Here is a 72089-nt window from a genome sequence, read left to right on the forward strand (position 1 = left end):
CTGAAGGAAAAATGACACATGACTGACACTTTTTTAAATAACATTAAAATTCACCTTTGACGTAAGAGGGGCTTCCAGGGCAGCAGTGTATGTGAAGTCGCTGGGGGCAGAGCCAGGTGGCAGCGTCCATGAGTCAGGGACTGAGTAGGCCGTCTCCACAGTTACCTTTAGGAGTCTGGAGGCTAAAGTTCAGCCTCAGACAACAGTGGATCTGAGACACTGACAGAAACGTCCAGCGTTGGCAGCTAAAAGAGGTCAAATGATGAGACAGAATCATATTTCTATAACCTCAATGAGACCCAGGGGCCTTTTGGGAATTCAAAAGATAAACTCAGACAACTGGTGAAACCAACACTTTGAAAATAATAAACTGCACTCTGCCTGGCTCTCCAGATGGTAAATTCGATTTTCTTGTACACAAAAATATCATCTAAAAACATACCAACTAAAATATATTATTGCAAGAAAAAATAATTAATAAATATGAAGTTTACATGGAATACATTAGATCTTTAATGTTATTTTACATGTACAACAAAAATGAACTACAACCCTTTCACAGTGTAAGATGACCATAAAAAATAGATAAACAAAAAGATAAAAAGATAGCTGAACATAAGCTCTAAATAAAACACTGAACAGACAACGTCTAAATTATTGCACAGTCCCATCACTCCCCTTTCTCTGCGTCTCAGTTTTTTAATTGCATCTTAATTTACATACAAGCGCTATAGATTTTTCCAGCCACTAATGTTTTTACTGACATTATATCATGTATTTTGAAATCAATGAGCGTTGCTTGTATAGTATGTCTAATAGTTGGAAAAACTGAGGTCAGTACTAGGTTTTGCAAAAAGTACAAATTAATGATTTGGACCTGAGGAAAAGCAGCACTTTTGCGTTACAAATAAACTTAACCTAATCTCTCTAAGAGTTTATAAACCAGCGTGGCATACACATGAAAAGAAAGAAAAAACTTGACATTGTCAAAGTCAAAAAGGAGGAGATTGTGTGGAGGATGATTACTGTTTTGGTGATTTACATGATGTGTGAGGCAAGGCAAAGCACTTTTATTTGTGTAGCACATTCCATGCACAAAGGCAACTCAAAGTGCTATACAAAATCTTCAGAATAGATAATAGACAGATGATGAAAGAACATAAGAATATAAATAAAATATAATAAACAAAAAATCACAAAAAAATACATTTGGACGTAAGTGAAGTTTTTTTGTTTGAAGCAACTTTTTTGATTGAAGTAGTGTTTTTTTGTGTTTGGGCCATATTATGGATAGGACATTTGTGTCTTTATTATTTAATCAAAACAGAAGTTGCTTCAAAAAGAAAAAAAATATTTTTAATAAAAGAAAACCACTTCAATAAAAAAACAGTGTTCAAATGCATTTTTCTTTAGTCTCAAATTTTTTTTTGTGCATTTTTTACACTTGTTTCTTTGATTGAAATCTTTTTTTTTTGATTGAAGTGATTTTTTTTTTAAATTGAACATATATTTTTTGATTGAAGCAATCTTTTTTTTTTGATTGAATAATTAAGACACAAATCTACCTCCATAACTAGTTAATTCCAGAAGATGGCAGCAGTGCGACCTGAGCGCCCTCCGAGCGACAGAGGGCGCTCCAACTTTCATTCACATAAGCGGCTCAACGAACTGCTTCCGGTAGTTTTTTATTATCAATGATTTTGTTATTTGCCTGAGCTCAAAACACTACCCGGGTGTTTGTCTTTTTCTGTTGTCAAGATGTCGTACAACTACGTGGTGACCGCGCAGAAGCCCACGGCGGTGAACGCCTGCATCACAGGTATATCCAGCGGTTTGCTGCGGTGGTGAAGCTTGCAGCTCCCGCAGCTCCCGCGCTGCTGCTGCTGCTGCTGCACACGGGCCTCTGCTAGCCCCAGCCCGGGCTCAGGGCTGATTTATGCTCCCGCGTCACACCAACGCAGAGTCTACGGGGCGCGTCGCCGCGTACCCTACGCCGTAGCCTCTGCGTCGATTTAACGCGGAACCATAAATCAGCTTAAGACACGCTAATGTCCGCTCACAGCGCCATACATCGCTACGTGAATGTGTGCAGTGACTGGCATGCTCGCAATAACAGTGATATACTGCACACGCGGTGTGTGGGGTTTGCTTTGGTTCTGATCTGGGGACAGAACCAGAGATGCTCTCCTCTGCGGAACCGCAAAACTAAATGCGTTTCTTCCAGCTTCCAAACATCACAACGATGCTCTGTTTTAAACCCAAAAAAGATAAAATGATTTGGTTTCATCCACCTTGCATAGGGCATAGAAAGACTGTGACATAAAGCAGTCGGGCTAGTATTAATCATTTCAGCGGCTGTGAATTATCTGCTGTTTCGTGTGATGGTTAAAAGAATGTACAAACATAAAACAATTTATGAAGAAATATAAAGAAATAGTTTATTTGAGGTATACAAGTGAACCGTGTTTAAAGATCACCAGCTGTGTGTTCTGGTGTTCTGTCATGTTGTCTTTGCATGTTTATATACTTACCTTACCTAGATATACGTATTATATTTATATAATAGTTATAGTTATATTATATTTATCTCATAGTTGAATTATATTTATGATAGAGCTTACATCTTGTATTTAACAGGTTATTTTTGTAAAAATGATATATATTTATACAAATTAGTGTATAGTATAAAAAATAAATACAGACATATAATGTATGTTTAGTTGTGGAAAGGGTTTAAATAAGTTTATACTTCCCCCCACTCCTTTTTGAACATGTAACTGAAATATGTGTTTAAATGTTGTTTTTTTTCTTTATGTGGTGGAATGCCCACCTGTATTTGTTTTCTTATCTTTTTCTTTTTTTTTTTGTTAAATGTTTGAAATAAACTAAAACGAACGAACGGATAACGCAATTTATTTTTAGACCATTTCAGCCTACTGACTGCTCTACTTTGACACATACCCAAAATATTGTATTAAGTTGATTTGAATCCCTAAGTCTTATGTTTATATAATGTATCCATCGTGATAATTGATTATGAATACAGTTTTTACAACTGTAAGAAAATGTGTTTTCTTATCTGTAAACAACTGCTTTTGTGCATCACAGTTGAGGTTCAGGTTTCAACTTCACACTTCTGTTTATTTTGTATATTATTTTTGAGTACCGTGCCAATTCCAAAAAGTAGTTGGGATGCTGTATAAAATATATATGAAAGCAAACTGCAATGATTTGCAGATCTCCTAAACCCATATTAAGGCAAGGCAAGTTTATTTGTATAGCACTATTCGACACAAGGTAATTCAAAGTTCTTTACATCAACATTAAAAGCGGCAAGACACAATTAAACAGTAAATAACAAGATAAAATAATAATTCAATTCGCAACATATCATATACGGTATATTAGATGTTAAAACTGAGGCATTTTGTCATTTCATTGAAAATGTTAGCTTATTTTGGATTTGAAGATCTGCTGAATGCATTTATTAGGTGTGAATAAATACACGTTCCAGTTCATACATGTTTTTGGTACATCTGAGAGACTAAAGAAATGTGTGGGTTTATTTGTTCACTTGTTTTTTCCACTGAAACAACAGTGTAACTAACTCATCACACATGTTACTTTGAACAGGTCACTTCACGTCTGCCGAGGACCTCAATCTGCTTATTGCCAAAAACACACGTTTGGAGATCTATGTTGTCACGGCAGAGGGACTAAGACCTGTCAAGGAAGTCGGCATGTATGGAAGAATTGCCGTGATGGAGCTTTTCAGGCCCAAGGTACGTGTTGTTTACCTACTTTATGAAAAAGGGGCTCTTGGGTTTTCTCCCCCGGAGTGGACTTGATGGGGATATGTTACAATCAGTGATAGTCCTAGGTTTTTGTCCACACAGCAAATACCTTGTGGCCTGTTTTGTTTAATTGCATCTCTAAGAAAAGTCCACTTTTCAGTCAATTGTCCAAAACAAATATACAAAACATAAAAAGGAATATTATGCAAATTGAGTGCTTTTTTAGGCGAACACTGTTGCAGGCTTCCCTTTTGTAGTTACAAACAAAATCTTCAAGCTGTTAGTGGTTAATTGACAACAATCACATGTAATTTTGGCTGCAAACTAATTTAGATTTTTTTTTAAAGTTGTCTGACTAGGTTTGCGTATGTCATTTAAATCAGTAGCAGTAGAACAACAGGCCATTGCAGCCCATTGCAACTCTTCATAATCATTCTTGTTAATAAAATGAATTTTTTTTTTTTTTTTTCTTCTAAATTTTCCAGGGTGAGAGCAAAGACCTGCTGTTCATTCTCACATCCAAGTACAATGCCTGCATCCTGGAATACAAACAGAACGGCGACAGTATCGACATCATAACCCGTGCCCACGGCAATGTCCAGGTAGGTGAGACAACAGCATGTTTGTTTCACTATAGCGTGAGGAGGGACACTGACCTTTAGCTTGTCCAAACTGTTTTTGAAGGATCGCATTGGACGTCCATCGGAGACTGGAATTATCGGGATTGTGGACCCAGAGTGCCGCATGATTGGTCTGAGGCTGTATGATGGCCTGTTCAAGGTGATCCCATTGGACCGCGATAACCGTGAGCTCAAGGCTTTCAACATTCGCTTGGAGGAGCTGCAGGTCATTGATGTTCACTTCCTGTATGGCTGCCAGGCCCCAACGGTCTGCTTCATCTATCAGGTACTGTTGAAGCAGCGGAGCTCAGATACAACTGTGTCTTTTATAGGACAGAAAAAAAACAGTGTTGGCTGATGATGTTGACTTCATATACAGCTGATATTTGTGAATGTATTAACTAAATTCTAAAGCTTTATCTCCCATATCTCTGCTTTCATGCTGTCTTTTCATTCAACACACTTGTAAAAATGGGCCGTTTTCTGTTGTGGATTTAGGACCCCCAGGGACGGCATGTAAAGACCTACGAGGTTTCTCTGAGGGAGAAGGAGTTCAACAAGGGCCCTTGGAAGCAGGAAAATGTGGAGGCTGAGGCATCTATGGTCATCCCAGGTAGTCATTGCAAAAGTCATTTACTTTTTTCAGATGGTTCACCTTCAAAAAAAGCTATTATTCAAATTAAGTCAGTACATTTAAACTGTATTAACTGGAACTTCTCAATACACAAAGCCTGCTAGTTAGTACTGGATGGCAGCGCATATCATGGGAGTTGGTGGAAATGAGGAAAAAGTTGAAGAAAACTGTATTTTCATGATGTCCTAAATTAATTCAAACCAGTATTTGAGTATTAATATTTCAAATTGTGCTTGTGAAGTAAAGCCACTGCAGCTTGAGTAATATCAGTAAAAACAAGTCAAGTAAAAGGTATCATTCACCAAACTGTTTGTTGCGTAACTGAATTATATGTAACCATTCTGTCCAGAGAAGAGTGTGTCATATCAAACAATTTGTTGTGATTTCATGTTTTTCAATGCAGTGGGTATTTTATTTTATTTATAAAGCACAGTCTGCTGCTTATGAGAAACATACACGGCATTCATGCAGACACCAAACCAGATGGTGAAAAGAAAGACTTTGCTTTTAAACTTAAATGGTCAGGAGAAGTGAGTCCGTTTAGTTCTCATGCTACAAAGGTCAGAGTAGAGAGGTGGACTCGGTTCCTCTATGCATGCGCATAGTTTAGGCCACGAGAGACTGGGGAGCAGATACTTCTTCACTAGTCTTTCTCTCGGGAGCGTCTGCTCCCACGGTGAGGTGGGGGGGTGGATTGGACCCATCTTTTCTCCATGCTCCAGTCTTAGTTATTCCACAGAGAGATGGCTACCCAGAGTAGGTGTTTCAATGTAGCTCTCTCTGTCCTTATCTGTGTAAATTGAGGAATCCTTGCACCCCTAGTCTGTAGCATTTAAACGATCCACATTCACATTCTACACTGCCATCATCCAGTCCGTCCTCTGCACGTCCATCACTGTCTGGTTTGGATCAGCCACCAAACTAGACAGGCACAGACTGCAGCGGACAATCAGGTCTGCAGAGAGGATAACTGGGACTAACCTCCCATCTATTGATGACCTGTACCGGTCCAGGACCAGGAAACGGGCAGGTAGCATCTCTGCAGACCCCTCACACCCAGGACACAGTCTGTTCCAACTCCTCCCCTCTGGACGGCGCTACAGAGCTCTGTGCGCTAGAACCTCCAGACACAGGGACAGTTTCTTCCCCCAAGCTGTTGCTCTGATGAACTCCCACAACTAATAGAGTCTCAGAGAAACCAACCAATCACGTGCAATAACAATAGCAAATAGCAACTGCTAACAATAGCAGTCACATGCTGTAACAAGCACCTTCTGGCAATAATCATGTCTGCCTCACTCTGCTGCACCTCTCACTTTTTTGTATAATTTGTTTTGTATTATTGTATATATGTTATTTTATTCAGAGCTGTCATTTTTCTCTACCTCAAACTGCTGCACCATAGTTGTTTATTTGTATATATGTCAACAAGTACCACATTTGTTTATTTACTGCCTAAAGAGCGAAATAACCGGAGTCAAATTCCTTGTTGGACAATGTTCGAACCTGGTCAATAAAGATGATTCTGATTCTGATCTGCCTGTATTTGTATAGTTTAGTTCCGACTCTCACCTGTGTGCTTGTATTTTAGTGCCGGAGCCATTTGGTGGGGCTATAATCATTGGACAAGAGTCCATCACCTACCACAACGGAGACAAGTACCTGGCCATTGCACCGCCCACTATTAAGGTAAAGACAAAACAGAATAAAACAGCTCCTTTTTGGTGCCAGCCAATACAAAGCCGGTGTTATTACCACTGTTTATAACTTTTTTCTTAATTTCATTTTTTTAGCCTCCCTGAGAGAGAAGCTAAAGTTAATGGGGAATTGAATTCACTCTTTTAAAATAAATAAATGATAATTTATCAATGTATCCCCATTATAATGATAGTGTCTGACATAGAGTCTGACAGTAAAGCAAATAACAGCTTAAGAGATGTTTTAAACATAGAAATGGTAAGTTTAACAGGCTGTTGTCAGAAATTGAGTCATAGATGTGCAATTTTTTTAAATAATGTTGTGAAACAATGCTGTGATCACAATTTGTACAATCTGAATGTATTCATGTGTTAACTGCATGAGACCCTGAAGTGTGGGCATTTATTATTTATGAATCTTGGTGATTGGGTGGTTGCATCCAGAGGCAGATTTCCCACCGATGTTGACTGAAGCTGCCCATATGGTGCTGCTTTCAGAGCAAGCGAGATTAAGTCGCAGCCTGTACAATTCTGTTGCCAATTAACAATACCTGAACCCTAAAGGAGCTCCTCAGCAGCCTTCTGCTTTCATAATTAAAGAACCGTTTCACTGTGTGCTGTTTTACCACAGTTTTTAATCAATTTGAGTAAAATTATTTCAATTATTCAGCTGTAAAATTCTCTAATTTACCGTTTTCCAGCTTTCTTCTCTGGCGTGCTTTTGTGTTGGAGTAATTGGCCGATCTGTTTAATCTTAGTAGTAGTTAGGGATTGGATCTTTTGTGTTCATTTATGCAGTGTCAAATGTGATTTCAGTCTTTTTACGTTTAGAAAAACCAGTTTTCTCTGTGCTGATTACAGGAAATCATTCAGCCTTCTACCACATACAAAACATTGTACACTTCCTTGTTTGCTTTCCTGTTTGAGACACAGGAGTTCTGTTTAGGTTCAGTTCTAGAGAAGAATTTACAACCAAAAAGATGTCAGCTGTCACCCTGTCTGCACCAGTGTAACGAATTTAAGACTGCAGCCCTGGTGCATGAACACAGCTCCACCAAAAGTCCAAGAACGTGTTGTAAGCAGTGAGCATGCATGGTTGTTTGGCCTTGTGAGGGACTGACGATATGTCCAAGATGACCCTCTTGCTTTATGACAGCTGGGACAAATTTCATGCCCCGACAACCCTGAACAGACTGCTGTGGGTAGAGAGAAGAGATGGAAGGATAGATCTGATATTTGGAAACAAGACTTTTGACTGGTAATTAATAAATTGTCACTCTTGAGCACAGAGTTGCAAAGAGAATTAGAAACACCAAGAGTTCTGCTCGCAAGAAAGTGCTGAATGTGACTTTGACCATAAACTCTTTTTGTGATTGTTTTGCTGACCAGTTTCACCTGTAGACTTTAATAAGATGATGGACTGCCTTTCAGTCAAGATAAATGTCAGATTAGATTAGATTCAACTTTGTCATCACACATGTATAATACAAGGTAACGAAATGCAGTTTGGCATCTAATCAGAACTGCAAGGGCAGCAAGTGCAATATGTACAGTTAGGACCTGTTTTGTACAGATAGTTGTGTAAGCACTTATGTACAGATAAGGGCACAGTGAGAGATGGAATAAATTAGCATTAATATACAAAGAGCAAATAGATGGCGTATGGACAATGTAAACATTTTCTATATATACAGGAGATAAGGGCAGTGTGAGAGATGGAATAAATTAGAATTAATATATAAAGAGCAATTATACAGATGATGTATGAACATAAACAAACATTTAAAGGGGTGCAAATATAAGGAGATATATATACACACACACACACAGTAAGTATGTGTAAGGGACAGTCATGGTCATTGTCAGAGGTGAGAAGGGAGGATGAGGGGAAGTGTGCAAGAACAGTGTACACAGAGTGTATGTGGGAGGGGACAGGGAAGGTTCAGTGGGGTCTTAAACCTGCTGGTTTTGCTTTAATGGTGCTTTTCCACTAGTACCTACTCTACTCGGTTTGGCGCTTTTCCACTAGGGGTCTAACCGTGCCGAGTAGATACTTTTCTGTAACTACTCTGCTGAGGTTCTAAGCGGGCTGAGTCGGCTGTATCTGACACCATCACACTACATGCCACCGATTGGTCGGGGGGGGTTGGCCAGTCAGGCGTCTGAGTCAGGGTATGGATGTCAGCTGAAGAGCGACTCTTGACGGCGGCTTCTTGTTCAATCTATTCGACAAGCAACAGCAGTGCAGAAGTCTGTTCCATAGTCTAACTCTGAGATGCAGACGTTCCTAAACCTGGTGGCTGAGGAGAGAATTCAAGAGGGATCTGGATGGGGTGATAAGGAACAAAAAGATCTACCAGGACCTTTCTCAGTCCATAGCTGCTCACGGCTACCAACTGACTTTTCAGCAGTTAAGAGACGAGCTAAAAAAATGAAAAAGCCTCACCGCTTGAAGCTTTCTCTCACTCTCATTTTTTAACATGATAATGAAGAGAAGCCACAGACCCAGCAGCACATATACCATCTCCTCCAGGTTCTTTGGTGCCGTTTTATTTTTCTTTGCTTGTGTCACAGCAGATTCGCTCCAACCCGCCTACTTCTGCTCTGGGTACTGGATTGTAATGGAAAAGAAACTAGGCCAAGTTGAGTCGAGTTGAGATGAATAGATACTAGTGGAAAAGCGCCTTAGAAGCCCCTGAATTGCCCTGTGGAGGGGAGGAGCTGAAAGAAACTATTGGTAGGATGAGAGGGGTCCCTGAGAATGCTGCGTGTCCAGAACAGACATCTCTTCCTCTAGACGTCCTTAATGGCAGGACGTGGAGTCCCTGTGATGTGATTGGTGGTTTTCACCACCCATCTCAGTGCCTTGTGGTCAGCAATAGAGCGATTCCCATACCAGACTGTGATACAGTTGTATACGGTGAGGATGCTCTCCAGCACAGCAGTAGGAGTTGCCCCAGATGTTGGGAGACATGGAGACGTCTTCAGTGTCCTCAAAAAGAAGAGGTGCTAATGGGCCTTCTTAACCAGGCTGGAGGTGTTGGTTGATTGTGACAGGTTCTCCGAGATGCGAGTCCCAAGGGACTTGAAGCTGGATACACATTTAACAGTCAGGCCATTGATATGAATGGGGTCATGTGTGTCACCCTTCTTTTTCCTGAAGTCCACAATGAGCGCCGTTGAAAACATCACTTTTTTTGTAGATTTTCAAATAAAGTGGACTCATATTTTGATGACACAGGTTAAGGATAACGCAGGCATAAAATTATAAGATTTTTTTTGTAAAGGTTTTATCAAATGAGAAATGATGTAGCTTGTAAAGAAGACAACAGTTGGAGAGGCGTCCTGTGTTGAAGGAGAAGTAGAGCAAAAGTATTTGAATTCCACGCCAAATCCAAGTATGTATTGTTCTTGCCAACTGGACAGCTTATCATATGATTGTTTTGGAGAAAGGAGACATTGGCTGTTGAGAAACTACTATGTTCTGCTGCAGTTCTGTCTGGTTTAATTCATGTCATTGCAAAAGCTCACGTCGTACCGTAATAAGTGTTTGCAATGAGAGCTTGCTCAAAGTAAAAATATTGTAAGAAGGTTCCATTTAAAAAAAAAAAAAAAAAAATCTATTGCAAGGATACAGTAGTTGACTTCAGAAATGTATCATGCTATCTAAGCAGACCTGCAGTTTTCTCTTTTCCACTTTTCCTCAATCACAGTTTAGATGTTAACCTGCTCCAGCAGATCTTATTCAATTGAATGGATCACCATCAGCTCATCATCAAGGTCTGCAGAAGTCTGTTAATGACCAATTCAATTGAATCTGGTGAACACAGCTCCATAGGTTTTTCATTGGAGCAAAACATCTGAAACATGCAGGGCGGTGGCCCCTCGAGGACTGGGACTGGTGAACACTGCCAGACAATATTGCAGTTATGATAGTGTGGTGATTAAAACAGAATGCAATATTTATTCAATAAACACAGTTAATCCCATTCATGTGATCCAGAAAACATCAGCATATCAGACATCTCAGTGTCAACCGTAACATAAATATTGCAGTTTAGAAATGCCAAACGTGAGTTATTCTGACGCGCTGCTGCTATGGCACCGTTTCTCCACCAGAGGGCACTGACGAGTCATTGTGTGAAATGATCTCACTGTGTCTCACTGTGTCTATTACTTAAAATGTGAAATGGCTAGAGAACATTTCAAACGTGCAGTCATTTATTTCGGAGTTATTTAATAATTATTTGACAATGTTGGCGATGGTGAAGCTTGGTGGCGTTGCGGTTAGCAGTGTGGGCGTCTGCAAGGATCCTCAGGGGTCTTTTTCATGCTCTGGATTCGTTTCACACTCCAAAGACATGCACCTTAGGATATCTGGTTGCTCTAAATAGGTGTGTGAATGTGAATACAAATGCCAGACTTTGTCTCTGCGCCATCCTTGTTATCGAGGGCCTATTGATCGAACAAGGACACCTACACATGCTCCAAAGGATAAACTTGAAAAGATGAATGCTTCACCATCACAATACAGTTAATCAATATTCAAACTGCAATGACCCCCTCACGAAAAAGATAAGAACCCTTTTATTTATTGCTGTATGTTGAACTTTTATTAGTTTTATACTAATCTGTGAAATTATTTTTTCTATACAATGTATATGCAGATGCAGCTTTTACTTCCATTTGGAGTGGTGTTTTAAAGTTTTTTTTGTGTTCTGCTCTAAATTGCAGCAAAGTACCATTGTCTGCCACAATCGAGTGGACCCCAATGGCTCACGCTACCTGCTGGGAGACATGGAGGGCCGCCTGTTCATGCTGCTGCTGGAGAAAGAGGAGCTAATGGACGGCACCGTGGCGCTCAAAGACCTGCATGTGGAGCTGCTCGGAGAGGTGCCCGTTTGTCTTATTCGGCCTGCCACTTTATCTCTGTCTTCACTCTGTCTATCCGCCTCCCTGTCCTCTGGCAGTACTTCCGTCTGCTCCGCAATATGATGCTTGACCACCCATTGCCTTGCTTGTGGATTTTTTCTTTCTTTATCTGCTCTTCTCACTTCCTCAGTAATCCGCTTTTGTTACAGCTGATGTTTTAATGGTTCATGGCGCTCGGAGAAGCTAATGGGGTTGTCCACACTTGCACAGTAGTCGAAATCCCAGCTCTTAGTTGTTTTTTCTGGCCAGTGATTTAGACAATGACTCTATTTCAGTGCTGTGCTTGAAGCTAAACCTCATGTTTAAGTCAGACGGCGTTTAGTCAGTCGCACTTTTCTTCATAATGACCTTTGTAGGAGATGGGAGAGGTAAAATGCTTTCTTTCTACTTCTGAGTGATGCAGAGCCTTGAAGCAATCAGGGAGCCTGTGAGTGCTGAGCTGGAGACGGATTGCTTTTCAAATAATTTTTCAAATCTTTGGCCCACTCTGGAAATGTGCAGCGGTGGATTTAAATGATGGAGAGAGATAAATTAACCATAAACCAATAATACAATGTATTACTTCTACACTATTAATTCTGTATATAAACATATATACTAGTGATGCACCGAAATGAAAATTTGGGACCGAAACCGAAAATAATAATAAACACTTGGCCGAATACCGAACAATACCGAACATGGTTCTTCAGCAGTTTTTATTTATTTTGCCAATTTTTTCACCATTGCATAAATCAAATACATTTAATTTAGGCATGCTTTAAAAAAAAAAAAATCTTTTACAAAATTACAAGGTAGAAAATATTTATTGAACATAAAAAAATGAAATTTTTTGGGGTTAGTTTTTGGTAGTGTGCAACGTTACGGGACGGAGCGGCCAGTCTATTTCCTTATTTTACAACGCCGTTATTAATTGTTCGTTTTTTTTCCCCACTTATTCCACCGAACACTGAAGGTGTTTTTTTGCCATTTTCGGCCGGACAATTTCGGTTACCGACCAATCGGTGCATCACTAATATATACATATACAGTGGGGGAAAAGTATTTAGTCAGCCACCAATTGTGCAAGTTCTCCCACTTAAAAAGATGAGATATACCTGTAATTTTCATCCCAGGTATATCTCAACTATGAGAGACAAAATGGAAAAAAAAAACAAAAAAAAAAACCAGAAAATCCCCGTCTGATTTTTAAAGAATGTATTTGCAAATTATAGTGGGAAATTAAGTATTTGGTCAATAACAAAAGTTCATCTCAATACTCTATCATTGCCAACTGTATATAACAGAGGTCAAATGTTTTCTGTCAGTCTTCACAAGGTCCATTCCTCCATGCAGATCTCCTCTAGAGCAGTGATGTTTTGGGGCTGTCGCTGGGCAACACAGACTCTCAACTCCCTCCAAAGATTTTCTATGGGCTTGAGATCTGGAGACTGGCTAGGCCACTCCAGGACCTTGAAATGTTTCTTACAAAGCCACTCCTTGGTTGCCCAGGTGGTGTGTTTGGGATCATTGTCCTGCTGAAAGACCCAGCCACGTTTCATCTTCAATGCCCTGCTGATGGAAGGAGGTTTTCACTCTCACGATACATGGCTCATGGTGTTCTTTGGATGCAGCTCAGCTTTCTTTCTCCTCCAAACACGACAAGTTGTGTTTCTACCAAAAAGTTGTATTTTGGTTTCATCTGACCAAATAAAATTCTCCCAATCCTCTTCTGCATCATCCAAATGCTCTCTAGCAAACTTCAGACGGGCCTGGACATGTACTGGTTTAAGCAGGGGGAACGTCTGGCTCTGCAGGATCTGAGTCCCTGGCAGCGTAGTGTGTTACTGATGGTTCCTTTGTTACTTTGGTCCCAGCTCTCTGCAGGTCATTCACTAGGTTCCCCGTGTGGTTCTGGGATTTTTACTCACCGTTCTTGTGATCATTTTTACCCCACGGGGTGAGATCTTGCGTGGAGCCCCAGATGGAGGGAGATTATCAGTGGGCTTGTATCTTCCATTTTCTAATAATTGCTCCCACAGTTGATTTCTTCACACCGAGCTGCTTAACTATTGCAGATTCAGTCTTCCCAGCCTGGTGCAGGTCTACAATTTAGTTTCTCACGTCCTTTGACAGCTCTTTGGTCTTGGCCATAGTGGAGTTTGGAGTGTGACTGTTTGAGGTTGTGGACAGGTGTCTTTTATACTGATAACCAGTTAAAACAGGTGCCATTAATACAGGTAACAAGTGGAGGACAGAGGAGCCTCTTAAAAATTAAGTTACAGGTCTGTGAAAGCCAGAAATCTTGCTTGTTTGTAGGTGACCAAATACCTATTTTACCCAGGATTTTACCAATTCATTCAGTAAAAATCCTATAATGTGACTTCCTGGATTCTTTCCCCCCATTCTGTCTCTCATAGTTTAAGTGTATGATGAAAATTACAGACCTCTCATCTTTTTAAGTGGGAGAACTTGCACAATTGGTGGCTGACTAAATACTTTTTTGCCCCACTGTAAGAACATATGTGTGTATATAGATTTAGAGTATGATTTCAACTATGAAATCATGCTCCCCAGTGTAACACAAGACAATGATGGGGATGGATTTAGAAGCATAATTTTTTGATTTCTTGTTTAAGTGAAATAATTAAAATGCCTTCTTTTTCCAAATTTTCCTCTATATCTGGCATATGTTTTGCATTTATAAATGAATGTGGTACGGTAGTTTCAGTCTTTTCTTGTCAGATGGAAACAATAGTTATTTTCATCATGAGCAAATCTGCTATTTATTTTTGTGATTGTTTGTGGTTAAAAGTTCAAGTAGATGATTGCAATCCCCAGAGGGAGGCCTTATAATTGGTTATTTTCTGAGGCTGATGATAAGAATGAAAACATGAGTATATTTGGAAGCTATTTCTTTTATTTTCACTCGGCTCACGAAACCACATTCTTTATTATGTAAAGCATTTAATTGCTTTGGCGTCTTGTCATACTCGGATACTCATTTATGTGCTTTGCTCTTTTTGATTCTTTCTTTTAAATCCATGTTTTTCACAGCTTGTCAATTTAATAAAGTGCAAAGAAAAAAAACTTTTAAATGTGTCCTTGCTGATTATAAAATTAAGCTGAACTCTTAGTGGAGCTGTTGACAGAAAAATAATTCCTAAGCCACGTGAGCGTTGAGTAAAAATGTTAGTTTGTTCAGTGTGAGAATTTGCCTTTATATAATTTATGATGATATGGGAAAACTTTAATGATTCCTTTTTGACATTCACACAATGAACGGCATGAGAGAGGACCTGCAAAAGCAGGTCGGGAAATGATCTCATCTTGACAAAATAAACTGAAGTTTGTTATGTAGAATAGATTAAAACCTGATAGTGGAACTGCAGTATGTATAGATAAATGCAGCCAGCGAAGCTGCTGCGGGTTGCCGTCTTTTGAAGACAAGTGTGAGTTTGTTGGGACAAAACAAACAGAAACTTAAGGATCCAGGAAATAATGACCTTTACAAATCCTGCATTGTGGGTCCAGAGTCAGTGTTTGATATATTTGTGTCTCTCTTCACCGACAGACATCAATCGCTGAGTGTCTGACATACTTGGACAACGGCGTGGTATTTGTTGGCTCCAGACTCGGCGACTCGCAGCTTGTGAAGGTAAGCAGCCGCAGGGCAAAGGTATTTGGAAATTAACTTTTTTGGGGTGGTCTTATCTTGGCATGGTACTGTTTTACCGTTTTGAAGTCCAAATTTTGACTTTAGAAACTCTGAAATTTGGGGAAAATGTATTTTGGATCAACACAGAAGTGAAGATCTGAGGCATAATGCATGCTGCCCTCAGCAACCTGATGACACTTTCAGCTGGATTTAGAAACAAGAAAATATTCTCTATGTATTACATTTTTTTTTTTTTATTAATTATTATACTTTTTTTTTTTTTGAACTGGAAACAATGCAGTCATATTTAAAGCAGTTTAATAACTCTTAATGCTTGATGGTCCTGTATACTGACGGTTAAACTAGCTGTGAAGTGATGAAATTGGGTTTGGTTTATTTTTCTTATTGAACAAAATACACTTGATTATTGGAGGTTGTAGCCGTATGAATGAGAACAGGTGAACAGCAAGCATGTTGTAAAGTGCTTTGTGGAACCTTGCAGTTGCTTTACAGTTAACATGTTTTTATTGTAGACCAGTGACCAGCTAACATACCTTGGCTGTTTGAGCCCTGTCTTCCATGTAATGCCCTTCATTTGGACTTGTGTTTACTTTCTGCAGCTCAACGTGGACAGCAACGAACAGGGCTCATTTGTGACTGTAATGGAAACGTTCACCAATCTGGGGCCTATTGTGGACATGTGTGTGGTGGACCTGGAGCGGCAAGGCCAGGGCCAGGTAAAAAAATGAGAAATTAAATAAGAAGAAATGAGCGTTACATCTTAGAAGCTGGTGGTTCCTGATGTCTATGCCCTATTTGTGCTTTTCTTCTTCATTTTTACCTGCACCAGAGTACTTCATATACAGGAGATACTTGCGTTCCTCAGCTTTATAATTTTATCTTCTGTGTGATCTGGGCCTCAGTTACTCCCGGTATTAAGATGGATCTGCGCTAAATTGTCTCGTCTTGTTCCAATGTCTCAAGTTAGACTGTTTTGCAAGTAATATTATTTACATTCTGTGAAACCTACAGTGAAGACTTCATCTTCATCGTTCCCTGCCTTCATATATTCTAACAAGCCATCATTTTAAGTACTTTTCTCAGTGTTATCTGGTTTAACATCTTATTAACATATTTTGAAAAGCCGTCACATTATTGTTTATACCAAGGATTGTCCTACAGTTCCTAAAATTGTCCATATGATGGAAAAATTATGCCTTTTTTATGTTTAATGGAACCAGCTGCCAAGAGAGCGTGTCTGCTTTTGGCATTATCCCTAATATGTTACCAGCGATATCATAGTTTGGCTCAGAATTACCTTTTTCTGTTTGAACATTTATATTTTTTGTGTTGAATCACTGTGTCAACGGGAGATGAAGCAGTGGAGTAAAGACAGAAAGATACGGTGCAGATGGTTTTGTTGGCACGGTTTGTTACCAGGCTTTAGGACACTGGATGTAATTCCAAGGGAAGCGGTCCACTAGAGCTCTGGGCCTCTCCGCTGGGCACAGACCAGCACATAATCAGCCACTGACTATTTTCATCTATACACTCTAACTCATCTCATTACTGTTGAAATGCAGAGCTAAATCTAGTCCCAATTGTTTTAATTTGCCATTTGTTGCAAATCCACAGAGCATTTGGCCCCGGTTAATTGGTGCAGACCCATTCCAGGGGTGTTGAGACAGAGGTACTGATGCACAGACCGCAGGACAAAATGCAACCTGCCCTCTAGCAGAAGAAGTACTGCAGCACAGGGTGTCGTCAAAGCTGAAAAATGATTACGTTAACAGATTTACCGCTGAATATCACGCTGGGGCCAAATCTGTTGAGAGAAGACATACAAATGTGAAGATTATCAGGATGCAGGAGGTAGTGTGAAAACATTCTCAAGGGGGTAAGGTGGATTTCTAGGTTCATTGTGGTAATTTCCATTAAGATGAAGTTGCTGGGTGCCAGGGGGTAAGATTATGTGGCCTCTGGTATTAATCTTGGTAGTCTAGAATGACTGGATGAATAAATAACATTGTAGTGCAGTCCACAGAATTATTGACCTTCAGGGTGTTGGATCTTAACAAAGTCATGTTGCTTAATCGCGACCTCAGAAGCTGTACTGTTAAATGATTCAGCAGCTCTGCAGAACTGCATCTTCACGTGCCGCTGCTGCTGCGATAATGTTCCCTACTGCTGCTTATTCAATAACTTAACACATGTTCCTCGGTTTAAGTGCACAATATGTCGGTTTCAGTGAAGCACAACTGAATGATTCATTGTATAAGTAATCACCTGATTAAAAGACAAGTTAGATTAACATTGATCACAATGTACTGGTCAGTTTAATTACTCGGGGCTTTCACAACATGAAGGCAATATGGGAACGTTTAGCCCGACAGTCCAACTGCTTTGAAGTAAACCTGAGGGTGAGCGCCTGACTGCTCATGATGTGCTCCATTAGTTTTCCTGTTTGCTAATGCCCAGGAGTCCAGATCCCTTCAATCGGTGTGTTCTTGCAGGTGATTAAAGTCCACAATGTTTAGTTTTATTACAAATGCCAGTCTCGGGCCAAGGTTACACAAAATTGCAATTATCCTTTAAACGGATGTGATGGCTGGGAAGCAGAATAATTACGAATCTATAAGAGGATAAAGGCGATATAAAATGTAAGTAGCCGCTGATAATGATGAAAAAGCACAACAGTTACTCTGTCTTTTTGTTTTTGCTGCTTTCAGCTGGTGACATGTTCGGGTGCATTCAAAGAGGGCTCTCTTCGGATTATCCGCAACGGCATTGGGATTCATGAGCATGCTAGCATTGACCTGCCGGGAATCAAAGGTTTGTGTGTCCCGTGTGTGTGAGTCTTTGTGTTGTACCAGCGCCTTCCTATCAATTCCCGACTTTCTCTGGCCCATAATCTTCAACTTGGAGTCACTTCAACCTGCGCATCTGTTTGGCTCGCCAGCCAAGATGCCAGCTGTTGTTGATCCAAGATCACCATGAGAGTGCGAGCAGATGGCTCACGTGTCATAGGTCTTGGCTTGTTGCTTCCAGCAAAAATGGGGAAATTGCCAGCATTAGGTTGGGAGACATTTGTTTTCATTTAGTAAACCGAAGGGCTCTCCAGTGCTTGCTGTAATAAGCAGTCAACATGAGGAATGCTGTCGGGTTTATACAACCTTTTAATCTCACAAAATTGGGTTCCTCTCAAAGGATTTCTTTGATGTTTAAACAAGACACACACCCCAGTTAGGATCTGTTTGCAGCTGTTAGACTTCAGCTGGTTATTGACCATCTCTGCTCTAAATGTCTCAGCTGCTGCTTCGTGCCTCTTGATGAGGGGCGATTATTCACTTTGCTCATCAATGGCTCTCTGAGAGGAATCTGAAACCGGTTCAGCTTTTAACATATTATTATGTACCAGTTGGAACAGCTAGGATTGGGGTTTGGATAGTTATAGTGTTTCTGTTACTCTGCAGAACTGTGCAGAAAACAACTTCTTCGTTTTAATGCTCACTCTTGAATTCCCCTCCAGGTTTGTGGCCTCTCCGCTCTGAAGCAGGCAGGGAGACTGACGATATGCTTGTGCTGTCTTTTGTGGGCCAAACGAGGTGAGCATGTGGTGTGGAGCATGTCAGAAGTAAAGGGCTGATTTTAATTGCAGACATTTGATCTGAAGAGTATCATTCCCCCTCTCTCTCTCATTCCCCTCCAGAGTATTGATGCTGAGTGGAGAAGAGGTTGAGGAAACTGAACTGCCAGGCTTCGTAGACAATCAGCAAACATTTTACTGTGGCAATGTGGCGCACCAACAACTCATTCAGGTTTGTAGAAAAATACTTTTCTTTAATCTGCACAAATATATCAATGTTGATGTGCACTGGCAAAAACAGGTGTGGCTCAGTTTAGGTCTGACCTGCAGTGTTAATAAGTTGCACTTCAAAGTATGTATATCCTCCAATTTTGCAAATTTAGCATTAATTATAAAACTTAAAGTATTCAGTTGTGGAATTTTTCCATTTATTAGGAGGTACTTTCCCCGGAGTTGAATCATACATTATTAAAATGGACAGTCCTGAGTATGAAGGGCGAAAAAGGACTTCATGTATTTTACACTTGCTTGTGATGAATATTGCATTTCATTTAAATTCAAGCCTCAGCCTGCTGGGAATTCAGCCGAATGTTAGACCCTCAGCCACAAGCTGAGTTTGTGACAGCTCTGCATATATTTAAATGCAGGAGAGTTTTTATTGACTTGTCTCACAATATGTATATTTACACTGAAATGAGTCCAGATCAGGTGGAAAATACAAGTTTAAAGAAAAACTTGCAGTGGTTCTTGTATTCACTTTGACTTATGCAGTCAAGTTTCTTTTGCATAAACTATGAATCCATGATATTTTATTTGTTAATATACATCCAATTTTGCATCCCCAACGTGCTTTAGGCTTGACTGGCTGATTTGGGTTTTGAGCCTAACTGATGTTACGCAACAATGTTTTCCAAACTTTTATAAAACTCTTGATTTGATCAAAGTTTATACCCTCAAGCTTGCATTATAGCTTGTAGATTTAATGCAAGCTTGAGGGTATAAACTTTGGAGTTCTACATTTTGAATTTGATTAAAATATACACATCGAAAAGCATTGAAGTGATTGATGACGTTTATACACTGAAGATGGAGACTGCTGACATTTTCAGTATTCATTTAGTTTCTGTAGTTTTTTTTAATATCCAATAAAAATGTAAGAAACTGTAGATGTTTCACATTTATCCATACAAGAAATTAATTTCATTTCTGCATGTATCATTAAAGAATTTCACACAGACTCTTTACTTTCTCCAGATCTGTATTAGCTATTTTGTTTCCTATTATTCGTTATTATTTTGGTCTGTTATCCTACAAAGTCGGCGTTGCACTCATAACAAGTAAAACTTTTAATGGAAGCACTGGCCCCCCCTTAACATTTCATTCATCACAATTTCAGAATTGTCACTTGTATTTTTCAGCAGTGTAATGGAAACCCACCTTTTCACACTGTACTTAAGCTTCCCCGCTTGGATCATCCTTGAAATCCAGTTAGTCATAGCTTCTTTCCAGTAAATGAGTTAAAGCAGTTGTAATAACATTCTCGTTTTGTTATGGCTGATATCAAAAGAAGCAGCAGCTAATTTCAGGTTAATGGTTTACCTTAGGCGGTTTATTTTGAAGTAAGACATTGACCTAGTGGACCACTGGCAATTTTGGTTTAGGCAGAAATCTCTCATTTGTCGGAAAACGTTGGAAAACAACTGACATGTCAAAAGGAAAATTGCACATCGGCTGACAATGGAAATGAACCACAGCCGTGTTTGCCCGCCAACAGGCAAATAATTAGGTGGAGATGACTCTTGCATTCAGTCTTTTTTTAGTTGTCACAGGTGCAGATTTAGCTGGCAATGTCACACGATATATACCCATAAAACACCCGCAGCACTTATACCCGATGATGTGACATCATGATCTGCAGTGTCAGCTTGAATTGACATTGACAATGTCTCACTTTATATTTAGTAATTTCAAAGTACTACAGAGCAGAAAAATAAAACATGAACAATTTTTAAAAATATATTTAAAAAAGCGAGCACATAAAAGATATATTTAGCTATATGCTTTCTTAAAAAGGTGAGTTTTCAGATCCCGTTTAAAAGCCTCTGCAGTCTGTGGGGCCCTCACATGGTTGGAAGGGCTTCCACAGCCTCGGAGCTGCAGAGGAAAAGGCCTGATCGCCCACAGTGCGGAGCTTGATTCTGGGGTATGATTTTGCTTTTCCCAGGGTAACGTACTCTGTTCTGTCGGACAGATATGAGGTGAACCAGTTTTGTATTTTATCAGAGAGTCCAATGGTGTATTTTAGACGGTGAAGGAGGATGTTGTGGTCAATTGTATCAAAAGCAGCTGTTAGGTCCAGGAGAATGAGTAGAGATGGGAAACCGGTATCTGCTGCAATCATGAGGTCATTTGTGACCCTGACCTGGGCTGTTTCAGTGCTGTGGCCAGGGCGGAAACCAGAGTGAAACTTCTCAAAAAGGTTATCGTCTTTGAGGTGATCGTGAAGTTGTGCTACAACTGTTTTTTCCAGAACTTTGGACAGAAATGAAAGATTAGAAATGGGCTTGTAGTTGGAGAAAACTTCGGGATCCAGGGTGGGTTTTTTTCACTCGTGGTCTGATGACAGCAGTTTTTAACGCAGATGAGATATGGCCAGCCGGGAGCAAGTGGTTTATGATCTCTGTGATTAATGGAGAGATGGCAGAGGTGTTTGTCTTTAGCAGAGCTGATGGAAAAGGGACAGAGCACAGGTGGTTGGCTTTGTGTGGCTTTGGCAATCCTGTTCCAGTTACTCAGTTCAATTAAATAATAAATACGTCATTAATTCCCAACATGATAGTCTATAATCTTAATTTATAATGTTATGTAATAGTAGTAGTAATATCAGAGAAGGTTCAGTGCTGTAAGTGTAAACTGTGCCTCCTAGCAATACTATTGGCACTTTTCCACTAGTACCTACTCAGCCCAGCTCGGCTCAACTCCACTCTGTTTGGTTCTTTCCTACTAGGGGTCTAATGGCCCTTTTCCACTAGTACGTACTCTGCGAGCTTCTACTCGCCACGCTCCCGTCTTGCGCTTTTCCACTACGGGCCGAGACGGGTAGAGTCGTGCCGAGTAGGTACTTTTTCTGTACCTATTTTGCCAAGGTTCTGAGCGTGCTGAGTCGGCCCCTGTATCTGACGTCATCACAATACATGCCACCGTTTGGTCGGGGGGCGGGGCCGTCAGACGCTTGAATCAGGAAGCGGGGAGTGAGTGCGAGAGCAGCCCGCGGCTTCCTCATTTTATCCGACAGGCAATGGCAGCGCAAAAGTCTGTTTGGTGATCCAACTCTGAGGTGCAGATGTTCATAAACCTGGTGGCTGAGGAGAGAATTAAAAAGGGATCTAGACGGGCGATAAGGAACGACCAGATCTACCAGGCACTCGGTCACTTCTCAGCCGCTCGCAGCTCTCAGCTGAAGGCTGATTTATGGTTCCGCGTTACACCAACGCAGAGCCTACTCCGTACGGTACGCGGCGACGCGGACCCTACGCCGGAGGCTACGCCGTCGATTTAACGCAGAACCATAATTCAGGCTTTATTTCTCATCAGCGCCGCCGAAAAAAAAAAAGCGTTGCCGCTTGAAGCTTCTTTCACTCTCATTTTTTAACTTGATATCGAACACAAGCCACAGACCCAGAGGAACATATATCATCTCCTCCAGGTTCTACATCTTTAGTGTTGTTGTCTTCTCTGTTTAGATCACACAATCAAATAACGTCACAGCAGCTTCGCTCCAACCCGTCCACTTCTCATCACTTCTCACCTGTGTGTCGAAAAACAAACGAGGACAAAACTTGATATCAAACACAAGCCACAGACCCAGCAGCACATATACCATCTACTCCATGCTCTACACATCTTTTGTGTTCTTCTTCGTTTTAGATCACACAATCAAATACGTCACGCTCCAACCCCACCTACTTCTGCTCCAGGTGCTGAATTGTTATGGGAAAAAAAAACTAGGCCGAGTTGAGTCGAGCCGAGCTGAGATGAGTAGAGCTGAGTAGGTGCGAGTGGAAAAGTGTTCACCGTAAGCTGTCGTGTAACCTTGCTGCTAAAATGTTTTTACTGCAGTGATTTTCACTGAAAACAGCATAACTTTCGTCAGTCGGGTCTTCTTAACTTCCAACTTCTGGCAATACCATATTAAGGCAGCACCAACAATAATACACGGTCACCTATGCAGTATTCTTGAAGGGAAAGGTTTGGCTGGAATGGTATTCCTACGGAGGGGGTTTGCATATGAAATTCTATGATTTGGGTCCAATTTCAACACATTGAAAAATGAAAAACCCAAATGGTGTTTTCCAATAAACAGCAATAAATGACCTAGAGCCATGCAATTAAATTTGCAAGTAAATTGCTCGACAGAATTACTTTCTTTACCCATCTTTTTTTTTTTTTTTTTTTATAAACATACTGAAACTGAAACGACTTCTCCCTCTTGAAATGCACTCTGACTCGCAGCCCACAGGAAACCCAATCAAGCTTAGAAATGGGACAGTTTAAAGTGCTGCCTTCTGCAACTGTTTTCAAGGACTCTATTAAGGATCTTATATTGAATATGTGCTCGTTTCACATCTCATTACGCCAGCATATTATGCGTTCTCTCTTAATAGTGCAACACCTCCATTTATACTTTGTTTTTCTACCTGCTGCAGTGTTACTGAGACTTTGACAGCTCTCATGTTTTACTTATTCCTTTCGTCAAACCTTTAAGTGTCACTTGAAAACCTGATTTTTATTTTAATGAACATGATCTCAGGGATAAAAACAGGTTGAACGTTTATGCCTCGTTCTTTCCTTAAGTAAGAGCATTTGTTTTGATATTTGTTTTGCACTTTTCCTTTTCCTGTTTCTTTTTTTAATAAATTACAGTTTTAATAGTTTTTGATAGGGAAAATGTCACTGGAGCCTTTGTTGTTATTTTGGTTCGAATCCTCTTCAAATACGTGTAATTTTATTTCCATATATAATTATTCAATTATTTCAATATAAAATGAAAACTTCAAATAATAAAGATCAGGATTTTCTGTGTATTTGTCAGACATGAAAGGGTTAATATAGATCAGTTTTATCAGTATTGCCAGATATAACGCTATACTTTTTAGCATAGTCTGAGCATTCGCTGCAAGCATCACGTTAAATCACTAAGATGGATTTAATGGGTCACAACTTACTTGATCTTTTACAGAAGATCTATTCTAGGGGAAAAAAAAGATCTGTTCAGGAATTAACACATTTAAAGGAGCATGAGGCAGGATTTATGAAAAGAATTCCTACACGTTTTAAGTTTTCTAGTAATAATGTCAGATGAAGCGTTCCAAATCAAAAAGAATGATTCCTCTAGTGTATCTCTCCTTTGCCTTGAACAGGCTGTGTGCTGCAAAATGTGCTGCAATTCCGGGCCGGAATTTCCCACGCTGGGCTGCGGATGTGACGTCACATGACGCTGCATGCACATTCTCCCCGTTCTCCCGTGCCGGCTTCACTGTTGGCTGCAGTACCCCCGACGGCCGTCGTGGTGAAGGGTGGCGCTAGAGAGTCTCATTTCTTAAAAGGAGCCTCATGCTCATTCTTTTTGGTTTGGAACGCTTCATCTGACATTATTACTAGAAAACTTAAAACGTATACGAATTTGTTTCATAAATCCTGCCTCAATCCTGCCTCAAGCTCCTTTAAAGAAATGGCAAATTACAGAACGCATGTGGGCAATGATATTTTCTTTAAAACATCATGTGGTCTCTACATCAGTTTATGATATTTTCCCAGATACTCTGTTGTTCTTAAAAGGGAAAACTGTGCTCTCCTCCAGATCACGTCGGGCTCCGTGCGCCTGGTGCTTCAGGAGAGCAAGGCCCTGGTGAGTGAATGGAAGGAGCCACAGGGCAGGAACATCAGCGTGGCGGCCTGCAACCACACACAGGTGGTGCTTGCTGTCGGCAGGGCCCTCTACTACCTGCAGATCCTGGCCGGAGAACTCAAACAGATCAGGTAGGACATATAGTAGGAATTACTTACACCATCAGACATGTTTATTTTACTTTCCTACTTTTCTGCAGTGTTTGGCTCCCAGTGATCAGTCAATGATTAACTGACTAATGAGCTTCTCTATCTTAAATTAAAAATAAATAGACGAGCTGACAAAATCTCAACAACATAGCTTATTGAACCAATTAAAAAGGAAGTTGGGTTTTTGTTTTATTCCCATTTGAATGTATCTGAAACATTTGGTTTGGGGTTTAAACTTTTAATCACCTGGATTAATACATGGTGGCAGTGCCAGTAACCTGAATGTGTCGGTTACAACTGAAGTTTTCACAATATTACCATAAAAGTTCCAGGTGGTTTGATATGTGCTAAGAAACCATAAAGTCCTTTTAAAAGCACGATGAGCGAGGAGGCAAAAGAACCGAAGTTTTGATGCCAACTTTAAGATTATGGTTATAAACGTATTCAAACGACTGCCAAGCAACAAAAATTATGTTCTCACGCAATGTAATGCGCGATGATGGCAAGCCCCAAAAGAGCACTTTAGAAATGCTGACAGGGTATTAAAATAAATGAATAAATATTCACATCTTCTGTGTGCGGAGGGTGTGTGACTGAGTAAAGGACGTCCCATAACAAGTTGGGAAGGGAGGAAGCCTTAGAAATGGCCTGATGGTTGAACAAATGCGCTTACAAGTTTAAAGTCAGTCTCAACTGGTGCAGATAAACGTTGCGGCTAACAGGCGTGGAACAAGTCTCACCACTGGCAGATTTAGGATTGTTCCCAGTAAGGAGCCATCAAACCGCCTCATTCCCTCACAAAGGGTCGACGTATTTGTCCAGCACACTTGACAAGCGATACCTTTTTTGGTAAAGTGTGTATATATACCTCACCTGTTCAAAAAGTGAATGTAATTCAAAAAAGAAAGAGGGAAAGAAAAAAACATTAATATTTAGAGAGCTGGACTCCTAGACAAAGATCCTAACACACACAGAGACAGTCTCACGCGGTGCTTATCCTCAGACTTTGGAGAAAATCTCCTCTTTTCATTAGTTTATCAACTTATGAAGACACACTCATACCTGAATCAAAAAAAGAGCAAATAAAAGACCTTACCTAAGGCAGGATTTGTTGGTCATACAATTTCTGTTCGAAAGATGGGGCTTGAAAATATGTGGTGTTGTCAGTACGCAGGTTGTTTAGTATCCAGGTCAAAACACCGTTTTCTGTCCTGTTTTTATTGTTGTTTCAAGTAAGTCAGGTTTGATGTCATACCGATTGAGTGTCCAGGAAATACAGCAGTGCTTAGGCACCCCAGTCCATATTTCCACTGCCTTTGTACCTAAATAAAAGCAAAAATTCAGTGATGTATTGTAACTTCCCACAAAATCAATCACAAATTTAACTCTCTTTTACACGGCCCCATACAGATGTTCATAGTGATAGGAACTAGGATTATATTCTATTTAGTTTCAAGAAAGCCGGCTCTTATGTTTTCTGTTTATTATAGGCACTGGAAAATATCTGGAAGTATCACCCTAAAACTTATCATTATTTATTATCATCTTGTCATCATTTTTGTGCTTTGGGGTGCTGGTAGGTGAATTTAGTATATTTAATACTAAAATTGTTTGTGAGAATGTGATTTTCATTTAAGCTTTTACAAGCTGAGTCAGTTTGATAATTCAAATGAATTTAGAATCATCCTCACATTTATGTTTGAGAGGATAAAAGCTTTATAATTAGCACAGTTAGGTAGCCAATAAGTATTTTATTGGGAAATAATTCTCTATTCATCCACTTGCAGGTTAATTGCAGATAAGGTTTTTGCATACAAATATAATCAAAACAACAGTTGTATGAATGTTAAATAAAAAAGGAAATAAAATAAAAAACCTGATTATATTTGCAGCATCCCTGTTGTTCTGTATGAGTCATGGTTTTGAATGCGTTATCATCCTGCATCGGATTAACTTCATTTTGATTTATTGCTTTCTGGTCTGGCGGTTTAGTTTGAGATATGACTCCAGTGTTTAGGTGTGAAGAAAGTAGTGCAGTGAAACGAAAGAAATGCACAATTCATCATGTTTCTGCCTTTGCTGCTAAAATGAACTTTTATGCTGTCTTTGGGACTTAATTAGATCAAATAGATAGTGCCAATATATTTTTTTTTCCTCTCTGAGAAAGAGAGAGCTTGTGAAAAATTGGCCACCAGAGCTGCTTGAAGCACACAGGGTTGGTTTGCATCTTTGCGCATTTGTAAATAATGAAACAATGAAAGAGGCGCGTGAAGTGTCTCATCAGAGCCCTATAATTGTGTTTGGATTATATCAATAAGCAGCTGGTTTGGCATGAGTCACACAATTCTGTAAATGAAACGGGCCTAGTTTGATTAATGGCGAGAAGAAGAAGCAGAACTCCTCTGTAAAGCAATTAAAGTTTTCAGAGTAAACAGAGATTATTATAATACTACTACCAATAATAATATTTATCTGAATAGTGATATTCTGTTGCTGTATACCATGAGTTTAATCTTTTTTCAAATTGATTAATGAAAAATATTGTTCCTTTTAGTCAAAGCATAAAGGTCAAATATTTGATAATATAAACCATAAAACGGCAGTATGTCATTATCTACGACAACATGATGTCAAACAAAAGTACCTTCTTATTTGGCAAGTTTTTTCCTTTTTTTTCCCCCCCCTTTTCTTAAAAACTAATAATGGTATCAGACTGTTACTGTTTGTCTTTCACTGTAGCACGAGGGAGATAAGGCAAATTGTTTTGCTGACTCCCTGCGTGATTAGTGGGACTGATGCAGCAGGGAAGCTACTGCGAAAAGGCAGATATGTCTTATTCACAGGAGAAGATAGTGATGCAACGAAACATCTTTTAAGAAGATGAAAATGAATCAGTCAGTCAATTCTATCAGATGGTGGAATGCACAAATAGTCTTTTTTTTTTCCTTCTTTTCTATCAGAGGTTAATGATTTTATTAAGCTTTGCTGCAGTCACACAAACTGACAATGTGGCACCTTCATGCAGGGGTGTCCTGAGGTGGAGGTGTGTTTATTTGCACTGGACACAGGATGTAACTGCTGCGAAAGTAATGGTTCACTGATTTATCTTGGAGAATAAATGTATTAGAAATGTAATGGTGACGTGGAAATGAGACACTTTGCTATGATTTACCAATATTAATTCCTGATGTTGTCAAGGCCTTGTGTTGCTTTAAGCATTTAATTAACAGAATTTGAATCATGATATGAATTAGTGGCTTGTTTGTGCACAATTGTGGAGGATTGTCGAATTGCAATTGTCTGATCATATACATGGTGTAGTTGGACTTTGAGAGGTAGAAATAGAAAATTATAAAAGAATTACCACTTGAATGTGATGTTTGTGCATAAGTTGCCATAGTAACAGTAAATAGAAGGATAACTGGAGCTTTCATTGTAGTAGGCTTTCTCACTGTATGCTGATGTGCATATCATCCATCTTCTTGTTGCATTTCTGCCTGCTCTTAGCTCGTTGCTTTTCACAGGTCTCCTTGTGAAGCTTAATGCGGATGAATTTCTTTCTTTTTCCCCCCCAAAATTCACTGATCATATCCACTGCAGCTGCCATAAATATGCCAGGAAGGAGGCAGAAAAAGGTGGCGAGAGAAAGATAGGGGAAAAATAAAAAAGATCATCCCCACAAATACTGAATTACTGGGATGGACATTTTCAACGGGTTAAAATTATCCCGTGCCCTCTGTGTTCGCTGAAATACGGTAGATAACCCCCTTGGAGAGGAATTTCCACGTTACACAACATATACATGGCACCTTTGCACTGTCTGTGTTTTCAGTAATCACAGATTTGCACAGCTGTGATGATCACAGACATCCTCTATAATTACTGCAGATTACAGTAGGTGCCTGGGTAATACTTGTCCCATGCAGTATTCCTGCAGGTCACTCACAAATGGATGGTTGTACTCCTCAGATCTCTAAGGCATCACAAATATGTAGTATTTGGCAAGCCAGTCAAACGGTATATTTGTATTAATTATATTTAAAACTAATTTTGTAGCAGAATAACCCTAAACTTCACTTGTAACATTGAACTTCACTAGTCGCCGACGACCGGTGTGTGAATGTGTGCGTGTGTGGGTGAATATCTACAGTGTAAAGCGCTTTGGGGCTGTAGGAATACAGCTGGAAAGCGCTATATAAGTGTAAGCCATTTACCATTTACCATTTAGTCACACGTCAATAGTGCTGAATGGCTTGTAATTCTAGAGAGCTGGTTTGTGATTCATACCTGGAAAATTTCTCGTAGTTTAAAATGTTTATACTTGAGGATTTGTAACACAACTTTAGAAATCTTTTTTTTCCAGCTGTAAATATAGACTTCCTTAAAAAAAAATTCCAATTTGGTAAACCTTTTTCCATTTGAAATGTCCCGTAGCATCATCTGATCTTAGACACTTTGGAACTCGAAAGTGATGGGTAAAGTTAGAATAACTGTTATTGTAAGAAATACATTATAATCATTTATTGCTCGGGGTCTCTGGGAAGCTCGTAGAGACAACTTGTATTGTAATAGACCAGCCTTTCTCAACCTTTTTTCAGTAATGACACCTTTCAAAAGTGAATAAAATCTCACGACACCCCAGAGTAAAATATAATTAAAAACCACACTGCATCGCTGTAAATGCATATGACGCGCACGTACGGTGTGCGGTGCCGCGTAGCCTACGGCGTACCCTATGCCGTACCCTATGCCGTAGGCTCTGCGTCGATTTAACGCGGAACCATAATTCAGGCTTCACATTGAATGGCCGGTTCACACCAACGTCCAGCGGTTGGAATTCCTTCGTCAGACCTCCCGGAATAACAGCAAGCACAGCGTTCATATTTTTCACTTCTTTTCTTACATTGTCTGTGAGACGGGCGCGCATAGAGTCCCAGATCAGCAGCGATGGTGATGTGTGGAAAAAACCACCAGGTTACCTTACATAGACCTGGCTCAACCACTCATCATCATCCCTTCATCCATCCAGCCCTTTTCATTCGCCTTTATAATGACTCCGGCTGGAAAAGTCTCTTTAGGCAAAGTCTTTCTTTTAAAAATCACCATTGTTTCTGTCCATCAGCGTGCAGGCAAGCACATCAGTGAAAGATGACTTCTCATCGTCACCGTGCTGGTCCCCTTCCTCTCCACCGTGTGATTCACCGGGATGTCGAAAGTCAGCTGGTCTCTAATGATGATGGTCTCTAACACGTCCGCAAATCATGGGTGATTCACGCGCCCCCTTCCGCCTTTAACTTCTCGTGGTGGCCTCAATTACGTCCGCCTTACAATAATACAATGGGCGCATTGCGTCATTGGGCGCGCGGCACATTTTAAAAAAAGACGTTTGTCTGCGCCTAATGGTCGTCAAAATACGGTATCTTATTCATTTATTTATTCATTCATAGGCAAAAACAATGTATTTATGTATGCATTCATATATTTATATATGAAATGTCAGAATAGGTAATTTTTTGGGGACACCCCTAAAGCAGTCAGAGGACACCCCAGGGTGCCGCGACACCCCTGTTGAGAAAGGCTGTAATAGACTATATACCGGTAAATACAATTTGAATTTAATGTAAAAAAGAAGCGTATTCATTGTTGGACTAAAAGATAATGAATGGGTTTCATGTCTCCCTGTCATGCAGTCTGATCATTCTAAATTTGATCACCTGAGCTACTCTGCAAGCGTCAGCTAGTCTGGACTGAGCGCATTGGCAGCGTGAGCATCAGGATCAGTCTTCAGCTCAGAAAACAAAACTGTGAGCAGAAGAACAAAGAGGACACTGTTTGAGGGGAGACTCCACAGGATGTCCAGCCTTCATACAACAACTCTGCAGTGTACTTGAGACTGGCTACATACAGACCGGCTGCATGGGAAGCTTCATCACAGCTATGCTAAAAAGTAGTATAAATAAAACCACATACTTCCAGTCAGGCACAGAAGCTCTGCTGGAAACCTGGGATTATGTTTCTGAGAAAAATGAATTTGCAGTATTACTTCAAGAGGGAGATGAACTCCACACAGGGGTTTAGATGTCAATTTAATTCTGAAATTGTAAGCTCACTGCTCAACTCAAGAGAATTTCATAACGGACCAGCTTGCATCTCACCTGAGATCCAAAATCAATTAGGACTTCTGCTCTGGGTCACTAATACAGTTATTCACAAAGTTATGTGTGTATGTGTGTGTGTCAAACCTCATCATCAACACTGGTGAACGTGTTTGTGTGTTTCTCAATTCCTCTGCACCTTCCCCAGCACCACAGAGATGGAACACGAGGTGGCCTGTCTGGACATCACACCACTTGGGGAAGGCGGGAATGAGTCACCGCTCTGCGCAGTGGGATTGTGGACGGACATCTCGGCCCGTGTGCTGAAACTGCCCTGCTTCACGGCACTACACAAGGAAATGCTGGGGGGAGGTGAGGAGAAGGAAAAAAAAAAGTGGGACAGATGAGAGGAATCTGTTACTGTGAGAAAAATATGGGGGTTGGAGATGAAGTCAAGTGCAGTATTTCCATGGTCCAGTAGAGCGCGTAAGGTCTCGAGATTCACAACAAAGTTTCCTGACCAAAAAGAGATAAATGAGGGAACATCTGAAGGATATTATGTGGAAAATAAATTACCAAATGATGTCATTCAAAGCAAAACATTTTGAAATATTGAAAAAAATTTGAACAAAAAACGTATTTTTGTTTTTTTGTGTCTTGAACTGGTTTGTATTACTTTTTTTATAAGGAGCATCCTTGAAAAAGACATGGATAAAAATGCTTGCTCAGTCAATACCTCATATCTTGGGAGTCTCACCTTGACCTGCAAGCGCTACAGTAGTAAAAGTCACTCTTTTCGATATTGAAATATAAAAATAAGATTTAAATTGGAAAGTTGTCCCGATATAATTGACCCCAGGTTGCAGGACCAATTGTCTGGGAGTTGAAAAAGAAAGTGGACTTGTTTATCCTGCAGCATACAAATGGTGTTTATTTGTGAAAAAAAAAACCCTCCAGCTATTCTGTACAAAACTCTGATTGATTTTTCTGACAAAGATGTCTTTGCAGACATTTATCACTACTGATGCAGAACCAGTGACCCAAGACTACAGGGAAAAATAAACGACCTGTTTGTGTGTGTCCTCAGAGATCATCCCTCGCTCCATCCTAATGACCACCTTTGAAGGCAGCTACTACCTGCTGTGCGCTTTGGGAGATGGAGCCCTCTTTTACTTTGGTCTAGATCTGCAGACTGGTAGGTCTTTCTCACCACTACACTCATTAGATCGGACCTTAGGCTGATTTGGGCCTTCACGTGGGCCATATTGACGTTTTTAGAACCATATTTTACAATTTAATTGCCCATTTGCTAAAATATTTGTATTTGAACATGGAGCAAATTCAGAGTCTGTGGAAACCTAGGTATTAGTTTTATTCAACATCTGTGTGAACTGCATTTACTGATTTTTGATGATGGAAAATAAGACCTTCAAAACTTTTTAAGTGCCGTTTGGGGAAAAAAAAAAAAAAAACTTTAATATTTCTGATTCAAATATGCCATCTGTTATTATTGCTTCCAGTAGTAGTTAAGTGTCTCCTCAAAAATTGGATAAAGGAGCCATTAAATGTGAAATAATTGATTTGCTCCTCCCACTCATGTGGAGCTATATTGTTGTAGTGGTTGAAACTAACTTTCCTCATTTACACATGCAGTCACAGAGGGTTATTTTGAAAATACTCCCCACTGTGTTACCAGGCAATAGGTGTTTGATTCTCACCTTCCTCGGTAGGAAATATAGCTGGTAAATCCTGCACGCTGTTCAGCATATTGCTGTAAACTGTCTGCAGTTTCATGCTTGGCGGCTTTTGAACAGGGCAACCCAACTGTGGACATTTAGATGTCTATTATAAATGTTGTGTTACCACCACACAGTATTCAGGTTTTCAAGGTGTTTTTTTAAATGATACTTCACAGTTGTGACATTACAAGCAGAGACCTACCTGGAATTTCCTGCACTGGTGTCAGTCCCCATTCAGAGTGCTGCATCACTGAACAGATGAGATAAATCGCTCCGTGTCAGAGTACCTCAGCAGTCTGAAAAGATGTACTCTTATTTGACATTTCAGGTAATAATCAAAACGATCAGGAGTTGTGCGTCCTGAATTTTTAGACCCAATACTTAATCCTACACTTTTTATGATGAAACCGTCTGCCACAGAACTTCAACCTCTCTTCTTTATGATGAGGGCTCTCTACATAAGGTGATCTCAAAACCGTAGGACCAGACTGGATGATGTCTTGGAAATTAAATCACCCATTCAGAGATGTTATATCGGTTGTAAATGGCCGATTAAGACATTATACAGCAGTTTGCACAGTCTGTGAATTTAATTTAAGATGATAAAAAAAAAAAGGTTCGATTTACTAAAGCCTCTGGCAAATTAAAATTAAAATTATGATGTCTTTTTTTTTAAAACATCAATTTATTTGTCCTTTTAATCGACTCAAGCAATATGTTCCATGAATCCCTGCTAATGCTATAGCTTTTGTGAAAATATATATCTGGGTCCAGAAGAAGTTGGACTATGACAGAGTGTTTAATGGTTTTTCCTTTACACACCACCACGGTGGTTTTGAAATAAAACATTGAAGTTGTGATCAAAGTGTTGATTTTTGGATCTAATTTAAGAGGTTTCACACACCTCCACTTTCAGGGGCTGAGAAGTATTTTGAGAACTGACTGAAAAGATGTTTACTGGGCAAATATGACCAGTTTGTGTATTTGAAGACAAATGAAGCAGATAAAAGGTCTGGAGTACAGTAGATACCAGGTATCAGGTTGCCATTTGGCAGCTGTTTGACTGAAGCTATCAACACAAAGTCAAAAGAGATCTCAGTGAAAGTGAAGGAGGCGGGCATCAGGCTGAAAACGTGACATAAATGTACTGTATAAGCGAGGCTGCAAAAACCTACAGTGTGGACAAACCAACAGTTGGGTGGAATAAAAAGAACAAGCACTCCTGAGTTCCTCAACATCAAAAGACCAGAAGGACCACAGACTACAACTAAAGTGGAGAATCACAGAATCCTTTTCTTTGTGAAGATAAAGCCCCCCGACAACATCAACTAAGTCAAGGATATTCTGGAGAACATAACCGGAGAATTGTCAGACTGTAATCAAAAGATGCCTTCATGGATGTAAATACAGAGGGTTTACAGACATATTCAAATTACCGATAATGTTCACCGACATGTGAGCTAGATCAGACCTTGGCTGACAACATCTTTAAAGTCTCCCATGTTCTGAATTCAGATCTTTTGGATAGACGAAAGCCTTTGTCTCAGGGTAATGGGAAGAGAAAGGTATGGAGAAGAAAATAAATTATTGTCATTATTTCTGATTTAATGACTAACACAATTTTCTCAAAGCCTAAGATTGCATCTCCCACGTGATTTTTGTACCAGCTGTCCAAATATTAAAAATAAGTGTGCGAATATGATACATTTTTGCCTCATGTAAAACACATTCGAGCAGCAAGATGGCACACTTTGAGAGGCTGAAACTGCAGATTGTTTGTGTGTATATATCTATATATACACACACACAAAAGTGGCTTAAGCATAGGACTTGGGGGGAATAACAAACAAAAATATTATTACTATAATTTTTTTTATTAAGCATAGTTGACGACACAAACTGCAGATACTATGGAGGGACGAGGATAATGCAAGAATGTACACAGATTTCAATATAATCAAATTACTCCACCTTTCTAAACTACTTTTACAGAACTGGATAAAGAAAATGAACAAATAAACTTAAAAAAACAGTGGGGCGACCGCAAGATGAGCGTGCATATAAATATACTTATTAACGGACTGTGCCTGTGTTGGCTCAGATCCTAGGATCACAGTCATGGTGTGTTTATGTTAGAGGTGACAGACTACAAGGACGTCGAAAAACATTGCTAATGCAAACGTCGCATGCTGTAATTACTACTGTCATCTGCACCCAGATAAAGGAGAACAGGGCAACACAACGAACGCAGATGGTTCTGTACAGCTGCAGGCCTCAGTGAGCACACAAGGACATGTGTTGTTGGTTAAATGTGCATTGTCAACTTCTCTTTTGACCCAAACAATAATTGGTACACTCACCTTTTTCATTCCTCAGGTAAACCTTTTAAACCCTATTTCCTTTTCCCAGGTGCTCTCAGCGAGCGTAAAAAGGTCACCCTGGGCACGCAGCCCACTGTACTGAGGACCTTCAGATCCCTCTCTACTTCCAACGTGTTCGCCTGCTCTGACCGGCCCACTGTCATCTACTCCTCCAACCACAAACTGGTGTTTTCCAACGTCAACCTCAAGGAGGTCAATTATATGTGTCCGCTCAACTCTGAAGGATACCCTGACAGGTTAGCAGCAGAACTTTCTTCTGCTTGAACAGTGCGTTTGTCTGCAGATTTACCAACCGTCCCCGTCTTCTTGAAACGTTCCATCTGAGCGCTTCAGTGTTATTTGATTTGATCTTTAAGTGCACAGATGTATTCTCTGCTGACAAGAGACTTGATCCTTGTAGGGAATAATGTACATTTTCTCTTCCCCTCCCTATATTAATATTGCATCCTTCTTTTCTTTTTTTTTTTCTGTTTTCCTTCAGTCTGGCTCTAGCCAACAACAGCACTCTGACCATCGGTACCATTGATGAGATTCAGAAGCTCCACATTCGCACCGTTCCCCTCTACGAGTCTCCCAGGTAAGTCAGCCGTTCATATTTGCAATGATTTTCCCAGTCTGTCTATATATTTTCTGCTGTTTTTTATTTTCGCATCTAGTGTAAAATTTCTGTTCCCCCTTATTTTATAAAAAACTTTAAACAGCTCCCACACACTGTTTTGATAAGCTCCCGAGGCTCCTCATGTCTTTTAAAATCAGCCCAGTTGTCTCTTTTCCACATTTACTGGCGTTTTTCCTTTTTCTCTTTATTTCTGCCTTCTCATCTCTCCCCCATCTCTGGTATTTGATATCTTTTCAGGCGGATCTGTTACCAGGAGGTTTCCCAGTGTTTTGGGGTTCTGTCCAGCAGGGTGGAGATCCAGGATGCGAGTGGCACCACGTCTGCCGTACGGCCCAGTGCAAGCACTCAGGTACTATATATCAACACCGTGTTCAGACATTGAACAGTTTAATGCTTGTTTTGTACTCTTATCCAAGAAGGCTTGTTGACTAAGGACATTGTTTATAGCACTAGTCTGTGAGCTTGTCAGGAAGACAGACTGTCTCGCCTTTGTAACAGCTCTCCAGGAACTAAAATCTCTCCACCAAGTTTAACATTGACTGCATTTACATGCACTCAATAACCCTTTTAAAACCCGAATATTAGCAATAACCCGGTTTTTCACGGCCATGTAAACACCAATGACCCTTTTGAATAACCCGAATTTGCTCATATTCGGGTTTTTAAAAACCCGAATATGACCCCTGGGTTACTCCTTTTAAAACCCGAATATTTGGTCATGTAAACGCCTAACAGAATATCCAGATCAAAAGGAACATGGATTTGTTTTCTGCACATGCTCTTTTCGCAAGGAATCTTGGTCTTTTGATTCCAGGAAGTTCTTATAAACACGGAGAAACGGAAGACCACGCCACACTTTTGGAGTGAGGAGGAGACTAATCATTTTATAAATGTAATGAAGGATATGAACATTTTGGCATTTGTAGACGGTAGAAAGTACCGGGATAGTGAGATTTACAAGAAGGTGAGTGAAAAGTTGCGCCAAGCAGCATTTGTTTTGAATTTGGATACAGGAGTGGAAATGACGGTAATTGCGTCATGATGTTCTCCGCGCGTCGCTGGTTTGATGGAGATATCCCTGATTAATTACCATGTATACAGGGATAGCCCTGTTTGCTCACGCATGTAAACGGAATATTCCGAATGTTTCAGTAACCGGAATATTAGCAATAACCCGAATTTTGACTGCATGTAAACGTAGTCATTGTTGTTTTCTGGGTTTATCATGCAATTTTAAGATTGTGAATGTTACCATAATGCAATCTAAAACCACAGAGCAAAAAAAAAGAAGAAAAAAAGTGACATGTATTTACATACTTGTATAATGTCCTCCATTTAAGGTAGGAATGAATGATCAACGGGCAAGTTAAATGTACCCTGATTGTGCTTAGTTACACGATTTTATCAGAAAGGGAGAGATAGAACAAGCATCAACTAAGCTCCTTAAATAAGGATTAATTTCACAGCTTTATTTAAGATGGTTGCATCAAAATAAATGTGGTGCATTTTTCATGCGAGTTGTCTTCAGTAAATGTGTACATGTGTACATTTGTATAGGATTAACATATTTTATGCAAGTGAGCCTCCACAAAAACTGCTGTTATTGTGATGTACCTGATGGCCACTCTACATATTCTGCAGCCTCTATTAATTCTTATTTATGAGTGGGGGAACATGTCATTACTCCTAACAACCAGGGTTTAATCAAAGCCGACACTGCAGTAAGAACATCTACACGGCTGCAGCTCGCACACTTGTCTCTTTGTGCTTCTGTAAGTACACAGAGACACAGAGACGAGTACAAACAGCCTTAAGTGTAGTGTACAATTAATGAAAACTATTTAGGCCATTTTATTTTGTTGAAACATTTCTAGCATCTTGTCTAATTACGCCAGATTGTAGCTGTTACAAGGTTTCACTGCATCGCACAGAATCCTTTTTTTTTTTTTTTTCCTTTCATTTTTTTTTTTTGCCGTTGACAAGAAAAACAGGGAATTTGCTTCCAGCTATAAACAAATTATAGCATAACTAATATTTAGAAGTGGTCAGATCACAGATGCTAAGAAGTCAAGTCCTTTGTACTAGTTTAACTACAACTGCATATGTTGTCTGCTCGTCTTGGTTTCAACAAAGAGGCATGTTTACTTTTATTTATGTTCGGGTTTACCACTGAGCCTCTCATGTGTGATGACCATAAGGATGTTTACCTGATTTTAAATGCAGCACATCTGCTGCTGCAGATGGCGTCTGCTGCACTGCTCACACCGCTCACGCAGAATTGATTCATACCCTGCATATTACATCTGTCTTCGTGCTCACTTTTTTCTTGCTGTTCCATCACAAATCTGCAGGCACTCTCCAGCAGCGTGAGCTCCAGCAAGCTCTTCCCCAGCAGCACGTCTCCACATGAGACCTCCTTTGGTGAGGAGGTGGAGGTTCACAGCCTTCTAGTTGTGGATCAGCACACATTTGAAGGTGAGACAGCTGAGTGAAAATTTCCATTTTGATTAAGTAAAGCCGGAAATATACTCTACGCACGTAACCTGCGTAGCCTGCTTTGTGTCTGTTCATGCTCCACTGCGTACGTCGCGTACCACCCGAGTAGAGCCTGTCATACCGATGGTGACCGATAGGGGGCAGTAAGCAGAGCAACAGTTGGAAAAGCTACTTATATTAAGTAGCAGAAGTAGTAGCAGCAGCAGCGGTAGCAGATTAGAAAAACTAACACTTTTACAGGACAATATTGGATGATGTAGGAGATTATAACATCGTGTGAATGTGTATGAGTGTGTATGAATGTTTGTGGTGGTCGGAGGGGCCGTTTGGCGCGATATGGCAGCCACGCTCCCGTCAGTCTGCAGGGCAGCTGCGGCTACAGACGGAGCTACCACCGGGGAGAATGTGTGTGAATGAATAATGATCTCTGTAAAGCTCTGGGTGCCTAGAAGGAAGCTAAAGAAAACCATAACATTATTATTATTATTATTACTCTTTTTTTAATGTGTATTACTTATTTATATTACTGTTTTACCCCCTTCCCTGTGTGTGTGTGTACTTCTGCTACGTGAGTTTCCCCGTTGAGGGAGTAATAAAGGACTATTTTATCTTATCTTATTATTATTGCTTATTATCAAAAGTGGATAGTCTTTCCAGACTAATTTATCCAGCATTCTCCTCACCCATCTCAACAAGAATGACGAAACAATAAATCCAGTTAATTTTAGGTTCATATGGAGAAGTAGATGTCAATATATAAGAAAGATTAACATGGTCAAAAAATGTATTGTTCCTAATATGATTCCAAGTCATTCAATAGTATTTTTATTGAAAAACAGAGTATTTAAAATAAAATAAGTCCCGTCAATTGACTCCTGGCTCCCGGCTCCGCTTCCTCCCGGCTCCGGGAGGCACCGAGGCTCGGCGCGTACCTCCGCCGGGGCTCGGTCGCCGGGGCTCGGTCGCCGGGGCTCGGTCGCCGGGGCTCGGCGGCCGGGGCTCGGCGGCCGGGGCTCGCCATCCGCGGTACTCCCGGGGACTCTAGTCCCGCAGCACCAGTGAGTATTTTGACCGGAGAGATTATAAAATACCGGACTTCGGCATATTTTACCGGACAACGGAAACCCTGGGGGGAAGTTAAATATTGCATAAATATATGCACGGGGAACTTTCTCCAGGGGAGAGCAGCATAATCGTGCCAGCCGGGATCAGACCGGGAACAGCGATACTAGCGGCCAGAGCGAGAACTGCACGTCGCGTACGCGTTCAGTGTCTTTTTGAGAACGTGCACGTCGACGCGTCAAATGTACGCAGGATACGCAGGATACGCGAGACGTGACGTCACGCGTATCCTGCGTCTCGCGTACGCGTTCTGAACTGCAAGTATAAACGCGGCTTAAGGAGCTGCTTTCAGCCGCGTTTATACTTGCAGTTCAGAACGCGTACGCGAGACGCAGGATACGCGTGACGTCACGTCTCGCGTATCCTGCGTATCCTGCGTACATTTGACGCGTCGACGTGCACGTTCTCAAAAAGACACTGAACGCGTACGCGACCTGCAGTTCTCGCTCTGGCCGCTAGTATCGCTGTTCCCGGTCTGATCCCGGCTGGCACTGCTGCTCTCCCCTGGAGAAAGTTCCCCGTGCATATATTTATGCAATATTTAACTTCCCCCCAGGGTTTCCGTTGTCCGGTAAAATATGCCGAAGTCCGGTATTTTATAATCTCTCCGGTCAAAATACTCACTGGTGCTGCGGGACTAGAGTCCCCGGGAGTACCGCGGATGGCGAGCCCCGGCCGCCGAGCCCCGGCCGCCGAGCCCCGGCGACCGAGCCCCGGCGACCGAGCCCCGGCGACCGAGCCCCGGCGGAGGTACGCGCCGAGCCTCGGTGCCTCCCGGAGCCGGGAGGAAGCGGAGCCGGGAGCCAGGAGTCAATTGACGGGACTTATTTTATTTTAAATACTCTGTTTTTCAATAAAAATACTATTGAATGACTTGGAATCATATTAGGAACAATACATTTTTTGACCATGTTAATCTTTCTTATATATTGACATCTACTTCTCCATATGAACCTAAAATTAACTGGATTTATTGTTTCGTCATTCTTGTTGAGATGGGTGAGGAGAATGCTGGATAAATTAGTCTGGAAAGACTATCCACTTTTGATAATAAGCAATAATAATAAGATAAGATAAAATAGTCCTTTATTACTCCCTCAACGGGGAAACTCACGTAGCAGAAGTACACACACACACACACACACAGGGAAGGGGGTAAAACAGTAATATAAATAAGTAATACACATTAAAAAAAGAGTAATAATAATAATAATAATAATGTTATGGTTTTCTTTAGCTTCCTTCTAGGCACCCAGAGCTTTACAGAGATCATTATTCATTCACACACATTCTCCCCGGTGGTAGCTCCGTCTGTAGCCGCAGCTGCCCTGCAGACTGACGGGAGCGTGGCTGCCATATCGCGCCAAACGGCCCCTCCGACCACCACCAACATTCATACACACTCATACACATTCACACGATGTTATAATCTCCTACATCATCCAATATTGTCCTGTAAAAGTGTTAGTTTTTCTAATCTGCTACCGCTGCTGCTGCTACTACTTCTGCTACTTAATATAAGTAGCTTTTCCAACTGTTGCTCTGCTTACTGCCCCCTATCGGTCACCATCGGTATGACAGGCTCTACTCGGGTGGTACGCGACGTACGCAGTGGAGCATGAACAGACACAAAGCAGGCTACGCAGGTTACGTGCGTAGAGTATATTTCCGGCTTTCATGTGACCATAAAACGGTCATGAATAATTGATCTCAAAGTGTATGCAGACTGTATATATTTGTCTGTCTCAATATTCTTCATACATAGTTTTTAATATTTAGTTGTCAAAAGGAACATGGTACCAGTGTAAAGCCTGGGATATACTTGCTGTTGGTGCTCGCGTTCACGTCCGTTCTTGTGCACCACCAACGGCAACGTTACTTGAGTAGTATGTGAGGAGAGCGCGTTGTACCGGCGGTGACCAATAGGGGGCAGTAAGCAGAGCAACAGTTGGAAAAGTGATTAAATAGTGTAGCGACCCTGAGATGGGGCAGTTATAATATTTAGTAGCAGCGGTATAGCAGTAGCAGATTAGAACAACGAACAACTTAACATGACATCCATGTAATATTTTACCAAATAATGTCAGGTTATCAGCTTTTGAAAAAAGTTTAAATATGCCACCCATGAAGCCCTTCTTTGTTATTTTTGTTTGAATGGTTAAACGTGATCAGCATAATGCACCTCATTGTCACGATTGAGTTTTTTTGTTGTTTTTTTTTGCTCCATTATCTTTTGAAATGCTGATTTTATTGTACTAAGCTTTCCTTTTAAGAGTCAAGTCAATACCACACCCATATAAATTAGAGTATTTTATGTGCTAATCATTTTAAGTGCTGGTTCAGGACACCATGTCCACATCTGAATACACTTCATTCATGTGCCACCACATAACATCTTGTGGTGTTATGAGGCATTTTAATACAGTGAATGCAGGTTTTGATTAGTGTGCTACTTCATTTTATCAGTTGCCTTACAAACTGTTAAGATTAATGAGTAAACAGCATTAATGAGAAGACAGGAAAAGTTGGGAGAAATGTATTTGTGGTAGTAAACATAAAGGTGCAATGAATTAACACAAGAGTGAGGGACATCAATAATTAATCTCCCTGCTTGCGCATCAGCTTGTGCTAAATTTATCGTGCTTAATTTTCTCAGTAGTTTTGATCCTGCTTGGTTTGTTAGAGATGCTTGTTAACCGAATAAGGAAAAAGTATCTAACAGGGAGGTAACATTTGAGAAGTATCACTTTCGAGTTCTCTCAGCAAATAAACATGCATCCATGTATCCAACATGTATCATGGCACGTGTGAGCATTTTTAATGCAAATACCACTTGCTGTAGCACAAAATCTTCAGTTATCATATATTGTGTTATAATCAGAAGTACTTTAGTTTAGAGTAGTTCATGAAGACAAACACCTTGTATGAAAGGAAAATACACAAAAAAGGTGCCATAATTAAGTCAAGTAAAGTATTGTTTGTATTATGGAACGAACATGCAATATATACAGAGTTTGAGTCTATATAAGAAGAAAATACAGCAATAGAAATAAAGGCAAGGGAAGTTTATTTTTATAGCCCAATTCAACACAAGGTAATTCAAAGTGCTTTACATCAACATTAAAAGTTACAAGACACAATTAAACAGTAAATAACAAATAAAATGATAAGAAAAGAGGTAAAATAATAAAAAGCACAAGTTGTTGAAAAAGTAAGGGCAGTATAGTACAGCAGGTAAGTATTTAATTTAAGAGTACGCTTCAGTAAACAGTAATGTTTTTATCCTGATTTAAAGGATCTACAGTTGGAGCAGACCTCAGGTCTACAGGAAGTTTGTTCCACCGGTGAGGAGCAGAATAACTGAACGCTGCCTCACCTTGCTTGGTTCTGGTTCTTGGGAAACACAACAAACCAGATCCAGATGAACCTCAGGGGTCTGGGAGCTTCATAGGAACTAACAGATCAAGCATGTATTTTGGTCCAAGACCATTCAGGTCTTTGTAGACCAGCAGTAATATTTTAAACTCTATCCTTTGACTCACTGGAAGCCAGTGTAGTGATTTCATGACCAGTGTAATGTGGTCCAGTTTCCTGGTGTTTGTTAGGACTCTGGAAAGGAAAGGAAATAAAGCTGCAATGCGGAACTGCTTGGAGAAAGACAGTGGCGTAATAACAGCAAATAATGGTGTAGCAGAAAAAAAACTGTGAATGTAAAAAGCCATTTAGCTCTGACTGTCTGACCATCCCAGTGTAGTTAAGTAGTTTGATGCTCAAAGGCATAAATTCCCTGTGGCAATGTGTGCTGCATTTTGGTGCAGTGAGTCTGTCACCGAGGGTTTTCCTGTACCCGATCACATCTTGGAGACGGGGATAGACATGGACCAGTTTGAACAGTTCTGACAGCATCCTCCTTCCTGCATCAACTGTCAGAATCCTCCTCTAGCTCTCCAGTGTCACTCGCTCTCCAGATGAGTTTGTTAGCATCTAACACCCTCAGTCTGATGGCCACGACAGACTCCTAAAACATGCTGAGCAAGCTTTAGCAGATGTTAAAGGAATCTGGCATTCTCAGGAAATTGAAAAGGCTTTGGCCCTTTTTTGTAGAGGGCTTTGGTGTTCCTTGCTCAATTACAAGTACTCGACAGTAAGTACCCAGCAGCATAATCCGCCACAGTGCTCTTACTGACCCCCGGGATGAAGATGGGGATCACAGGGGTCTTAAGTCCCATTCACGTGGAGAGAAAGGGAGACAGCCACATCAGCCACCCCTACTGTGGCCCACCAGTCAAGTAGCCAATAATCCAGGACACGAAGGCCCCGTTTAGCTGCACTGCAGTAAACTTCTCACCTCATACAGGTGGATGTGTGATGCTGAACGCACAGGGGATGACAAAAGTCATAATACTACCCTCTCATTGTACCCTTGCAGAGACATGTGCTTCTTTCACATTTAGTTTCTAATGTTCTTGTGTTTTATGTTTCAGTTCTTCATGCCCATCAGTTCCTCCCCAGCGAGTACGCCCTCAGCTTGGTGTCATGTCGTCTGGGAAAAGACCCATCTGTGTATTTCATCGTGGGCACGGCCATGGTGTACCCAGAGGAGGCGGAGCCTAAGCAAGGACGCATTATAGTCTTCCATTACACTGACAGTAAGCAGACACATTGTGCTTTGCCTTCTCTGTTTACGGTGACCAAACTGCACCAACAGGCTTCCCGCCCATCTCATTTTGCTTTCCCAGTTTCATTTTCTGCCCCCTAGACTAAGTCCTGTATTTTATGCATAGACCTTTTGTCCTACCGTGCTCTTTTTTTTTCCCCCTCTCACTTAATCATTTTCTTATCACTTCTTATCAGTCCCCTGTTACCTTTGCTGATTTTCCTCATTTCCTTGCAGACTTTGTCCCACTCAAGATGCATTGCTTGCATTTAATTTATCCTACTCCGGCTCTCTATTTTACCCTCGCCTTTATTCTGAATATTGCTCCTTCCCATTTTCAACTTTTTCAAGATCTCTCTTGGAGTTGTGCTTGCTTAAGATCTTGTTTGGCGTTAATTTAACCTAACATCACATAAATGGCACTTGGAATGCTAAGCGAACAGTGACTCACAAATGTTTCCTGCAGGTAAGCTGCAAACCGTGGCTGAAAAAGAGGTGAAAGGAGCCGTCTACTCTATGGTGGAATTCAATGGCAAGCTGCTGGCCAGCATAAATAGCACAGTAAGTGGTGCTATATGATGTTAACAACAAGACATACAGAGCACAAGCTGTCAAGACAAATGTTTGAAGACTAGAGAAAAATATAACCTGAGGGATAAAGGTACTTTAAGATACTCTGGGGAAAATGCAGTCATTTTACCTAGATCAGAAACTTCACATATGTTGATGCTATTTAGTAAATAGCCTCAACCCGTTAACACCCGTCTCTTTGAAGTGCACCTCTGTCGTTACTTTATACGGCAGAATTTTCAGTCTGATCTTTGAGTTAAATCCAATTGATCTAAATTATGCAATTATCCCATATGTGTCAAGGTATTTTACAATTGTACCATCAGTGTGTACTTGCATACTGTCCTGGCTTTACAGCTGCAGAAACTCTCCTTACTTATCCTTAGAGGGTTTTTTGTTTCTTTTCTAATGTAAGAGGGAAATGCACCAGAAGGAACCGCCCGTACCAAAAAAAAAAGATGCAAAAAACCTCTTTAACATCAATCATATCATCTTACTGAGTCTTCCACAACATACAGCTGACACAGCAAAAAAAAAACACTAGCTTATGTGAATGCTTGCACAGGGAAACATGCATGCATTTTCTTGACGTTCATTTTACATTTATAATGTATTACTGTAATGCAATTTGTTGACTGTCAAGCTCGCCCCATCAATTCAGAGCTTTACCATGAGCAGCACAACTCCACATGGACACAGTTAGTGAAGAATGTTTCCATACCGAGCTTTAGCTTTTGTAGTATCGGAGAGAAAGATTGTGCTAAAATCCATTCATTTTCCTCGTACCTCACTTTTGTTTGTCCTTATGCAGCTCGGCCTCCAGGTGACTTGTCTGCTTTGGCATTTCCCTCTTTGAGTGTTTAAACCACGTGATCTGTCCAGACAGAAAAAGCGGAGCTTTACTCGCTATCAAATCAAAAAAGATTCATCCCATGTGAATAAGTGTGAAATCATCTGACATCCAGTTTTAAAGAATCTGCCTCTCCCCTGCTGCCATGCTCATCCACCGTGAGTTATAGATAGATTAAAGGGATTAAAAGCTTGAAAGGCACAGTTATCTGGAGATATCATGAATCCAATAGTCATGGGTTTTAGATTTTTGAACCTGACTAAGTGTGCTGCCTCACTTTCTGCTGTACCACTTCTTTTCTGTGACTTCACTGACTTAATGTTCAAGAAATGATTTTACACTTGTTTTATAGTGTGTCTCTTACACTTTTTCCCTCTTCAAAACCCACTATTAATCCAACAAAGTCAAATAATCATGAAACACTTAACCATCTTAAAAGCTTTATTAATTTCCCACCATGTTCGCAGCCTCAGTGGAGCGTAATACAATACGGTGACATAATCAGACATTGGTTCATTTTTAAAAGGTTTTATCAAAAGGCTTAATTCCATGAATTTTTCAATCCTTTCATCTGTTGGACTCAGTACAGTTTTTTTGACTGAAACCAGTTGATTCTTTTTTTAATTTTGCTTGCTGAGACTTTGAGAATTTATAAATAGGTTTTGACATTTCACGAAGCACCACGAAGGTCCTCTTGAGTAAGAGTACACAGCAGCACACTTCTGCTCCTCCGTCACTCACTCGGCTTGAAACTCTTTCAAACTGTCACACGTCCACACAGCGTGAATTAGTTAGTCTAATTAACCGTTAACTGTTGATTTATGAGGCGGCCTGTAACTCGTACTGTTCAGCGGCTCAACCTCACAGTCACCCAGGCACATCATATCCAGAGTGACGGCGGCGTGGAACTTAAATGTCAGGACAGTTCATCAAATAAACCACATCTACTTTGGGATGCTCTTTTGATTTTTGCAGCTGCGATGATAACACGCAGTGACATCTCGACTGTTTCAGGTCCGGTTGTACGAGTGGACAGCGGAGAAGGAGCTGAGGACCGAATGTAACCACTACAACAATATCATGGCCCTTTACCTGAAGACCAAAGGAGATTTCATCCTGGTGGGAGACCTGATGAGGTCTGTCCTGCTGCTGGCGTACAAACCCATGGAGGGCAACTTCGAAGAGGTGAGATGTGAGAAAACGGTTGAGGAATGTTTGTGTCTTGGTAGAAGCAACTTTTATCCAACCATGATGTCAGAAAACCAAAAACCCGTCTCTCAATTTCATTTAAACATCCCGATTCTGAAACAAGCGGTGAGAGTAAGACCCTGTTGTTTGTGTTGCTTTGTAACAGATAAACAAATGATCCCTTTTTACCTCACACTTTACTGCAGGGCTTTCTGTAAGACGCTCTGCAAACTGACATAAAGAAGGCATATGATTGAATAAAGGATGTACCCAGTGATGGAATGATGTTATATGAATCGAAATGTTTTTATTTTTCTTCTGAACTGCTAAAATCTTTCTCTGTATCAGCTGCTTTGTAATATTCTCTCAGAAAACTGTTTATATTGGATAAAAGTAGTTATTTGTCGTCCAAGCTTTTTCCTATGTGAATGTATTTTAAGTGGACAGTAAAGTGGCTGTTATGTCTGGTATACCTCTTGAGATGTGTGAAGAAGAGACAAAGGTTTAGGACCCTTAATGAAGAGCATAAACGTGCACACTGATGTAGTGTAATTCCATGTCAGGGAGGATTTCTGCTTGTACATCTCTGTCCAGCAACCTCTTAGATTTCCAACCCTGTAATTATACTGTAATTATTTATAATCAGTGTTTCATTATAAAAACAGTTGAATTTTCAGTTGAAAGAAAAACATTTAAAGTAGGATTTTTGAATGCCGTCATTCATAGGAAGATAAAATCCATAAAAAATTGGATCAAAACATTCCAATCAGTGCCCTTGCTTTAACTGATTATTAAAATATGACACAATGTACACCAGTTACAACACAGTTGTCCATCACAGATCTCAAAGCATTGACACACACATTGATTGAACAGTCACAAAGGGGAAAAAAATGACTAATCTTCTTTATTTTACATCTCAGGACATTTAAAACCATGACTTGATTCTTAAAACGGTTTTAAATTAAGGGAATGGCTCAGATGTACAACAAGAATGGACAGCACCCTGTTATTATTTGATTAATAAAACCTAAGGCAAAGGTTCCTCTGTATAGTGCAGGGTGTGACCTTGTGGTGAATTTACTTTCTGAGAAGACTGGAGACGGCGTTGAACATTTTCTACTCGTGAATAATCTTTGTTAGTGAAGAATAATGGGCCTCCAGATTGTTTGGAAGTGGCCTTGTAACCCTTCACAGATTGATGGACAGTTAACTATTGATCCTCTGAGATCGATGCTGATGTCTATCCTCCTGACTGTATGTAAAGCCTTCAGCTCTTGTTTGAACTAAGCACTTATTTGCTCATAGATAACGCTGTAAACACTTAATGACCAGGGACGCCTCTCTCTTTTTGTCATTTGTGATGTAAATACAATTTTCTCCAACACATTTTCTATTTTCTTTAGATTGCTCGGGATTTCAACCCTAACTGGATGAGTGCAGTGGAAATTTTGGATGACGACAACTTCCTGGGGGCGGAGAACGCCTTCAACCTGTTCGTCTGCCAAAAGGACAGGTGAGGAAAATCTAAAATCTTGCTGCACGCAAATAGTGTGTGTTGTGAGTGTTTTTGCTTTTCCCTCAAGACGCTGTTTTTAAATCATCCTCAACCTTTTTCCCCTCAAGTCAACCCTACGCCATTAGGATGCAGCTCCTTCTGCACAGAGTCCCACGACACCTTTTAGAGCAGCATCATTGATAGGAATGGGGCGCAACATTGTTTTTGAATTTCTTTAGGAAATTATCATTCCTATCACAACTCAACTTTCAACCACTCTATCTTATATTAATGCTCGCACAAGGAAACATGCATGCATTTTCTCTGCCGTAATTTCACAATTATATACAAGTGTTTTTTTTTTTAAAGAGAAAAAAAGACAGATGTGATCTCCAAATGCATGTGTTACATTTATGCCTTCACCTGTTATCCATCTAATACATCAGGTTGGACCTCTTAATGCTTTTGACCTTTTATTTTTGTATCACATCTCTGTTCCTGTTGCTCTCTCACCGTTTCTCAACCTTTTATCCATTATCTCCATATCATTGTTTGACCTTTTTTCGGGCATCCCTTGTATCTGCCCTTCTTGTTTTCTTTTGATTTTATCAGTGAAGTCTTGAATACAACAGTTTTCCTTTTTGCAACCTGACATTGTTTTCTCTTTGTCATGTACTCTCTCTCCCCCTTTTATCTCTCCTCTTTCCTGTCTGCATCTCTTCCGCTGCCTTTTGCTGAGTTTAGTGCGGCCACCACTGACGAGGAGCGGCAGCATCTGCAGGAGGTGGGGGTCTTTCACCTTGGCGAGTTCGTAAATGTCTTTTGCCACGGCTCGCTGGTGCTGCAGAACCTCGGGGAGAGCTCCACACCTACCCAGGGTTCGGTGCTCTTCGGCACTGTCAACGGCATGATTGGTAGGCACGCACGCAATCTTGCATTTCAACATGTTAACACATGCACTGCTGTAACTCAGGTGTTTTAAAACATGCAATGCGTTTCCTCATTTTCTTCAGTTGCATCTCTTAAAAAAAAAAAATTCAGCAGTTTAGTAAACGTAGTACCGTAATTGCTTTCCTTTTGAGAGACGCAATCCATGAAAAGATTAATGACTTCCATATCTGCTGCAAATTACTACAAGGTTGTAGTCTGCATTTTGTTCGCTTAGCATCATAGCTGGAAAGAGATGCTGCTCTGTCCATAAGCAGTCACACTAAATGATTCTGTTTAATGTGAAAAAATAATATTAGTGATAACCGCCTTATTCTTGGCAGGGCCTTTCTTTACTTTGATTTGCTTCATTTGAGTCTAGAAGTAATCCATCAGGACGATCAACCAATGAGACATTACATGTGTTATCAAACTGAGGGGACACCTGGTTTGTGCAGTAACCCCTGGTGAATCGGGGGTGCTGTTGTAGAAGCGTCTCACACCAAAAACCCTGAGATGGATCCTGCCATGACTGTTCCTGCATTCCTCGCACAAATCCAGCTCTCTTGTAATGTAAATATCCAGAAGCACAGCACATGACACAGCAGCGTGCGTGCAAATGAGGAAGGAAAAAAGAAAAGGAAAAAAAATGGGTTTATATATCATGCTGTTAGATTTTGGAGACGTCCAGCACAGTTGCAGAAACATTGATACACATGCACGTTTTGATTTGCGGATCACCTTGTATCACACCTCTAGGTTTGTGAGTGCTTTAAAAAAAAAAAAAACAAAAAAAAACCGCTTGTTACCGGCCATAAAGCAAACCAAAAAAAAGCAGAGAGTGCAAATGCACGTTAGATGAAAAATAAACAGGAGAGGGAACCCTGTCAGTGGTCGTTGGGGGGTGTTGGTGGTCAGATGTTCAGGATGACGATTTTTCTTGTTTTTAGTCGTTAGGAGGACTCACGACAGAGCTACAGGTCTTCTTTAGAAAAGAACGTTGTTTTTTTACCTATACCTTTTTTTTGGACCCCCACCTCCAAAAGAAAAGTGTCCTGCCATGCAGTTATGGATTTACTGATAATATCTACGAATATAACTGTGGCCTTTCCGTGGTCCTGTCTTGATTCAGTAGAGGTGAGCAGGATTAGGTTTGCAGAGCTGTAAACTCGAAAGCTTTACGTCTCTCCTCAAACTTTCCCTACCGCTTAGGACGAGTCCCAGACTCATCTATGAACTATTTTATTTTCGCTTTTACTACAACATATTTTGCAGTGACAACAGAAAACCCACCAGGAACCTTTCCTCATGAATACGTAAAATGTTTTTTTTTTTGTTTTGTTTTGTTTTTTTCAGTGGAATACTCAGAAAGCTGATATTCAGTCAGTAGATTGAATCACGTTTTTTTTTTTTTTACAAAAATGAGCTCACTACAGTGTGACCTCATAACGGTTACGGTGCACTCAGGTATCTGCCACAGCCGCTTCCCTAAAATTAATGTTCACATTTGAAGAAATGGCAAGAAAGGGAGCACAGTCATACTTTCGTCTCTCATCACGATGCTTGGAACGATTAACTATCAGTCTGACAGTAGCGTCAGCTGAGATGATAAAGAGGGAGTGCAAATCATTTAGACGCAGCAGTAATTTACCACTTGCACTCCCAGGGCACCAACACACGGCACATCATTTCACCCCAGCACCTTCTGTGATTCTTTAAAACGTCTCTGAGGAAGGTTTAGCAGGAAATTAGAACCACCATCGCACTTCCCCGTTAAAACTTTTCACATTAGCTTGTAAAGCAAGATGAGGTAGAAGGGAGATGGTGTAAAGAAATAGCACTGCTGGACCTATCGTGCTGCTAGATGGTTTGATATACCAGATGTTTACAGGAAGAAGCTGCACAGTTAGTCTAATCAGTTGATATTAAGATTGAACAATAATTACCATCAGTCAAATGGACTTGGTAGTTGACCAGTTACAGGCTGTCATACAAGGCTGACGCAATCAATCAACTATGGAGTCTCTTCTACTTGGATAGTTGGATAATTAATAAACAAACATGCCAAACATAATTTCATAACAGCTAATCAAATGTTTTGCCCTGTTTTTATGCTGCATTTTATTTAAAGTGCAGCTGACCTTTTATGAGTTTTATGAGCTGGACAGATAATCAGCAAATAATGATTGACAATCCATAAATGGAGGAGACAGAAGTCGAGTTTCATTGAACTTTTAAATGAATATCCAGGCAGAAGATTAATGTGTGCCCCCGTCTATTGCTGGGGGGGTATTAACATAAACAGCTGCCGAGGCGAACTCCCCACTTGCACGCGTTCGAGGGTGTAATGACGAGGTAATTATGAGAGCGTCAAACCTCTAAAGAACAAGAGGACTGTCAGAAGTTTTCATCACTCCCACAGATCTCAAACTTTTTATGTTTTTGGTGTATGTTGCCCGAATGCGCCAGCTTTTATGTATTGGTATATTAAGATTGTGTTAATATTTTCTTTTAACATTCACCATTTCCCCCCACTCATCAAGAATACATCAACTATGGATCTGGTTCATACTCTGAAAAACCCAAACATGAAGCTGGCTTCAGACGAGATGCCTTTCAGCATCGGCAGATTGCTCTTCTGTTCAGACTATAAGACATGCACATCTTGTTATCAATGGTTTTTAAGTTGTGGTGATGGTGGCACACCATGTGATTGGCGATGAGGAGCGACAAATTGTGATTTTCCACAGACTCGGGTCACCCAGCAACTCTTATCCGGTCTTTAAACCAGTTTTCACCAACAAACCAGAAGAAACGACATTGCTAAGGATGCAAACCCACAAGCAGAACAGATGGTAATTGGACAGGAGAGGAAATGAACAGTGCACTGTGTTTTTGCAATGAAGGCAGCTGGAGAGTCAGTACAGAACTTAAACTTAAAGATTTAAAAAAGATGTGATAGAAATAATGGACAGAGCAGTGTTCTTATAAAGGCTGAAGTCTTGGTGAGAGCTACAGTGATTGCTTGCTGACGGTGATTGCTGCCAATAGTTGCGCAACAGAATGTAAATTTTCATTTTGATCTGTGCCATTTGCCCTGAAACATTCTTATAGCGTCAAATGGAGATTTAACCTCTGCATGGCAAATGAATGCAAGTCTTTGTTCATATGTTTCCTGTTCGTGCTGCTGTCAGTTTTAGTGCAGATTGCTTCCCGGGAGCATTAAATGCATGCACGAAATGTCAGAGTTATTGTTTTCAGCGCAGAGGAGCAGATGGTACTCCCCCAAAACCCTGTGACTGTTAGATTTACCAATGAGTTGCTCTTGAAATTGAGTGAAATGTCTTAAACTATTAAAGTATGGAAATTATGCAATTTCTCTCCCAATGTGGTTCCAGCATGCAAGCGTGAAGGCTGCATTAGGAGGACTGCGGTTTCAAATTATTAATTAGAAACCCAATGCGAGTTCTGTTATGAATGCAGTCTTAAAACTGCTTTCTTCCTTCTTACTGATGGGAAATCGGGCTATTTGCCATCTGCCGTTTAGTAGAACAGATCTTTAAAAATATGTGTGTTACGTTTGCTTCTGTGTGTTAGGTCTGGTGACGTCCCTGTCCGAGGGCTGGTACAGCCTCCTGCTGGACCTGCAGAACCGTCTTAACAAGGTCATCAAGAGTGTGGGCAAGATCGAGCACAGCTTATATCCTTTTTCGATTCACATGAACGCTCACCATCTGTGGCAGCTGCACAGGTGACCTGCCCCGACAGCTGTGGCTGTTTTGTTGGCAGCAATCCCAGAAAAGGAAGTGACAAAGCAGTAATGGTCTTTTTAATTGGCTTGGAAGGAGCTTGATGAATTTTTCATGCTTGACTAGTTTGTATGCAACCATCCTGTCATGTGATGTCATCGTCTGATTCCAGTATGAATCCTAAACCTTCATCCAGTTCTGAAATGAGTTGAAAAAAGCTAATTTGGTGATTATTTGTTTCAATCCTCATCACATTTAGGAAAATATGAATGTTCTCTCTGCTCCTGGAGATAACGTGACTTGAGTTATGAGTTTAATTGTCACTTGGAGCCATATTCGTATAACGGACCCAAAAGATACTTCATGAAAGCTAAAGCGTTGATTTTGTTGCTTTTTTCAAATGAAGTGCTCCCATATTGGAATTAATTCATTTTTATAAGCATGTTACTCCTGATAACAAGACTTTTAGACTAATAGCTGTTTGTTGGTCTGTTTTTGTTTGACTTTCTTCGTGTCACGGATATTTGTTGACTCCACCTGAGGTAAAACATGTATTGTTGTGCCCAAGCTGCCATCCTCAGGGGAAACAGCAGTCGCCTGTATTGATTTTCCTTGACTGCTCGGCACCTGGAGGTCCTTCCACACGGAGCGTAAGACGGAGCAGGCCACAGGATTTATTGACGGCGACCTGATTGAAAGTTTCCTGGATCTGGGCCGGGCAAAGATGCAGGAGGTTGTCAGCACTCTGCAGGTAGGAGCTGTTCATTCACATCCACACATGGTGTTGCTACTGGAGTTTTTGTTCTCTCATTTTAGTGTAAATTAAGCAAACATCACATTTCTCATTGAAACACAAATTTATGTTGCAGTTTCTCACAAAATCTTTTCCATGTCTTTTTTCCTCACTGAAATAAAAAAGATTCTACTTCCCAGATTGGTTTACTTGTCATCTCAGCTTTCTCTAAAATTCAAAGGGGCCATTTAATGAAATGAATCTGAATTATTTTAACAGTAATATCCACTTAACTACCATCATAAAGGGGTTTGGGGTAAAAAAGTAATGGAAAGTCATACTTGTTGTTTTCTTTAAGTAAGCCACACCACCAAAAAAGACATTTTAAAGCAACAAGGATTTGTCAATTCCACTTTGGCATCATTTTCGGTGAGCTGTCATGGAGAAAAATGTTAAATGTTGTTTAATATCAGGGTTTTGCATGAATGCGTTAGAACAGAGCTTCCCCAGGAGTCTATGGTGAAGAAAGAAACCAGCGCTGCATTGTAATTTCTCCTTTTTACTCCTCACCCACTCAGGGCAGAGCAGGTGGCAAATTTAGTTTTGGGAGACAACATTCTGCTCTGCACCTCTTTGTTGCATAAAAAAAAAGTACTTATAACCAAAGTCTGAATTAATTTGAAATCTCTTGTTTAAAGCCAAGATTCTGCATGAAGCGGAATTGTAAATCAAGGGGCAGCAGTTGTTCTTTTGCAACTCTAAGCAACTGAAACAATAATTCACTTGATTAACATTTTTGTAGATATGATCAAAACAAGACTCCAAATGAACTCTTATTCAAATATGAAAGGGTGGACAGGTTAGTTTCTGGGAGCAAAGAGACGACTATTCATAGATTTTTATCTTTATTTATTCATTTATTTTTGATAGAAGCTGCAGAATAATTACATTTATCGTGTCCCTTACTTGACTAACGTTTACAGTCTGACTGTAAAACCATTATTTAAAACCTCCTGTTGCAGTTATTCAAACAAATGCATTTCACCATCTGTCGAAATGATTTAAAAGACTGCCAAGAGTAGCAAGATTATACCTCCAAAACAACTGAACTAAGACGATACACCCAAATCAAAAGTGACTACATTGCATGATATGCGAGTGGTTTGCTTGTGAAACACACGCCCTCCCCCGCAACTCCTCGTTTGTCATCTCAGGTGATGTAATGAACGCTGGCGGGCTTTGTCTCAGCAGCTCACCGCTTGATGTCATTCAATTTCAGATCGATGATGGCAGCGGCATGAAACGTGAAGCCACGGTGGATGAGGTGATTAAGATTGTAGAGGAGCTGACGAGAATCCACTAGTCCAGCTCGCCAGTCAGACCCCTGCTACGTGAGAGGGCGACATGATCTACAAAACCACGAGGAACAGAATGGTTTGGGCTTTCCAGATGTGTAAATAATTATAAATAAACAGTGTGTGCATGTTTGTCCTTCAGACCTAAAGATGCAACACGAGTGTACCACTCTTCATTTAGACGAGCGTCTCTAGGTGAAGTGTGTATCAACCTGCTTGGACAAAAAAAGAGCGATTTCAAAGACCTTGGTCTGAGTGTGTTTGAGTGCGCGTGTCACATGTGTGATTGTGTGGGGATAATGTGCGACTATGAAAAGGAAAAACCTGAAGATTTTCCACACCAAAACTATTCTCTGGGATATTTGTGACAATTACAGGCCGGTTGAAGGTTAGCCCATCCTCTGCACCTCAAAGTTTAAATCTGACTGATTTATACTTTCAAGTTTATTATTATTGAAGTCTGGAGTAAAAATGCTGTAAGAGAAACAAAATGAGGAAAATTATAGATTTATAGCCATTTTGTCTTTGTGATGTTTTTCTTTTTTTTGTTTGTTCTAATAAAATTTGCTTTAGTATTGTTGACGTCTGTGTCTGAACTTTATTAAATAGATAATTGTTTTAATAACTGAGAATAAGGCTTCTTTGCTTAACTTTGATAATCAATTTATAAATGTCATTTTTAAATTTGTGGGTATAAGGAGCCGATGACAGTTCAGTATTCGACTTGGACTCAATTTTATTGATCCCTCTGGGTAATTAAGTCTCAAGAGTCAGCACACAGGGTAAAAAAAGAAAATAAATACAAAGAACACAAGATTGAATAACAAATATATGCTGTTAGAGAATAATAATACTGATTATTTATGATTTTCTTTCTCCCTTTTTTACATGTTTCTTGGACACCATAAGACTAAAATCTTTAAAGGCATGCTGGCAAAATCCAAGTACAGTACAGTACTTTTCAACTTTTCATGAACTTTTGTCACTTTTTTGAGAAATGAATGTTTGACTTAATGGAATCTCTCTGGTCCCCTTAAAGAGGTTTGATTTTTAATTTAGTTCCATTCAATAGTTCCAATAGTTTGTTGTTTGTAGTCATCATCAGCTGCGTGTGTCCGAATTAACACAATCAACAATATATTTTCATGCTAACAAAGAAAACTGATGGTGAACGTGACAGTTGTTACTTATACTGAAAACCAGCTGACCTCAGCGTTCAGATTTTTAGTTTAAGCAGATGTGATGTTTGTTTCAGCTTATTAAAATGGTTTTGGTCTTGTATTTTTCTGTCACATTCTGCAAAGGTTTCAGGTGAACATGGGTCAAAGTCCCGCCTGCAAAACTTTTTTTTTTTTTTGTTTCCCCTCCTTGAATATTGAGCCGACGGACTGTTTAGAATAATCTATTTAACCACCTACGAGTTCCATCATCAGTATTAACAGAAGCTTTAATTAAACATTTTTTAATAACACTGAAATTGGATCCAGTTTTTTAATGTCGCACTCAACAGCTAATGTGTGTTGTTTATCAGAGATATACAGCTGTAGATTCTATTAAAGCTTTAAAAAAATATGTTTGACATTTCCTATGAAGATAGAAGATTGCTGCTCTTGTTTTATGTTTTCATTTTGAGCAGTCGCATATTAAAGCAAGTTCAGTTGAACGAGGTCTTGAAAGAAATAGCAGTTAGGCAGCTTGTTTCTGGCCCGTTGATGATCTTAGAGGCTGGATAATGGGCCGCTGTAAGATAAATTAGGTCCTATTAACGCTGTGAAATTAATGTATGGCCTTTGATTAATTGTGTTGCAGAGAGAAGTTTTTGGTTGGTTTTCTGCTGTATAATCAACATAATCGTTTACTGTGCAGAGGGTTGCTTTCATCTGTCCCTAAAAGCCCAAACTCAAGTCTGATGGCGTATTTAGATCAAATACAAAAACAAAAAAAACCTGCACAGGCAGCACAATTGCATTGTGCCTCCCAAGAAAGGGAAACACTGGTAAATATTCCAATCATTGTTTCAGATGTTTCCCTAGTCTGCTGATAATCCATTAATGTGACTTCTTCAGCTTGTTTTGTCAGTCCTGGTCCTCGGGGCCAGGATTGGGTGGGACTGCTGTGAGATCACCGGGAGGATGCTGCTGGGAGTGTGATTGCTGAGCAGAAAATCATGAAACTGATACGAGTGCTGGTGCCAGAAACACCCCGGCAGCATAAATCGTGAAAATCAAGCGCGCTTAATGTCACTAGCAAAGGCGGAAAGCCACCATGATGATGTCAAAACAATTTCAGTGGCATCACCATACCATAGCTATTTGATTAAAAACAAAATAAAATACTGTTTTCTTGAACTGTGGAAAATCATTAGACCCTTTTTTTTTTTTTTCAACGTTCAACTGTGAAAATTGAGCTTTTGCTTATCTATTGCTTTTTTCCTCAATCACTTTAAACAATGTGTGTATTAATAATTCATGAATGAATAAGGAATCAAATAAGTTAGTTAACAGGAAATCAACAGTTGAAATGCTGTGATGAAGCTGCAGATGCGAAAATCCTTTGTGATTTCAGTATCTTAAAGGGAATGTCTAAATAAGAGCTTGCCTTTTATATATCTGAAATGAAATGTTCATTAATAATTTCAAAGGTTTGACAGTTGATTAAACAGCTAGATTTTTTTTCCCTCTTGAAACAAATTAAACCCAGATTACGTCAAGATGACATATTTTCCAAGGATGTCCATGCATTTTTCAACAAGATGATGCAAAACCACATTTTGCATGTTAGAAAAGGACGACTAAGGAAGTAGAGGCAAATATAGAAATGTGACAAAAAATGTGACAAAACCTATTTTTGTGTAGTTAGAGGGACAGGGCAACATAACACGGAGAACAATCATATTGCATCCTTGATGTTGGAAAACCTTTTAAATGTGAGGAGTGGCAGTATTACTAAATGCTAAACCTTTAAAACATTTTCCAAATCATTCTTTATATCTTGGTTTCATTCTAATAAAATTAGCATTGCACTACAGAGCAGATCATTTTTTTGTGTAGCATTATTGCAGATGTTTTGTTCCCCTATGACAGATTCATATGGAGACAAAGGATATCCTAAAACGCTGGAGCAGGCCTGGGGGAGGGGGTTCCTCCTCCACCTGGTGGCAGGGCATTTAGCCATGGTGTCCGGCTCGGCTCAACCTGAGCCAGCTACATGGCTTCGCCCACCTGTGGGCTCACCACCTGCAGGGAAGTCCATATGGATTTGAGTTTGAAGTGGTTTGGACAGCCGCTGAAAGCATGTGGGCTTTGCAAGGTGACCCAGCCAGCCATCACCATGTAACGCTTAAACCAGCCCTCAGGACATGCAATATCACCTTTTTGCCAGGGAGGGGCCCCCAGCTCATGCATGCGGTTGAGAGGTACCAACTGAATGTAAGAGGGCTCAACTCCATGCACAGCATGTGCTCTGGAACCAGCTGGAGCTCATCCTGAGGGAGGTGAGGAAGAAGTCCAAATTAAAGCTGCAAGCAGCGATGAACGGGCCATCGCGCGTGCAATTTTGACCAATAAAAGTCAAGGACTCAAAACTAAGTCCGATGACACCACCCACGACTCTGTATGTCATACCATTCAAAAGTTATGGCAGAAAATAGGAATGATCAAATATCTACCAATCAAAAGAAGGGGCGGGGCTAATTTGCACCAATTATGTTCAAGGACTCAAAACCGAGTCAAATGAAACCACCCACGACTATTTATGTCAAACCATTCAAAAGTTATGGAAGAAAGTAGGATGAAAGGGGTCGCGCTTTTTGGTGTCTATCGTTGCCACGGTAACGCTTTTGACTGAGAAAAGTAATGTGCATCGTCGTAGGATGGAGACGCACATTTTGATGTAGGCTATAACACACCTGGGTGGACGTTACGGTTCGGGCGAAGAAGCGGCCGAAGAAATGACATTAATTGTGCCAAAATTACATGATTAATTCAAAATGGCCGACTTCCTGTTCGGTTTCAGCCATGGCGCCAAGAGACTTTTCTTTAAGTTACGACATGATACAGGTGTGTACCAATTTTCGTGCATGTACTGTACGTCAAACCGTATTGTGGGGCTTGAGGCATAAAGTTTTCCGGGGGGCGCTGTTGAGCCATTAGGCCACGCCCATTAATGCAAACTATTAAATATCACATTTTTCGCCAGGCCTGGCTTGCCTGGAAAATTTGGTGACTTTTGGGGCACGTTTAGGGGGGCAAAAAGGCCCTCCTTTCGTCGGAAGAAAAAAGAGGATAAAAACAAAAACGAGAACGAGAAAAACTACAATTCCTACAGATACAATGGGGCCTTCGCACTGTCAGTGCTCGGGCCCTAATGAGCCTTGTTTGCTGCTTCTGGGCTTGTGGCTGCAAGGTCGTCAGTGCCTGCTGAGGTGGCAGGCCTTGAAACTGGAGGACACCACAGGTGTAAAGCCTGAGTTATGGTTCTGCGTCAAAACGACGCTGTGCCTACGCTGTCACCGTAACGCCGTCGGGAACCCTTCGGACTTCTCCGTCACTCCATTTCGCCGCAGTGCAGTACCCCCCGTGACCGCTAATTTGCGATCTTTTCCTGAATGGTTTATCAGACTTTTTTTCTGTCACAGTGAATCAAAGAGATAAGGACAACTATTGTGCAAAAAACTAAAACAAAAAAAAAATCACACAAACACGAAGAAAAGAGTGCTGAAAGTTCACGACTGCTTCAAACCGGAAACCGGAAATGCGTTGCTCCCAAGCGAACCAATCACAGCCCCCTCGGTCTGCGTTTGGTCTGCGTCGCCTGGACGCGTAGTTACAATTTTTGGGAGGTGCACGTCAGTGACGGCGTCAGTGACGGCGTCAGTGACGGCGTCAGTGACGGCGTGTGGTACGCGTCGACGCGTAGCCTACGGCGTAGGCACGGCGTCGTTTTGACGCAGAACCATAACTCAGCCTTAAAGGAGCTTTAATTATACGTGCTACTTTAAGAGTAGAGACACACCTCAGAGGTGCTGACGTCTTGACCTGCGCGACAGTTTTCTGATTGTGGTTTTTGGTTTCTCACTGTGTTAATTGAATTAAATGGAGTGCTCTCCAAAGAGGAATTAATCTCCGTCGTTTCTCTGCCTACATCAACCGCACTCCCACAGTGTATACGTTTTAAGTTTTCTAGTAATAATGTCAGATGAAGCGTTCCAAACCAAAAAGAATGAGCCCTCTAGTGCAGGGGTTCTTAACCTTTCTGACCTCGAGGCCCAATTTTTTCAGTACAGAGCGGCCCAGGGCCCAAGTAAAAACCTTGTCAAATAAAATGATCATCACAGACTTTTATGAAACATGTGAGTGTTAACATGCACATGTCAAGCTTGATTTATACTAGGACAAATCAATCAGTTCAGGCGTATTAATAAAAAAAGATCAATAATTAGATTTTACTTAAATAAAAAAAGGAAGGACTCAGAATAAAAAATATATATACATATAAATCAATCAATGGATGGCAGTAGAGCGGGTCATACAATGATCGGAAGGTCGGCAGTTCGAATCCCGCTCCGTCCCAGTGGCTGTCATAGTGTCCTTGGGCAAGACACCTTACCCACCTGCCCTGTGTGAATGTGTTTGAATGTTTGGTGGTGGTCGGAAGGGCCGACTGACGCTTCTGTCAGTCTGCAGGGCAGCTGTGGCTACAAACGTAGCTACCACCACCGGTGAGGATGTATAGGAATGAATAATGGTCTCTGTAAAAAGCGCTCTGGGTGTCTTGAAGGGCGCTATATAAAACCAAGTCATTATTATTAATAAAAAGTAAAATAAATACATTCAAAATAATGTTTTTAAATTAAATAAACTGTAAATAAAATTGAAATAAAGTGCAAATGAAACTATATTTGTGCATAGCAGAACCAGAAGAATCTTTATTTTCTTTCATATACATATTAAAAAAAAAATACAATTTCCTTTTTATCTGCAGCTCTTAATGAGAAACTTGGGCCTCTGAGACACAACCAGGTCCAGTCTGGGTGGAATGGGGGAAAGGCTCACTCTGAGAGTAGCCTCCAGCTTTGCTCTGTTTCGGGCTTTGGGCTTAGTTGTGGCCACGATGGAGAATATAAAAATAAAGGATCACGCCGCGCTCGCTCTCCCCGTTGCTGGGCGCAGACCAAGTAATCGATCCCTGATACTGGCAGATCCAAGCCGACTCTGAGCGCAGACCAAGTAAACGATCCCTTATCCTGGCGGATTTAAACCTATTTTGTGCAAAATAAAGGATTTTCTCCGTAAATACAGGCCTTAATAGTACACGTGCAGCTAGATGAGTGTCCGAGGTAAATGGAACGTGCCGCGGCATTATTCTCCTCTTTTATAGAGCTCCCCCGCTTCTTCCTCTTGGTTCCCTCCTCCACCGGCTGGCAGTCAGTAACAACTGACTAACGCATTAGCGCCACCACATGGTCGAGATGCAGTCCCGCGGCCCCCGCGGCCCAAACCTACAAAACAGAATTTTTTCCGCGGCCCACTAGGGGGCGCTCGCGGCCCAAGTGTGGGCCGCGGCCCTATGGTTAAGAATCACTGCTCTAGTGTATCTCTCCATTGCCTTGAACAGGCTGTGTGCTGCAAAATGTGCTGCAATTGTGGGCCCGAATTTCCCGCGCTGTCCTGCGGATGTGACGTCAAATGACGCTGCATGTGCGTTCTCCCCGTTCTCCCGTGCCGGCTTCACTGTTGGCTGCAGTACCCCCAACGGCCGTCGTGGCGAAGGGTGGCGCTAATGAGTCTCATTTCTTAAAAGGAGCCTCATGCTCCTTTAAGAGGCCAACAAGTTGAAGGAGCTTTTCCAACCGAGCCTTGTTAGTGTGTGGGAGCCCAGAAGCTGTCAGCAGAAACCAACCGTCCTGGCTGAGTGCAGCCATTGCGTTTGCTGTGGCAAAAAACCTTTGGTGTGTTCAAAGAAGCCAACCTCAACCCTTTTGGCAAACCATGAGGCAGGGAAAGCAGAGCTTCACTAACACCAGTGACGGTGGGTGCTGTTGAAGGAGTACTTGAGAAATATCAATCTCACCATGACTTTCACAGAAGAAGCTGAGATTTAATATTCCTCAGCCGGCCTGAGCACGCTTTGGCATCCTCCTGGAGGAGCTTGAGGACATAGCTGCACTGGGCCTCTGCTTCAGCATCTACTCCACCACCTGAACCTGGAAAAGTGGAAGTCGATGGCTGGACAACTGTTTTATACATCTAAGGATGCTTCCAGGTTTTTATTTGTGTGAACAGTGTTGGTCAAAGTAGAACTCGTGATTTCTCAGCACAATGCTGTTATATTGGGCATAGTTTAGCAAACACTGGTCACTTCCAGTCGAATTAGCTGATCCTCTCAGATTCTGCTGGATGAAGCAGGTTGTTCAGCCACCGAGTCATGAACATTTTTACCTGCTGACTGGTGAAAGCTCATTCATTTCACTTTTTTGTTAAACTAACTTAAACACATGGTTAAAATGTTTAAATAAGAGAGCAGAAACACAACTAACATCAGAATTAGATAGTTACATAATTCAGAGGTACTGTCAGTTTGCATTATCTACAAGTCTACAATAAAACTCTGTGTGTAACAAGCTAAGTAGACCTTTTTCCTGTTAATTTCAAGAATTTTTTATTAATCCCATTTGATTAAAAATAAAATTGTTATAAACCTTTGATCACGCAGGGTGGTTTTAAAGTACAGTTCATGCTAAGTTACCGTACTCTAAATAGCCTCACGGCAATAAAAAGAAAGAAACCTTGGGCCGTTGAACGGTTTTAATTTGGGTGCATTCTTTTCTCAAGTGCCTCATTAATTTCGGGTGCGTGGATATTTCTTTTCATCTGCAGTAAACAATGTCAAACAGGAATATTCCAGCTTTTTGCTGGTTTTTTTTCTTCCCTGTTTGAAATATCAAAGGTTTTTACAGGCTGTAGAACTGGCAGAGTGACAAGGAAAACTAGCTCTAGTGAAAAATCTCTAAACTGAAGGTTGGAAAGAAACTGGTCAGTGTCTGGCAGTCAAAGTCCTCTGCCTGTACTCTTGAGCTATTTTTGTTTTGCTGTCTCTACCCCGAAGCGCAGGGAGCCTTGTTTTCCTCTGGTTTCCTGCTCACGCTTTATTGTTTGTGTCCTTAGTTTAAATATTTTAACTTATACCTTGAATTCAGTCATGCAAAAAGACTTCTTTATGCACGGTTGCATGTGTAAAATCCTGAATAAAAAAGCAAACCTGGCACTGAATGACAGAATAAACTGGGAAAATGAAGTCATTTTCATGATGTTTTGTCTGAGATGATGTTACGACATCACATTGTTACTCTGATCCTCACAAACACAATATTGCTGTGGTTTATATATATATGAGCCAAATGAGGTTGATCTGTTGTGTTTATACACAATTTGAACTGAGACCTTGCAACAAAAGGTGCTAGAAATCAAAACAGTAATGAGAATGAGATTTAACAGTTTAAGATTTAAAGCTTAAAAAACGTTGCTACGTTTAGCCTTAGCATTGTAGATTTGATTAACTTTAATTAGTCAAAACACAATCAACAATCGAGTTAAAACGGCACACAACAACGCTACGCTTCATAGTCAACTACTGACAGTGAGCAACATTCATAATGCACCCCACACCCACTCATGACGGGACAATGTTCATTTTTGCAGAAATTCCAAATAATCTGGGATCTCAAAAAAGAAGAAAAATCCAAGGCACTCTTCTTCAAATATAAAAAGCCTTTATTTAAATTGGCTATTTCATGTGGAAAGATTAAAAAAGTGGGTTACAGCCCACGCGTTTCGGCCACAGCCTTCCTCAGGGTGTAACACTCAATGCATTGATTCTCCTTAAATGAGATGATTGAATCTGGGATCTCATTGCATCTTCTGATGGTTCGTTCTGCGTTGAACAAAGTGCTTCGTTTACGCCTGGACCGGTTTGGAGATATTCCTGTCAGGTCCACGCTACATGTGGTTGTTGACACAGCACAGGATGAAGGCCTGAGCGACTGGCTCTTCCTCCTCTGCCTCTCTCTATTCATTAAGATTTCCCTCAGACTGAAGGTCAGTCCACAGATCAACAGTAATACGAGCTCACACCATGACGCCGGACTCACCCATCAAAACTTTCATTGTGTTTCCGCAACAGACAAGCCTCACTGTGGGAAGTTTGTTTCATCTTGGAGCATCACAGTGGACTACTAATGACCTTCCAATTGGCAGCTGACTGCTCTACCCGCTGTGCCACAGACGCCCTCGCTGCTCATCCTTTCATAGGTGTGCCACGGATTCAGAGAATGTTAACACGAATTTGTGAACCTGGGTGAAATTTGTTTTGCAGGAAGACAAAACAGATTTCAAGGTGATTTCATTGATCAAGAAGAGAAGTTGTTTCGCATGGCAGACCTGACTGCAGCAGATCTGAAGCAGACCCAGACTAACAGTCACAGAATGATTGACACTCCTTCATCAGGCTGCATTTATTCTGCTATGACTCGCCTCGGGCAGATTGATGGCTCCGTCCCTTTGTGGGTTAGTTGGATGTGCCTTTGTGAGGAATATTTGATTTAGAAGTCCTTCAGTGATCCTGCACCACCGAGTTCTGGGAGCAGGCAAAGCGTTTATCTCAGCTTGGAACATTATTGTTTTCTCATTTCCGGGAAGTGGAATCGGAAAAATTACCATCCCAAGCGTCGAACCTTTCTCTCGCTGAATGAATCATTGGTATCATAATGTATAATCCATCCATCCATCCATCCATCCATCCATCCATCCATCCATCCATCCATCCATCCATCCATCCATCCATCCATCCATCCATCCATGCATCCATCCATCCATCTTCTACAGTATACCTGCTTCATTCTGATTGAGGTTGTGTGTGTGTCTGGAGACTTTCCCTGCTGTCATTGGGTGAGAGGTGGTTTACACACACACACACACACACACACACACACACACACACACACACACACACACACACACACACACACACACACACACACACACACACACACACACACACACACACAATCTGCCAGGCGGTAATAGCAATGTTGTGTCTTTTTATTCTTTGAGGATTTTCTGTTTACTGTTCTTTAATATTTTAAGTCCAGTTAAACATTTTTTGGCATCTTATTTCAATATTTCTTCATAAATATTAATGACAACATAAAAAGGTCTTAAGGTTTAAAAGGGGGATACACATGTGTCTTGTGCAGGAAAGTGCACATGCAGATGCACAAAACCTTTCATTTTTCTCAGGAAAATCAACACAAACTGAAAGGTCCGATCAAAACAACAAAGTTGTAAAGTTACTGTAATAGACGGGAACTTGTGTTGAACACACTCGAGCTAATAGGAGAACAATTGTAGTTTTTTACAGGTCTGATGTCTGTAAACTGATATGCTTCACTGAAACATAGGGCTGGGCGATATGGACCAAAAGTCATATCTCGATATTTTCTAGCTGAATGGTGATACTCGATATATATCGATATTTTTTCTGTGCCATAATTGGGGTTTCCCCCAAAGCATTATAGCATAGCATCTCTGTTAGCTTAATTTGTTTCTGAGGCAAACCCTTAAAACAACTGTCAGTTTTAATACAAAGCCTCGTGCCAAATGTCACACAGGTTCCTTTATTAACAGAGGTCTGCACAATATCAAAATGTATAAAACAAATGAAATAAAAATAAACTGCCTGCATATATAGAATAAAAATGCTTCTTGAATAAAATAAAACAAATATCCCTTTCCTGCATAACAATTAAATTCAAATACACTGTGCAATTAATACAATGTAGACAGTAACAGGCAGACTTTTCCACTGAGGTTGACAGTAGTGCAAATAACAAAACATTTGTGCAAATCTCAAATAAAACATTCAAGTCAATTTGTCACAAAATAAGCTATATCAAAATCATAAAAAAAAAAAAAAAAAAATTTTAAATCGATATAAACGATATTGTCTCATACCATATCGCGTTTGATAATATATCGATATATATTAAAATCTCGATATATCGCCCAGCCCTACTGAAACATGTGATTACAGCCTGTCCTGTATGATATTAGTGATAATATCAACATTGTGTTTCATACTTATTTCTGCCGCCAGCATGTCCAGAACAAATCCCAAATGGTGTGATTTATTAGACACCTAAATATGTGTATAAGAATGTTCTGCTGCGTTTCCTCCGGGTGATGTCCGGACTTTGACAGGGGCATAGCAACATCTTTTCTTGTTGTTGCAGATCTGCTGATGTTGCTCACTGTCCTGCGGCATGACCCAGTTTTTGCCAAGCCAACGAAGTCGACACTGTTAAAACGAAGAAACCCAGAAGTTGTGCGGGAGCAGCTGGGGGGGCTGAGGAAAATAATCTCTGTCTCAGATAGCTTGACACACAGTTTTCTTCCGAGTCTAACCAGGTGTCAGAAAGTCATGCAAGATTTTCGATCCCCAGTTTGGTCAGGCCCCTAGTTTCAACTCACATCTTTTAATCACACTGATGCACAGTCAGACGTCCCCCCTGGCTTCTTCTGCTACAGTGAAAGTGTCTGAGTCTTTGATCCCGGTCCCTCGAGCTTTCATCCAATCCAGAGAGGAGAAGCCATCATGCTCAGCGTCCTGCTCTGATTAAATTCATAGCACATTTTTACAATGTCAGATCGTATTACCTACACTGACAAAGTAGGGGTGAACCCATGTTCTTTCTGCCTTATTTCTTCCACCATTTACTGTATTGCTGACCACTCGAGGAACATTGCACTACAAGCCACACTCATGTTGTAATTGTCGTCATCATTATCCACTCAGCGGGAGCTCCACCACCGATTAGCTGTTGCCTCTTAAGCCACGTTTACACATAGCCGGGTATTTACAAAAACTGATATTTCCCCCTCTACGTTTTGAAAAATACCATCATTTACATCAGATCGTTTTCAAAATCTCTTCATTTACACGAACCCGCATAAATACGCTGCTATGAGCAGCCAAACCTACAGGCGGCAGTGTAACGAGAAGCATAAAGTCATGCTAGCCAATCGGAATCCTGGAAAAAAACATCAACAAATGACACGAGTAACTACGGTGGCCAAACAAATTGTAAACACAGGTTGCAAACACATGACGCTGGTGACATTTCTGTCGCATAATGTGACGTTCTGAAGCCTAAATGTTCGTTTCCCTCCGTTTACAAGCAAACGTGAAGACGGAGTTTTTGCAAATCTCCACTTTGGCCGGAGTTTCATGTGTGGCTAATTAAGCTGTCTGCAGGATGCAGGTCACACCCGCCCACACCTGTATCACATTAATCACGCAGTCACTGCATCAGCACCCACCGTGTTAAGACCACACCCCCAGGATACAAGTCATGCTACCCACACAAACACAGTATCCACAGCACTCAACAATACACATCTACCCTGTTACAATGTAACATATATACATCTGTTTTTGATGTTACTGTATTGAAAGTACAGATTTTAAAGCTCAAAATCTACTCTGTTTTTCTTTTTTTCTCCAAAGCAGCAACCGTGTTTTGGGTTGTTCTTTGCTGACAGTGACATGCTTCTACTATAGACAAAACAGAACTGATGTAAATGATTAAAGTCTCAAATCACGTTTTTTCCATTTCTCTGGGTGGATTAAGTGTTATTCTATTTTAGTCGTTCTAGTTTGGTCCGGTCCGGTATGATGTGTTATGGTCTGCATCAAATATGTGTGCAGCATCAGAAGTTAGAAGTAATCTTATTTTTTGCTCTCTGTCACAAAGCTGCAGGATTTGTGACATAGTTGTGCTTCTTGATGGCAGCTTATATTCTGTTGGAAGTTGCTGTCTGTGAACGCCTCCTAGGCCATCCTTTACCACTGAAACTGGTCTGCAGCCAGTGTCAATTTATCGTAAGAGACAACCAGCATGGAGTCCAAAGTTATGCTGGTTGGGTTTTTGCCAAAGGCAACGACAGACACCATGACAGCTAGACGACACTTTCTAAAATGAACAAGATATACCTTGAAACTAAATTGAGGTCCCTAATCAGCTTATGTATACTGTACGTGTTTAAATATATATGTTTTCCTGTGTGCTCTATGACCTCTGTTCAGTCTCTGGTTTCACTGTTGTAAATACAGGGGTTATGTTTTCCTGATCTTGTTTTTTGGAGAGCTTATTCTGTCATCAGTTACTTCGCTCTCTGTCAGCCTCTTCCCTTCTCCTCCCTGTTGCTGCATTGTCACTTGTGTCTTTGTTGATTGTGTCAGCGGCTTTTTGAGCATATATTGCACCGTCTTTCCTCCCTTTATGACTGCCTGTCGTCATGCTATTCTCTTGTGATGCATTGTACTTCCTCATGCTACTTGTCTTTGACTTGAGTTATTTTGGGAAATCACTGTGCTTTTACTGTTTAAAAAAAAAAAAAACAACAAAAAACTGTTTCCCAGTCTCCTGCACTTGGTTCCTACTTTAAATCTTGACAAGGTTTCTTCTTGACTGGGTAGAAAAACAGTGTAGAGAACTTTATATGAACCATTGTTGGGTAAAAAATGGTTCCATATTAATGTTGATCATTCATTTGTTCTGCTGATTTTCAAGCTCTTGTCAAGCTCAGAGCTCCAATGAGTTCATACTCATATTGGAGCCTCTAGAGTATTGGAGCTTATGAAAATGTTTAAAAGTGTTCTTTTCAGTCTACATCCAAATAAGTAGATTATTTTCAAAGGAAACCCCATCTACTTTTTTTTCTTCTTCTAATTATTAATAATTATATGAAGCATTTGTTTATCCCAGCAAATTAAAACCTGTGATAATCGGATCTATGATGCCCAGCAGCACTGTTTTTAAAACATTCTTGGAACAAGTTCAAAGAAGAATGAACATTTGGGCTTTTGGCTAATAGAGAGCTTCTTTGGAATTAGAAAAATATGTTTTCTAATAACTGTTGACATGTCAGCCTTAATCAAATAATATTTCTGGGCTTGGGCTTGAAATGGGCATCTTATGGGTCCATTTGAGTTTCTCTGTTATTGGTCCCAAACAGGAAGCCTTTACAAGCCCAATATATGAGGCCCAACAGCGGTACAGGCATATTTCAAGTTGAGAGTGTTAACATAAGAGAAAATTGAGGGGAGCCTTCTCATTCCTGCCTCTGTGGTGATGTCAAGTGAAATATTTTTTAGGTGGAATACTTGAGCCTGATTGGGTCCGGATTGTTTCTGTCCGGTTGAGCTCTCAGAACAGGCAGTAAAACCAGCTTCTTGCAAACTATCAGTATTTCTAATTGGTCATTGGTGTTTACCCAATATGAGGCGCTGATTCACACTTGATTACATATTTTCAATTTTCTATTTTTTTGGTTCATGTTCAGAAGTCTTGTTGTCACTTTAGTTCAAATGCTACACCCAGTGTTGCCAACTCCTCAGTAAGGAAAGTAGCTGTCCCAAAAGTCGCTAGAAGTCGCTAAATGACGTCATCACCTAATTTGCATAATTGGCAATTTGCATATAACTGTAATGGACGCTGTAGGAGAGAGGAATAACGTCGTGGGAGAGACAAAAGTGAGTAGAAAACACCCTAAATATGTTTAGAACTACAAATGTACAAAAATAATTTCAACATTAACAACATTTAATGATTTTAATGATTTGTCTAGATCCACATTACACACATCAGTTTTGTCCTGTATTGTTAAATGTTATAACAGCAAATTTAATCAAAAGATTGTTATGTAGGGTGAAATTGCTAGCTCTACAACCAACCCTCCTCCTTTATCCGGGCTTGGGACTGGAAAAGTGACCCAAAAGAAAAAAAAAACGTTTACATTTACATTTACATTTACATCCCGCTCTGCAAGCCAGCAGCGGCTTTGCGCAAGCGCATTTCATTTGCAGTCTGGACGCGGAGTGGTGAGGGTCTCGTCTCTGCTCTGCTCTGCCCACCAGATAAGTCTCCAATAACACCAGAAAACGTCGCTAGATTTGTCGCTAGTCGCTTTTTTGAAAAAAAGTCGCTATAGGGGTCTGAAAAGTCGCTAAATCTAGCAACAAAGTCGCTAAGTTGGCAACACTGGCTACAACACCAAATATGTGTCGATAGTCAGCATTGTCATGGTCGATATCAGTCTTGGAGGAGTGGCTTGTTTCCATGACAGCAGGTCTGAGACAAAGGTATAAAGAGCATGGCAACACAGCAAGTACACATTTTGACCAAGAGCTGATGATGGTTTTTCTGTTAAACTGCTTGCGTTACTTTCTCTGGCAATGTTTGTTTATGTATGCCTTCACAGCACTGAAGTACTCATCCATCTGCACAAGCTCAAACATGTGGTATACACCCCCTAATTGTTTCCAATCAAGGTCACAGAGCTTTCACACCACCAATAGACCATATGAGAGCTCGCTCACGGGCATACAGGAAGTCTCTGTCAGGCCGTTTTGGTGCACACTCCGCTGTGTTCGCACTGGCCCAAGTGAGGTGCACTCAAGCCCAGAGTTCATTTGGGTTGACTTAAATAGTGCCACTGTGAAACCTCTCTTAAATACTATCCCAACCAGACTGTTGAATTGGAACAGTTTTCCCTTTATTGATACACCCATTCAATGCACTCAATCCATCCCTGTTGACAGGCTACGGTGCATCAGACTTTTAAGACAATTCAACTTCTTAAAACAGCTGATCTTGACCTGAGAATGCTACTTAATTATGAGCCTCTTTTATCTTTAAAGTTCTGAATAAACTGTTAAAAGTCTCCATGTGGTCTCAGACAGTGGACCTGGGTCTAAAATAGTCCTGTTAAATACAGATACAGCAGGGGCTTCAAAACATTGTACTGATATGAAAGGAACGTCCTTATCTTATTTCAAGTCACATTATCAGGCTATAGTTTTTTTTCATGTGAATGAAGAGTCTTTCTCGTGCACTGGAGCTGGTCATGCTGTGGTCACAGAGTCTTGTCCTTGCCTTGAGTTGAAATTTTGAAATTTCCAGTATTTTATTGACCCCCCTATAAAGGGTTAACATTGTACAAATTGTATCATAGTAATGCAGTGAAACTAGTCCATGCAATTCATACTTCAAGAGTGGACTACTGCACTTCCTTATTGGTAGGCTATCCTTGAGTGACTCCAGTTGATCCTAAATACTACAAAGAGTTTCAATGAGGGTTTGCAGGAGAGTACATATTTCCCCGGATCTTAGCTTCACTTCATGGGCTTCCTGTTAAATTCAGGATAAAATTTAAAATGTATCTCCTCACAAGTAAAACCTTCAAGGGCCTCACTCCTTCTGGTCCTAAGTAACTTATACTGTAGTTGTACATCATTCTGCTAAAGGAATGATGTGGAATGTCCCAGAATATCACAGAAAGTCCCAGGCTGGAGGCATATCTCTAAATCATATATTTTCCAATAGGAGAAGACGGATCCATATCTACCTTTGGATTAGGTTAAAAAAAATTCTTTTTTTATGGTTTACAGATTGGGGTAACTTCATTGATGAACTGGCCTTCCCCTTCCTCTCTTCTCGTTTTTTTAGGAATTTGCATTACATGAAATTTGAATTTTTGGACTCGTGAGCTGATTTATGAATTGAAATGAATTAGATTATGTATCAATTGCAATACATTGGAATACAATTGCAATACAATTGTAACATAATGTAATCTTAATTGGATTATATTTAAATTTGTAAACGTTTAGTTGCTTTCAGTATAAAGTGCCTAAAGATTACTTTACTTGTATGAAGCCAATTTGCAACAAATTGAACTGTATCAATCCCAAGAATAAGAAAAATAAACTTGTAGGACCCCCATCTAAAATCTGGGATGATCCAAATCATTGGCAACCACAGATAGGGCCATGCTGGAACATGATGCTAAACCCAAATAGAGCCCATTTTGCTGCCCACTTTTAAATATGGGGCTTAGCTGAGTGATTGCTTGTTTTGAATTACTTGTTAAGCAGGTTTTTCCTCCTCAGAAACTACTGCACTAGACTTCAAACCTTTCATTTCCATATGATTTTCACTGAATGGCTTTTGGTGTTTTGCAGCAGCTCACTGCCCCTGCCCCACTCAGAGCTGGCACTTACTGGAGGTATTTCACTCGGCTTTCTTGTTTCTCTAG

At 40.5% G+C, this 72089-nt stretch overlaps 1 protein-coding gene across 1 annotated transcript; it reads left to right on the plus strand.

The window, feature by feature from the left end:
- The first annotated feature begins 1666 nt into the window (after window positions 1–1666).
- ddb1 (damage-specific DNA binding protein 1) lies at window positions 1667–55518 on the plus strand. The gene is made up of 27 exons (XM_061739110.1): window positions 1667–1819; window positions 3634–3782; window positions 4280–4396; window positions 4479–4700; window positions 4913–5027; window positions 6640–6737; window positions 11480–11638; window positions 15231–15314; window positions 15935–16051; window positions 18044–18146; window positions 18844–18919; window positions 19024–19132; window positions 24761–24939; window positions 31261–31424; window positions 32140–32247; window positions 35201–35408; window positions 35654–35749; window positions 36029–36140; window positions 38143–38266; window positions 43894–44058; window positions 44533–44627; window positions 46501–46671; window positions 48081–48190; window positions 48917–49086; window positions 52697–52799; window positions 53476–53599; window positions 54861–55518. Exons 1-27 carry the CDS (start codon window positions 1759–1761, stop codon window positions 54942–54944), a joined length of 3423 nt encoding a protein of 1140 aa, XP_061595094.1. The 5' UTR covers window positions 1667–1758; the 3' UTR covers window positions 54945–55518.
- The last annotated feature ends 16571 nt before the right edge of the window (window positions 55519–72089 follow it).

The sequence above is a fragment of the Cololabis saira genome, chromosome 2 (genome assembly GCF_033807715.1).
Source record: "Cololabis saira isolate AMF1-May2022 chromosome 2, fColSai1.1, whole genome shotgun sequence".
NCBI lineage: Eukaryota > Metazoa > Chordata > Actinopteri > Beloniformes > Belonidae > Cololabis > Cololabis saira.

Bases quoted from the DNA above. Each gene is read 5' to 3' on its own strand.
- ddb1 (XM_061739110.1), top strand. From the start codon at position 1,759: ATGTCGTACAACTACGTGGTGACCGCGCAGAAGCCCACGGCGGTGAAC. The intron at 18,920-19,023 runs GTGAGCATGTGG...ATTCCCCTCCAG, and splicing joins TCTTTTGTGGGCCAAACGAG to AGTATTGATGCTGAGTGGAG. The intron at 44,059-44,532 runs GTAAGCAGACAC...TGTTTCCTGCAG, and splicing joins AGTCTTCCATTACACTGACA to GTAAGCTGCAAACCGTGGCT.